The sequence below is a fragment of the Ziziphus jujuba genome, chromosome 12 (assembly GCF_031755915.1).
Source record: "Ziziphus jujuba cultivar Dongzao chromosome 12, ASM3175591v1".
Taxonomy (NCBI): Eukaryota; Viridiplantae; Streptophyta; class Magnoliopsida; order Rosales; family Rhamnaceae; genus Ziziphus; species Ziziphus jujuba.
Genome location: NC_083390.1, coordinates 25,184,542 through 25,256,630, shown reverse-complemented (window position 1 = coordinate 25,256,630; position 72,089 = coordinate 25,184,542). Strand labels below are relative to the sequence as shown.

General features: G+C 32.1%; 6 protein-coding genes and 1 long non-coding RNA gene across 9 annotated transcripts; 4 read left to right on the top strand and 3 right to left on the bottom strand.

Moving 5' to 3' along the window:
* Positions 1-2,092: 2,092 nt before the first annotated feature.
* LOC107417647 (serpin-ZXA) lies at positions 2,093-5,405 on the bottom strand. Its single transcript, XM_016026263.4, has 2 exons — positions 4,676-5,405; positions 2,093-4,550 (listed from the first exon to the last, which is right to left on the bottom strand). The coding sequence occupies exons 1-2, from the start codon at positions 5,081-5,083 to the stop codon at positions 3,753-3,755; spliced, it is 1,206 nt and encodes a 401-aa protein (XP_015881749.3). The 5' UTR covers positions 5,084-5,405; the 3' UTR covers positions 2,093-3,752.
* Positions 5,406-11,730: 6,325 nt separating this feature from the next.
* LOC107417595 (disease resistance protein RUN1) lies at positions 11,731-20,764 on the top strand. Its single transcript, XM_016026202.4, has 9 exons — positions 11,731-11,869; positions 13,372-13,936; positions 14,193-15,324; positions 15,524-15,796; positions 15,920-17,038; positions 17,128-17,805; positions 17,915-18,495; positions 18,595-19,657; positions 19,754-20,764. The coding sequence occupies exons 2-9, from the start codon at positions 13,428-13,430 to the stop codon at positions 20,438-20,440; spliced, it is 6,042 nt and encodes a 2,013-aa protein (XP_015881688.2). The 5' UTR covers positions 11,731-11,869; positions 13,372-13,427; the 3' UTR covers positions 20,441-20,764.
* Positions 20,765-30,979: 10,215 nt separating this feature from the next.
* Positions 30,980-37,182, top strand: LOC107417561 (disease resistance protein Roq1). 2 transcript variants are annotated; one of them, XM_048462898.2, is made up of 3 exons: positions 30,980-31,244; positions 31,418-31,974; positions 32,410-33,630. In XM_048462898.2, exons 2-3 carry the CDS (start codon positions 31,493-31,495, stop codon positions 33,461-33,463), a joined length of 1,536 nt encoding a protein of 511 aa, XP_048318855.1. In that variant the 5' UTR covers positions 30,980-31,244; positions 31,418-31,492; the 3' UTR covers positions 33,464-33,630. The 2 variants fall into 2 exon arrangements, with proteins under 2 accessions (XP_048318855.1, XP_015881655.1); XM_016026169.4 differs by lacking the exon at positions 32,410-33,630 and adding an exon at positions 36,227-37,182 and having other exon boundaries at positions 30,994-31,244.
* A 1,339-nt stretch (positions 37,183-38,521) lies between these two features.
* LOC107417644 (uncharacterized) lies at positions 38,522-39,381 on the bottom strand. Its single transcript, XR_009635209.1, has 2 exons — positions 39,141-39,381; positions 38,522-39,047 (listed from the first exon to the last, which is right to left on the bottom strand). It is a non-coding gene; the product is annotated as an uncharacterized LOC107417644 (long non-coding RNA).
* A 9,002-nt stretch (positions 39,382-48,383) lies between these two features.
* Positions 48,384-49,051, top strand: LOC112491669 (TMV resistance protein N-like). Its single transcript, XM_025073792.3, has one exon. It carries the CDS (start codon positions 48,398-48,400, stop codon positions 48,962-48,964), a length of 567 nt encoding a protein of 188 aa, XP_024929560.3. The 5' UTR covers positions 48,384-48,397; the 3' UTR covers positions 48,965-49,051.
* Positions 49,052-54,466: 5,415 nt separating this feature from the next.
* LOC107417594 (uncharacterized) lies at positions 54,467-60,741 on the top strand. 2 transcript variants are annotated; one of them, XM_048462282.2, is made up of 9 exons: positions 54,467-54,750; positions 54,856-55,941; positions 56,045-56,701; positions 56,792-57,432; positions 57,541-58,462; positions 58,567-59,059; positions 59,534-59,643; positions 59,744-59,893; positions 59,985-60,195. In XM_048462282.2, exons 1-9 carry the CDS (start codon positions 54,526-54,528, stop codon positions 60,045-60,047), a joined length of 4,347 nt encoding a protein of 1,448 aa, XP_048318239.1. In that variant the 5' UTR covers positions 54,467-54,525; the 3' UTR covers positions 60,048-60,195. The 2 variants fall into 2 exon arrangements, with proteins under 2 accessions (XP_048318239.1, XP_048318238.2); XM_048462281.2 differs by having other exon boundaries at positions 59,744-60,741.
* A 2,823-nt stretch (positions 60,742-63,564) lies between these two features.
* LOC132800179 (protein FAR-RED IMPAIRED RESPONSE 1-like) lies at positions 63,565-66,137 on the bottom strand. The gene is made up of 4 exons (XM_060813210.1): positions 65,403-66,137; positions 64,872-65,289; positions 63,817-63,883; positions 63,565-63,625 (listed from the first exon to the last, which is right to left on the bottom strand). The coding sequence occupies exons 1-4, from the start codon at positions 66,135-66,137 to the stop codon at positions 63,565-63,567; spliced, it is 1,281 nt and encodes a 426-aa protein (XP_060669193.1).
* Positions 66,138-72,089: the final 5,952 nt, after the last annotated feature.

Here is a 72,089-nt window from a genome sequence, read left to right as displayed (position 1 = left end):
ACATGTATATATTGGAGCTTGCTTTATATGTATACATATGTATGTTATGCTTAATTACTAGCTAAAAATGCCTATTATCACTTTGTTGAATTCAACAACCCGCAGATTCAGCAAGTTCCCAATGATTTCCATGCCCAACAAAGCATCTTCAAGTTCTTCATCTTCATCATGGAAAAACATGAAATATTCCTTAGTTTCAAAGGCGAAGAGACCCACAAAAATTTCAGACCATTTACACGATTCTCTGACTAAGAAAGGAATTTATACTTTTAAGGATGATGAAAAACTCGGAAGGAGAAAACCCATTTCATCTGAACTCTTGAAAGCAATTGAAGAATCATGGTTTGCAATCATTGTTCTTTCAGATAAGTATGCTTCTTCAGCTTGGTGTTTGGATAAACTGGCCAAGATTGTTGAATGCATGGAAAAGCTGGGTTTGACTATTCTTTCAGATAAGTATGCTTCTTCAGCTTGGTGTTTGGATGAACTGGCCAAGATTGTTGAATGCATGGAAAAGCTGGTTTTGACTATTCTTCCAGTTTTCCATCAAGTGGAACCAACCTGCCATGTAAGAAAACAAAGAGGGGATTTTGGAAAGGCTTTTGATAAGCATGAACAAGTTTTCAAACGCAATGTAGGGAAGGTGGTCAAACGGAGGGAGGCTTTGAAAGAAGTAGGCGGCATCTCCGGATGGATGGGATGTGAAAGATAGGTGCGCCCAAAACCCTAAAATAATAAATTTACAACCAATTTAACCTTTTTGTTTCCTTATGATTTAAAAAAAAAAAAAAACTTTTGCTTCCATAATAATAATAATAATAATAACAACAACAATTTTGGTTTCTTTAATAACTCAGTAACGCCTTCATCGCTATTCATCTATCCTGAGAATGACAATTTATTTCGCACAATTCAGAAATTATGGTGCACCACCCTAAAGAAGTGGTTTTTCCTTGATAGATTAAGATTGCTAGATGGATTCAGAGCAAAATTATATGCCCCAAATCGGGATGGGAGCAGGGGAATAAAAACGCTGCCCCAAATCCAACTCGGTCTATATTTTATTCATTAAATTTGTTTTTATATTTCTAATTTATCTAATTATTAAATGAATGAATATAAATATATGATTTTATTACATGTGTACCTTTATAAATTTTATATTTATGTATTTGAAGTATTGAACTATTGCATTATATTTTTAAATATATATTTTATTGTAATTATGCATTTTGACCATAATATATTTTATTGTACTTTTATTGTATTTTATATACTTTATTTACTAAGAAAATTATTCTAATATAAATTTCTCAAAAAACAAACATAAAAATTATATCATAAATAGATCCGATTAGGAAAACTCTTGCCAATTACCCAAAAAAAAAAAAAGAAAAAAAAAAACATTGGATGGTGGTGCAAGGATTGGGGTTGCCTCGCCTCGAATGGTAAATTTCTGTTCCCATCTTGCCTCCAAAAAATCAGGGAAAACCATGGGAAAGGGGCAAAGAAAACACTGTGGGAATGGACATGAAATTTAAAAAAATGATCCTGTGCCACCTCGTTTACATTCTTAACCTACCCGGACAGATAATGAAAAATTAAAAAGAAAAAAAAAATCAAAAGAAGGAAAAGAAAATAATTTAGAGGAAGACCCAAAAAAAAAAAGAAAAGAAAAAAAAAAGAAAGAAAGAAAACAAAGAAGAAAAATGTAAATCTAACACTAAAACTGATGGAAAAAAAGGGGAAAAAAGATTAAAAAAGAAAGTGAAATTAAGAAAAAAAATAAAAGAAAGAAGACACACAATAAGAAGAAGAAAAAAAATGAGAAATGAAAAAAGAAAAGAAAAGGAAAGATAAAAGCAAAAAAAAAATGGAAGATGAGAAGGGGAAATTTAAAAAAAAAAAAGAAAAAGAAAACTGATGGAAAAAGAATAAAAACAAATATTAAAAATAAAAAAAGGAAAGAAAGTAAAAGTAAATTAAAGCACCTTTTTGATCTGAATGGATAGGATTGATGTATTCTGCCAAACCAAAAAAAAAAAAAAATAATAATAATAATAATTAATTAATTAATTTTATTTTTCCAGGGCATGAGACAGAGGTTATTCAGGAAATTGTCAAAGCGGTTTCAAAAGAAATCAATCAAAGGTTCACAATTCGTAACAACAACCTTGTCGAAACGACTTGTCTCATAGAGAAAATATGTTCACTATGTAGGGATGCTACTACATCAATTTGTCCAATTCCAAATGCTACTACATTTGCCATATCTATGCAGCGATGCTACTTGGATAGGATTGGCGCTATATGCATATTTTTCAGACTTGAGCATACAACTGAGTTTGATCCTCATCAAATTCCTCACTACCTTGCTTGCTTGCAACTTGGAAACTGAGAGTTAGTCTGCATCCCCTGCATAAAAACTTCAACATGTCACATGATGTAGAATTCATGTGGCCGTCCTTTATACCACGTATCTGGTTTGGAGATCAGCTGAACAACTGCAATCTCATTGAGGCTTCATTTGCAAGCGAGAGATCATGAGGGTGGGAGGCTCATAAGTGTGGTCTCCTTCTTCTATACCAGCATGTTGAGGAAGAATTTAAGCTGGCATAATAAACCACTGCATGGCCTCGATGGATGTATGATGATCCAGATGCAAAATTTCGTATCGTAGATGATAATTAATAAAGAAACAGGAAGCAACGCCATGATGGTCCGGAAGGATGTAGCAAAGTCTGGCAGCAGTACTATCCATGATCCATAACAAACAAACAGAGATCCAGATCGGATGTGATCCATACGGAGCTTAAAACATTAGACATGTGGTCCGAATGTAATATCTAACAAATTAAGATCATGTGCAAAAGCTTACTCAAGATTTATATGACAAATCATCTACTGAACACCTACACCTAATATCTGTTGAACATTACATGCATTTACTAGAGCAAGAAAGTGAGTTGGAAAGGCCAAAGCTACATATATAGCGTTTGATATCTACATCCGTCAGACAAATTCAAGCGGTCATATGTAGGTGGATTCATTTGGCTATTAATTCCTAGTTCTTTGTTGTTTCCAGAGTTGAAAGGCCAAAGCTACTGATATCTGCAGCGAGCGCCCTGGCGTGCCAGCCAAGAATCTAGGGGTCTGTCTCTTGTACGAACAAGATGTGGAAGAATTCAAACAATCAATAAGCAAATGCCTGACAGAGTTCCTTGACAATTTGGATACCATTTCTAAATTTGTGGGCCATGAAAATGTGGGAAGCCCCTCTCGTGCTGACGAGTCGGGAAGCAGCAGTAAAAATATAGCAACTTTTGTGTTGTTTCTCAACCAGAAAATGTGACAACTGAACCCTCTTTCCCTGGAAAAACCGGCATGGTAAGAAACTATTAATTATCTCGCTCAGCAATTTTTTCCCATTGCGGGACTTTGATCAAGACATGATATACAGCTCATGCTTCCCTTCTACTGAAATCCTAGACTGGTTCATCCATCAAAATAGTGGTCCTAATTAAAGGTTTAATTACTATATATGTGGCATTGAATTAAGAGACGGAAAAAGCATGCACATAAATAACAAGATAGGACATATTAATTTGTCTCTCAATCTTAACATTATTTAAATAGAAATAATTTGAAATTAAAACAAGAAAGCTGTATCTTCCCAAGGCCATAATTTAACATTTAAAAAAAACAAAAAAAAACCCTAAAAGATAAAAACACTTCTAGAATATTTCGGGACCTTAAGCCTCCAAGAGAGGATTGAGCACCGCTCCAACAAAAAACACCACCCCATGAGTTTCTTCTCTTATCATAAACAGGAAAGGATGATCAGCTACAAAGCGTGGAGTTGGAATTCCGAGGCAGCAATTCACAAAAGTGGTGGCAGTAACAGCTGCGGCTTCAGTCCCTTCTTCATTCACTTCAATATGGGACTTATGGAATATATCTGAAACAAACAATCGATTACCGTTGGGACTGTCAACCATTTCTGTAAGCTCCCCTGCCTGGAATGGTAGTGTAAGCCCCATTTCCTTCATGCTTTTTGAAGCTTCCAATTGAAAGGAGAATTTGAATTTCGGAATCCAAAAATCAGAGAGATCATCCTCTAACCGCAGATTAAATTGTTGATTTAAGAAACCAGGATTGAGTTTAATATTCTTTTTGATTAGGTTGTGCAGGCCATCTTTTTCAACCGGAAGGAAAAAGTACATGGAAAATTTGCGGGAATGATCTTGACTCGTTTGGTAAGGAATTTGAAGTACTTTATAACCATCAAATGATCGGTAAAGATGGCGCGTATTCCTTCCAGTGGTCATGAAAGGAACTTGAACAGTAGTTTGCCCATTTAGAAGATGAAATTCTCGAAGTTGAGTGGATGAGGTGTCAAATTGTTGATCCCATGCTCCTTTAAAATAGAGTGCATTGGCAAGCACAAGTGCAGTATCACTGTCGAGGGACCCAGCTGGGAGGAGATCTTTGATTAGCCCTTTGGTTGCTGCTTCAGCCCAGGAATTCACTTCTTTTACCACTTCTTCAGCCTTCAGTAGTAATTAAATTCAATTTGATGTTCCAATATTACTTAAAATGTTAAAGAAATATGCTATATATATAAGAACAGAGGATTTGCATATATATATATATATATATATGAATATGTACATACCTTGGTTTCAAAGTCCACACTCTTGAGCTCAGCTCTGTAAGAACTTCTTGCAATCTCTTCAAAAGACGATTTCAAAGAGAACTTTTGATCCAGCCAAGCACCATTGACAAAGGACAAAAGTGGACCACCTGCTGCGAGGTTTTCAGCCGGGGATGCCAGATTGATAATCCTCAAAGACAACAGATTCAGATCACCAACACTGGTTGAACCCAAAAAGTGAAGAAGCTGTTGCAGAGTTTGGCCTTTTGATCCTGCAGCAATCAAGCTTAGCATGACATGTAAGGATAAAGGAGAGGCCACGAAATTGGAGCCCTTTGAAGCTTCCTTTTCCAAAATCTGGTTTGTAAGACGCAAACTGAAGTCTCTGTTGAAGAGGGTAGTGTCGTTTGATTGTGGTGAGTGCTCCATCGTGATGATCGAAAAGCTTGCTTTTGCCTTTTGATGATTGTCCTATAGCTATAATATTTGTTTGCGATGACCAACTGGTTAGCTTAGCTTTTGCCCTATAGCTATAATATTGTTTGTGATGACTAACTGGTCATACATATATAGGGGTTACAAGAATGAATAATTCAAGGAAATTGAAAAGGTATTTTTTTTCTGATTCGTTTTGTATTATTGGGACGTGGGACACGTTCATTTGTTGCTTAAATTGACTGAGAGTTGTGCACCATGTATATGACTGAATGTTAATTAATTAATTGGCATTTACTTAATAAACAAGATAGCATCACCTGCAGCTTTATTTTAGGTGGTTTTCCTGCTGCTGTATGTTTCTCTCCAATACACATTCAATATATAATATATATATATATATATATATATTGATTTTCACATTAAGGACAAAATTAAGTTCATAAAAATAATTTTTTAGGTCTCTGTTCCATAACACATTGGCTTTTTAATTTATTAGTTTTTTTTATACTTAATTGTGTGTAATTTTTTTTTTCTTCAACCGTTAATTATTATTAATTAGAGTTTATTAAACACCTTAATTTATTATAAATTTAAATTATAAAAAAGCCAACTCACCATATCAAACATATATATATATATATATATATATATATATATTTGGTTGCATTTCTTATCTTTTCTTTAACTTTATAGTTCTTCTTTAAGATACAGTACAACAATCATATAAAACATGCAAACATTTGAATGAAGTAAATTACAAATTATTAAATAGAAAAATAACAAGTCAAACAACAGCTTGCATTTGGTTTATTTTATTTTAAATGTCTATCTTCTTTGAAAACCAACGTTCACATTAATTGCATAGCCGCTCCTAGCAAAAATACATGTAATATGACTATTTCTTTCGTAAAAAGAACAATAACAACGACTCATGAGTTCAAACTAGGGCTTGGTATGTTTCAAAAAAAAAAAAAAAAAAAAAAAAAAAAAGGGAGGAAAAACTACGGCTTAGCTAAATCCCCCATCTTCAATTGTATGTTGGCAGAGAAAAAATAACAATGACTTCTTTCATTCTTGAATATACATATATATATATATATATATATATATATATATATATATATATATATCTATATAAAGAGGTATCAATAGCTTAGCATATTATATATGTAAGATGTGCATGGAGAAGAGCCCACAAAACAAATCGGTGCCCTTTCTGACTTCACTGTTTGTAGTCACAAATTGATCATTTTACAAAACATAATTTGCCGAAAGCTTACATATGGGTCTTTTTATGAATTTTGTGATAGAAAAACCTCTAATTCACTGTTTCAAACTGAGATCTAAGTATTAATATTATAAGTAAATAGCAGTAGCCGGACGATGTAAGTGGTATTTCTCCCCCCATTTTAAAGAATGGCATATATAGTTTCTTATTATTACTATTTTCATACTAGGGCACATCATTTTTAGGTCATTTTGGGTCGCATATTTCATAAAGAACTTATTTGCAAAATAAGCATTTCATTAACTATATATACCCCGCGAAGTTTTTGATAGGATCAATATAATTTTGACGCTAGTGCCTTCATTGATACGTAAGAGAGGAATATTTGGCAAATGGTATAATACACTTACAAAATCATCTTCACCAAATCTTGTGGAACATTGAAGGTGATATATGGAAGGATTATACAAGAATCAACGTATCAAGGAACAAAATGCGTTCGAAAAGGGTGCTGATCATTCTAGACGATGTTATAATTTGGTAAGAATTTTTCGTGAAAATTTTTATTAGTTTATGAAACTAAATTTATCCTAAGGAAAAAGAGGTATAAATAGAGGCTTTTAGTCGTGAGAACACATTTTTGGACGTGAAGATTGGTAAAGAACGTGAAAATAAGCAACTAACGAGTGGAGCATAGTCAGGAGACGAAATTCAACCACGATTCTTTCTTAATTTCTAGTTTCTTCTTTTTTTTTTTTTTTTTTTTTTTTTTTTTTTTTTTTTCCCCTTAATGTCTTACAATATATTTAGCATTTTATTTAACTTTATGATGTACTAAATTTCTTTTCTAGAATAACGATGGAGCAGGATCAGGAATACTTGAATCTTTCTATTGTTTTCTTTCTTTTTTTTTTATTATTTTTTTATTTTATAATTGATGTTTTATTCCACATCTATGTTGCGTTTTTTATTTTACACTTAATGCATATGATTGTTTGGCCATCAATTGCATTATTTATGATTCGATTTGAGATTGAAAATTGATAATCAAATTAGATCTTGATAAAATACTGTAGGATTGTTATAAGATAAAGATATTTATGAGATCGTGTGCAATTTATTAATTTCTTGTACTTAATGAGTTCTAAAATATTCATAGTATCATAGATATATGAATATCATGGATATATGAATTACTTGTTTGTCAGAATATGATATTAGTGCTTGAAAAAGATTAATAATTATATTAGAGAAATTCATTGACTACATAAGGAGTAGGGATTAGTTAATTAAACAAGGATATTGAAGTATGATTAATCTTGGTGAAATTGGAAAGTTGATTTTTCTATTATTTTTAAATTCATAGTTTACTTAGTTTAATTTAATTTAAGCAAACCTTTAATTTTGATTGTTCAAATAAAATTAGAGTTAGATTGATTTCGATGGTTTAAAAGTTAGTACAAGTACTAAAGAAATGTTTCCAAAATAAATTAAAATTATTGATAACTGATGTTATTAGTTTTGTTATCTATTTAAATTTAAACTTCTACAGTATTACTGTATAACTTTTATCTCAAAATATTTCTATTTTAAAGTGCATTTTCCGGCTATTAAACATTTCTTTTTTCTTTTTTATGTTCAAAGTATTCAATTTTTCAAAAAAAAAAAAAAGTTAAGTATTCAATGTTTTCAAATTTTTAAATTTTTTGTAAATAATTAGATTCATGAATATATATATATATATATATATATATATATATATATATATATATGTATATTAAAAGAGATTCATGAATTTTTAAAAGAATTAAATAAAAGTTGCATTAAAGACAATTTATGTGTTTATTAAAAAAACTCCCTGTTTGAAAGTTTCAGAAACTAAAGTGAGAGAAAAATAATCTTGATCATTAAATGGGTTAGTAGCTACATGTCACTAGATTTTTAAAAGCTTAAATAAAAAAAAAAAAGAAAAAAGATTATAATCCTCCTGAGTCACCCTTCACATCCTTAAAGGTATGTTTCTTCTTATTTTTATTTTTATATTATTTATTTATTTGCTTTTATCTCTTTCTTCCCTTTTTGGTGCACTTTGTTTTTGTTGTCTATGCGACAGAGGAGGCAATTTTCTGTGGTGGATCATAGTGACCTGTTGTGTGTGTGTTTTTTTGAGCTTCTCAACAAATATTTGTTAAGGTTTCTGAAAATATTATCATATGTACATAAAAATGTTAGTCTTATTGTGGTATACTACATGGTAACCATGACTTTGGTTAGAATGTGGATTAGGTCCATGATTGCCAAAACTTTTCCATTTTAACCACACCATAATAATCATATTACCCCCATTTCTGCCTTTCTTTTATACAAACGTCAGGTTGTCTGCTCTCCTCTTTCTTGATGCTCAATCCTGAATCACCGCATGGCAGGCAGATCATTGTTTTAAGGACTCTTGTTATTAAATTTTGGAGACCTATATAGGCACTGAATCTCACTCATTCACTACTCTGTTCTCAGTTGCATTTTGTGATGTGTTGAAGACTAATTTGAATAAACTCTTACACACCACCCTCTTCCAATGCACCAAGAACATATCTATAAACTCATTCCTAAATTCATTGAGGTTCATCTGTTCTGTTTCTCTCTGTTCCACTGAATATTTTTCTTATGTTTGATTTTATTTTATTCTATCTTTTTGTTTAAATAGTATCAAATTTATCATGAAGAAAGCGTGGAACTTCATTTTCCCTTTTCAAGAATTCCAGACTGGTGCAGCCATTGGAATAAAGGTTCTTCTTTAAGAATCAGACTAGCTGACAAACATTGCAGCCAAATGTGGATTGGATTTGCTCTGTTTGTTGTTGTCCTAATCAAGAAAACAGAAACCTTTGACGATGGTCGGTATGATACTTTTTGTCATTTTTACACTGATGAAGGCTGTCTAGAAAATCCCCATAAGATAGAAAGCTTCAGTGGCTTCAGGATTGGGTCTCACGGACTTTGTGTCTATGTGTCAAGGACAAGGTTTGCAAATCAATTGGACAAAGCAAGTCATATCATAGCTTCATTTTCAACAAGCAGACCGGATGTGGAGTTGCAAATCTGTGGGCTGCATATAATATTTCACAAAGATGTGCCAAAGTTTACTCAAGATTTAGCTGATACTTCTAGTGAATACCTCTCTGGTTCTCTCCTGAATCACCATATGGCTGGCAGATGATTGTTTTAAGGACTCTTGCTTCTAAATGTTTGAGAGCTATATGGCCACTGAATCTCATTGTTGAAGACAAATAAACAAAACTAGTGCTGCTTAATTTGTGAAGTGTAGTGCCGCTTGATTAGTTGACACCTATATGTTAGATGGTTATTTGTACATATCTCTTCCTTGTATCTAGGTGAACATTTAGTTATAAGTTGAATTTAAATAGTTTTGAATTTAAATATACCTTATCTGATGTACCAATGTAGTTGCAGCTGATATGTATATATATCTGATTCTAAATCAATAAAATTAAGCTTTTCCATTTACTTGATTTCTTTTACTCCTTAGTCTGTTTAATTCTTTCTCATCATCGTGCTGAGATGAAAACTATGACTATTTCATGGTGTAATTTGGCATTATGTTTATATAGCTAGGCACGCTTTCTGGTTTTGCTCCATTTCTCTTATTATTTAGCAGTATATTGCTCCATACATTACATACAGTCAAACAGTTAGTGATCCTCGTGATTAATTCTGGCTGAACTAACCTGCATTTGAGTTCTTTACTTACATGGACTGTTTTTGGTAGTTGCCCCTGTGAAAGGATATATAAATATATCAAGTTGTTAAAAGTTTGACTCATGCTTAGATATTGTCGTTGCCTTGCCCTGAGCAACAATTTAAGCTTCACTTGACAATGCACTTAATATGTAAAAACATATATAGACAACATACTCACACATGTTTACTTCGTCTTTGAAAATATAGAGTTGTGTGCTGTATGAATATTGTGCCTGGAAATAATAAGTTGACTAATATAATTCAGTGTGCAAAGCCTTGAGCTAGAAGTCAAGTCACACAGATTATCACTAGCCAATTTGATCTTTAACTATTGCATATTACTGGAATCAAACCTGCGTTTGACTTTTACATCAATTCACTTAACTTTTTTGCTTTTTGGTAATTGGTAGTGAGCACCTGTTAAAGAAGACATAAAGTTATGAAAACATAAACTGTACTTGGAAGCTCACGTAAATTAACTTTTTACTCTTTTTGAAGATATGCTGATGAGATGCCAGAATAATTCAGTCTGTAAAACTTTGAACGAAAAATTTTAGTAAAACAGATCAACATTTCTTTGATCTCTGATCATTGCATTATTACAAACGTTCAAAATAATATTTACTTCTTTTGAAGGCAAGTATACCAAACCACAACTCAGTTAAAAAAAAAATTGCTGGGCTGGAAACAGTAACAAACTGATTGAAAATCAGGAAAAAAATCCAGAACTTGCGTAGTATGGAAGTAAAACAATTACAGAGTACTCCTCGTTCAATATGGTCCCCTGCACACAGTGACAGAGTACTCCGTTTGAATGTGCCGAAAGGAAGAAGACCCAAAAAGAAAGACTGGCCTAAAGAAAATAAACAATTTCACCAAAACAAGACCAAGAAGTCGATTTACAATTCTGCAAATATATTACTCATCAATCAATGTCTTTTTCAATCTGAAAAAAGTAAAATAAAATAAAGTCTTTTCTTTAATGCATGATGCACGTCTTTCATTGTATACCCATTTTAGAGTTGATGATCTGACAAACTTTCCACGAATAAAAAATTAAACAGAATGATGGTGGATGTAATCACAAGGTTCCTAACTTTTTATATTCGCATATTAATGGCAAATTGGATCCATGGGTAGTTGTTGACTTATTAGATTAATCCCACTAACGCGTATAACAAGAGATTTAAAATTTCACCAACTCTTTCAAAGTTTCTCAGACATAGTAGAATGGCTTGCTTTTGATAATATGAACCATGTGGTTTTTTTTCCACTCTCAGATCTAAGTTCCACTTCCTGAGAGATTCCATTTCATAGCTACCGAAACACCTTCATCTGTTCCTCAGTTTCAGAGGTGAAGACGCTAGGAAAAGTTTCACAGACCATTTATACGAGGCTTTGAATGATGACAAAGGAATTTATACCTTCAGGGATGACAAGAAACTTGAAAGGGGAAAAGATGTAGCACCTGAGCTTTTGAAAGCGATTGAAGAATCAAGATTTGCAATCCTAGTTTTTTCCAAGGACTATGCTTCTTCAACATGGTGTTTGATCGAGCTTGCAAAGATTGTTGAATGCAAGAAAAATCTGGGTTTAACTGTTCTTCCAGTTTTCTATCATGTGGAACCAACTGATGTAAGAAACCAAAAAGGTGAATTTGGAAATGCCTTCGCTAAGCATGAAGAAGAAGCAGTTTCCGAAGAAGATATCAGGAAGGTGAACAAGTGGAGGGAGGCTTTGACTGAAGATGCAAGAATATCCGGATGGCATAATAAAGAAAAGGAAGGAAGGTAATTATTTGCATTTTTTCTCTTATTCTATTAATTGAAAACGTACATGAAAGTAAAATTTAACATAGTGGGCGTAATAATAGGGATCTTGGATCTTAAAATGTTATCATTATTATTTTTTTAATATTTGATTCATGGCATGTATCCAATATTTGTTTTCTTTGAAAGAATTTGATGGTTTATTTGTCTATAATTATGCAATAAGTGTAAAGGGTTTGATTTATTTGGGCAATTTAAAATCTATCATTTCTGTTTTATCCAGGCATGAGACAGAGGTTATTGCAGAAATTGTTAAAGTGGTTTTAAAAAAATTGAATACAGTCTCAGTTAGCAACAATGACTATGTTATTTTATTTACTTATATATTTTTATCTTCTTTTTTTGTTTTAAGTTTTTAAGTTTTCTAATTTTTTTTTTAAATATTCTAAGTTTTTCTAAGCATTTTTAATTTTTTTTTTCTAAGTTTTTTAACTTTTTGTTTTGCTTTGTTTTTTTGTCTTTTTCCTCCTAAGTTTACCTAACGTTATTAAGTTTTTCTAAGTTTATTTTTATTTTTAAATTTTTCTAAGTTTTTCTGTATTTTTTAAGTTTCCCTACGCAGAGCACTCTGTTTGAATGCGCCGAAAGGAAGACGACCTAAAAAAATAAAATAAAAATAATAAAGGGAAAAAAGAAAGACTGGCCGAATGAAAATAAAGACTGGCCGAATGAAAATAAACAGTTTCAATTAAATAAGACCAAGAAGTCCGTTTACAATTGTACAATATTTACTCATCAATTATATTTCTATCAGCTTTATCAATTTTTTTTTTTTTTTTTGTTTGTTAATCCGAGCTCCATTTGCAAAGTTTGAAAGTTCCAAATTCCCCCTTTTCATGCATCAAAAAAAAAAAAAAAAAATTCCCTTTTTAATACATGCATGTATATATAAAAACAGTAATTTTCTAGTGGACTTTTGCTCAACTTCAGCTTCTAATTATTTATAATTCAGGGCATATATATTTCATGAATTATACATAATTGGGTGTCAATGGCAGTCGCATGGCATGCAAAACAGTGCTTTGATATATGTATATTATTATACTGACAAGTAGTGGGGAAATAATTACTTTTGCTTTTAATTGTAAATTATATTTATTAATATTATTATCCAGGCCTAAATAATGTATTTTTCTGGATACATGATGCATTCCTTCATTGTGTTCACATTTGAGAGTCATCGATATCTGACAAAGTATCCACCAAAAAGAATAAAAGAATGCTGTGGATGTAATCACAGAGGTTTTTATATTCACAAAGTTTGACGATTTGGATATAAAAAAATAAAAATACCAGCTTCATGACTCAGTGAGTAGTCGTAGCGTGGACTGGTTCTAAACAATTTCCTCTACGCGTATAATATATTTAAAATTTTACTAACTCTTTCACATCTGTTAAATAAAGTAGTAGATTAATGACATTGGAATATAAATATATGAATTAAGGTTTTTCCACACTTTCAGATACATATCAGTTACGCATTGTTGTTGAGAGAGGAGTAAGTTCCTGAAGCAATTCCATGGCTACCAAAACATCTTCAAGCAGTTCATCTTCATCGCGGAAGCGGTATGAAGCGTTCCTCAGCTTCAGAGGTGAAGACACTCGCAGAAGTTTCACAGACCATTTGTACAAGGCTTTGAATGATGACAAAGGAATTTATAGCTTCAGGGATGATAAGAAACTTGAAAGGGGAAAAGATGTAGCACCTGAACTTTTGAAAGCAATCGAAGAATCAAGATTTGCAATCGTAATTTTTTCCAAGGACTATGCCACTTCGACTTGGTGTTTGATCGAGCTTGCAAAGATTGTTGAATGCAAGAAGAACCTGGGTTTGATTGTCCTTCCAGTTTTCTATCATGTGGATCCAACTGATGTGAGAAAACAGAAAGGTGAATTTGGAAAGGCCTTTGCAAAGCATGAAGCAGAAGCAGTTTCCGAAGAAGAAATCAAGAAGGTGAAAAAGTGGAGGGAGGCTTTGACTGAAGGTGCTGGTGTATCCGGATGGCATATCAAAGAAAAGGAAGGAAGGTAATCAATTTCATTTTCCTTCTCCTACAAATTGAAAATCTACATGCAAGTAAAATTTAACATAATGGGTATTAGTGATAGGGATATCTGGATCTTGAAAGGTTAATTTTTTTGTTATTTGATTCATGGCATGTGTTCGATATATATTTTCTTTGAAAGAATTTGATGGAGTTTATTTTTCTATAATTATGTAATAAGTGCAAAAGGTTTAATTTATTTGCCCAATTTAAAATCATTAATTTCTCTTTTTATCCAGGCATGAAACAGAGGTTATTGCAGAAATTGTTAGAGTGGTTTTAAAAAAATTGAATACAGTCTCAGTTAGTAATAATGACCTTGTTGGAATGGCTTATCGCTTAGAGAAAATGTATTTGCTATTGAAAATTAAGCGATTGGAGGAAATTAGCCAATTGAAAGATGTTTGCACGGTAGGGATATGGGGTATGGGAGGGATTGGGAAAACCACTTTAGCTGAAGAAGTTAAAAAGAAAATTTCTGACGAATTTGAAGCTTGTGGTTTCATACGTAACGTAAGAGAGGAATTTAAAAAACATGGTATAGTCCATTTGCAAAATTGTCTGTACAAGTTCATGTTGGACGATGAAGGTAAAATACAGAATGTTGGAATGGGAAAAAATGTGTTGAGGAACAGACTATGCTCTAGAAGGGTGCTTATCATTTTAGATGATGTTGATGAATTGGAACAAATAGAAGATTTAGTAGGAAATGCAGAAGAACAACATGAATGGTTAGGTCCGGGAAGTAGAGTCATTGTGACAACTAGAAATAAAGACTTGTTGAAGACCTATGGAGAGAATAACATATATGAGGTTGATGAACTAAACGAAGATGAAGCTCTTCATCTCTTTTCTCGGAAAGCCTTCAAGAAATGCGACCCTTTAGATGGTTTTGTAGATTTGTCCAAAACTTTTGTCAAATATGCTGATGGTAATCCATTTGCCATTAAAGTTTTGGGTTCATTCTTATATGGGAGGAAGATGGATGAATGGTCAGAGACATTGAAAAAACTAATAAAGGGAAATCCTGAAGAAACAATTCTTAAAGTTTTTCGTGTACTGCAAGTAAGTTATGATGGATTGGATGGTGATAAGAAGAAAATATTTCTGGATGTGGCATGTTTCTTCAAAGGATGGAATGCATATCGTGTAAAAAAGATACTAGAAGGTTGTGGACTTCATCCTACGATTGACATAAAAGTGCTTATTGAGAAATCTCTAATATACATGGCAGGGGATAGATTATGGATGCATGATTTATTACAGCAACTGGGTCAGGATATTGTCCGTCAAGAATCCCCCGAGGAGCCAGGTAAACGCAGCAGGATATGGTCTCATGAAGATGCGGGCAATGTACTTGTGACTAATACGGTGAGCAATATTTTTGACATTGTCTTTACATAAGTTTTTATACCAACATTTATTACATCATCCATATCTTATAATACATATAGAACACAGTATGTGAATGTTTCTTATTTTTATCATTGTTTAAAGAAAAAAATACATATAGAACACAGTATGTGAATGTTTGTTATTTAGAAAAAAAAAACGTCGTTTGTTTTTATAGGGAACAGAAGTTGTCCGTGGCATATTTCTTAGTTTGCCTGGAACTGAAGTGCTACGCTTGGAATTTGACTCAATCTTCAATATGAAAAAACTAAAATTGCTGAAGTTTCGAAATGTGCAATATACTAAACGTGTTGAATATCTTTCCAATGAGTTGCGACTTTTGGAATGGCATAGATATCCTCTAGCATCTATGCCACCAAATTTTCATCCAAATAACCTCGTTGAACTCAACATGTCTAGCAGCCGAATCGAACGACTATGGAAAACTACAGTAAGTTTGTATACTGTTCATGTTTCTTTAACTAAGTTAGTACAATTAAGGTTAATATTAGTGTCTCTTTTAATCTCAACACACAATTTATTTATCTTTTTTTTTTTTTTTCCTTCTACACAGCATGATTTGAAATGGTTAATATCGATCAATCTAAGTAATTGTGAGCACTTGAAACAAGCCCTTGACTTCAGTAAGATCCCAAATCTTGAAATGCTGATTCTTGAAGGTTGCAAGGGATTATCAGTAGTTGACTCATCAATCGGACAGCTGAAGCGACTGGTTTTATTAAATTTGAAAGGCTGTGAATCTCTCAAGAATCTTTCTCAATACATCAACTTGAAATCTCTCAAAACTTTTATACTTTCAGGATGCAAAAACCTTGGGAAGTTTCCTGAGGTCGTGGAAGAGATGAATCATTTGCTTGAACTTTATTTGGATGGGACTGCTATAAAGGAGTTGCCAGAATCGATCAAGCATTTAACTGGCCTTATGTTGTTGGATCTAACAGACTGCACGAAGCTCTTGAAACTTCCAGATGTTATCTGTAATTTGACATCTCTGAAAGCTTTAGAAATATCAGGCTGCTCACAACTTGACCAACTTCCAGAAAGTATAGGGAGCATGGAACAATTGGAAGAACTAGATGCAAGCAGAACAGCAATAAGAAAGGCACCTTCCTCTATTATACTTCTAAAGAACCTTAGAAGCTTATCTTTTGCTGAATGTAGTGGTTTGGCATATAGATCATGGAAATCTTTGTTTGGGTGCTTTTTATTGCCAACGGAAGAATCCAGCAGTTTCCAGTTACCAAATTCATTATCTTCTGGTTTAATCTCTTTGACATCACTATGCCTAAGAAAATGCAATCTGACAAGAGAAGCAATCCCTGAAGATATGAGTTTACCCTCGCTCAGGAAATTAGATTTGAGTGAAAACAATTTTTTGAGCTTACCTGAAAGCATCTCTCAACTTTCTAATCTTAGAGAGCTTCATTTGGATAAGTGTAGGAAGCTTAAATCATTGCCAAAACTTCCGTTAGGTATAAAACACGTATACACACTAGGATGTCCTATGTTGAATAATTCTAATGATAAACTGATAATATGGACTTCTAATAGGGGATTCACTTTCATACATTGTGATGATAGAGAAGAGGCTGCAGATGTCGGTTGTCCAGCAAACCAGGTTTCTAGCATGTTTGGAGAACATTTGGACATTCTCTACTCCAAAAATCTCAGGGTCGGTCTCTGAGAACATCTTTTTTCTGTTCTTCTCTGTGAGCATCATTATTGATTGAAATTATTTTTGTTTTTCTTTTTATTGATCAGGACAATATTTTTAATGGAGAAAAGCCACTAACATTGGGGTTTACTTGTACAAGAATTCCTAAGTGGTGCAGTCATCAAACTGATGGGTCTTCCATAGGAATCCAACTTCCACTAGAAGATCGTGACAAGACTTGGGTAGGATTTGCCCTATTTGTTGTTTTTGTAATCCAGGAAGATGGCAACTTTCATAAAAATCAGAGTTTGGAGAAGGCACTATGTCATTTTGGCAGTGATAAAGGTTGCCTTTGGAATGAGTTTGTTCGCATGGATCATCTCAGAAATTCAGGTATTCGGTCATATGGAGTTTGCATCTACATACCACGAATGAGTTTCGAAGAACAATTGAATGAAGCAACTCAGGTTGCGGCTTCAATTTCGACAAACAAGCCATATATAAAGGCAAATATGTGTGGGATGCATATAGTATTCAACGAAGATGTGCTAGAGTTTAGTAGAAACTTAACTCAGATAATGATGGAAAATTTTTACTTCAAATCGAAAGGCAAAGGAAAACCGATCAAGGAAATCAAAGTGGAACCATGTTCTTCTGCTGGTGCCATGGAAATTCAGCCTAATCCACATAAACAAATCAAAAGAGAAGACTGCAGAAGTACTGAATCTGATTCAACTAGGAAAGCAAGAAAAGATCTCCATTGGTTGGTTCTAATGCTTGTTGAGGTAATCATTCTTTGTCTATTATATTTCTATATCTGCCTTAATTGCCTAATCTCTCTGTGTCTTTCTCTCATGATCACTAAATATTTAAACTGTTCTATGAACTCTTCAGCGATGCAATGCATGTAACCATGGTTTCGTGTTCCAATTTCCCCTGAAAACAATTCCAACCTGGTTCTTCCATCAAAGTGTGGCTCCTTTTGTAGTTTGTTACCTTCCTAGGAACCTACTTAATGAGAAGCCATGTCTAGGCTTTTTTCTATATGCTAACCTTACTTGGCGTCCATCTGTTTCTCATAGTAATTATTTGGATCCTGCTTTCCTTTATATTCGTTTGCAAGCCTATGGAGATGGTGAGCCAATAATATATTCTCTCCCCATTGAACATGAACTTGTAATGTTTAATGCACCACTAGCGCATTTCATACCCCAGTTGAATCAATGTCGGCTAGTAAGTGCTTTGTTTAGGACAAGCATACCAGATTGGGAGGTCGAAATGTGTGGGATTGGACTACTATATGAGAAAGATTTGGGAAATATCCTTGAAATGATAACCGACCACACGTTAAGTAGTTACCATTTTTGTTACCAAGAATGTGGTGGATCTGTGGAAGATTCCTCTGGTGCTGTTGAATGCAGTAAGCACTTGAGAATGAAAGTAGAACTACCTTTTGATTTACATGCTGCTAAAAGGTAAATTTCCTACAATTACTTCTATTATGTTGCATTCATAAATTCATTAATTGATTCCCTCATAGTTTTGACATGATGTGTTTATGTGGACTGAAACAGGGAGAAAAAATCCTTGCAAGAGCTTCTGTCAAATACTCAACTCGTGCAAAAGATTTCTGTTTCCCTAAAGCAAAATGTAGGACGGTGTTGTTCTGAGTCTTCATATGAGGTGATTCCGGAAAGCACTTTGAAAGATTCAAGACCACGTTTCATTAATTTACAGATAATGGCAGAGAATGCATTTTATGTACATGATTTAACAAAGTGGAAAAGAGGACTTGAAGATCTACTTAAACAACTATTTGGGTTTGACATCTTCATTGCTCTCATTCTCGATGGACATATCATATCTCTTGTGAAGCCTTTTAATCCTTTCTCAAGCTACAACTTAATTTTCCCAAGGAAGGAAATTCTTGACTGGTTTGGATCTGATTGTCACATTAGTAAGCGAAGCGTGAAAATTGAATTACCTCCAAATCTGAATGGTGATGAGAATTGGAAGGGACTTGCTGTATGTACTGCTGTTTCAGTACATGAGCATCCCACTGCCATTATTGATCGCATGACTTCTGAAATCTCTTTTGGACTTCAATGCCATTTGGACACAGAAGAACATTGTTATCATCCCCCTCAGTTTGGCATCACTAAAGACAAGCTCACCTGGCTATATCTTCGTGGATTCATTTGGTTAACCTACATACCTAGTTCTGTGTTAACAGATTTGAAAATTGAGCAAAACTATTTGGAGATTAGAACCACTAGTGAGTTCCCGGGCGTGGTTACAAACGATATAGGTGCACGTCTTCTATACCAGCAAGATGTGGAAGAGTTTGCAGAAGCAATAGCCAAATGCACTACCTCATTCTTTGACAATTTGGATCCCGTCCTTAAAGCTATGGCTTCTGATGAAGGTGAAAGCTGTAATTGCTTGTTTCACTTTCACGTAGGTTGTTCTTTACACCATTTGGAGGAAATAGCTACACATTGTGGCTTTGGGGCCAATGAAGCTGAAATCCTATCTGACGCAGTTAAGGCAGAAACGTTTGAAGAAGATGGCAATTCTTATTTGGTCACTCAACAAGAAAATCTGACAGAACCCATTTACCAAAGAAAAAGTGGACTGGTATGAAATTAATTATTTAATTATTAGTTTAGTTGGTCTCTCTTTCATTCTCTATCTCTCTGTCACTTATCAGAATCTATAATTTGCATTTGACAGGACTTTGATCGAGGCATTCCATATAGCTCATGTTTCCCTCCTACTGATATCCTAGACTGGTTCAACCACCACAGTAATGGCCCTTCGTTGACAATCCAACTATCTTCAAACCTGTGTAGTGATGATAATTGGATAGGATTGGCTCTGTGCTCATATTTTGCAGATCCTGAGCATCCAACTACCTTTTTTGGCAATTTTGATCTAGAAATTCTTGGTCACTACCTTGTTTGTTACTTGGAAACTGAAAGAGCTGGTTTGGATCCTCTGCATCAACATGAAATAACCAATGAAGAATTCAAGAAGTTGGATAGTGGAGAATTCATATGGCTGTCCTATATACCACGTCTCTGGTTTTCAGATCAGTTGAAGGACTGCAATCTCATTGAGGCTTCATTCGCAAGTGAAAGAGGAGGCTGGCGGTCTCAGAGGTGTGGTCTCCGTCTTCTATACCGGCATGATGAGGAAGAGTTCAAGCAGACACTAAACCACTGCATGGCGTCATTGATTGACAATCAAGATCCAATATCTCATACTAAATTTGATAATGAAAGAAACAAGAAGCAACGCCATGATGGTCAAGCAGGAACTAGCAAATCAGTCATCTATATTTCTGACCCTGAACAAGAAAATTTAGAAGGACCTAACAATCTAAACCAGAAGGATAGAGGTAAAAGAATTCTGCAATAAACTCTCTGCCTCTCAACCAATGAATCAACATATGGCAGGTAGATCAGTTGGAGAGCTACATATATGGCCACTGAATCTGGAGCTCCACACTCACTCGCTCTCTACTCTGTTGTGTGTTGTATTTTCTGGTGTGCTGTAGACAAATAAACAAAACTGGTGCTGCTTGATTTGTCCAGTGTCGGTTGATTGGTTGATACATTTAGCTCCTAACTCTGTTGATTTTTTTTTTTTTTTTTTCCCATCAATATTATTACATGAAAACTTTGACTCTTTGACGGTGTAATTTCAACCTTATTTATGCAGGCATTTGATGATATAATTAGATTCTCCCTTTTTGCTCAATTTTCTCGTTCCTATTTCCACTAAGCAGGATTTTGGTTCAATATATTATACTTCATCTTTGAAGATGTATGTTTAATTATTTTTTTTTAATTCATTTTAATTAAGTTATTCTATTTACTTATTTATTTGATCTTTTTTTTTTTTAAGTTTATCAAAGCATTTTTGATTTTCCATTATTTCTAAGTTTTTTAACCACCCCCCTTCTCTCTCTCTCTCTCTCTCTCTCTCTCTCTCTCTCATATATATATATATATATATATATTTACCTAAGCTTATTATGTTTTTCTAAGTTTTTATTCATTTCTATTTTTTTTTGAATTTTTCTAAGTTTTTTTTCTGTATTTTTAAGTTTCTCTAAAATTTCTAAGCTTTTTAGTAGTTTTTAATGTATATTGTGGAAGCTATGTCCTGCCTCGAACATTAGTTCATATGTTTATCTGTATACCGAGTCATATTCTTCATTTTTGTTTTTTGATGGTCGTACCGAGTCATATTCAAAAAGGTGTTTTGCTTATACACAATGATTCCTTGTTTCTGTAATTAATTATATTATTTTGGCAATATTTAATTATTAAGTCAAGTCGGAAAAATAAAATAATTTAGGCCCCTGCACAGAGTACTCTATTTTTTTCTTCTTCCTTACGGCATATTCAAACAGAATACTCTGCGTTGTCCCTTAAAAAAAAAAAAAAAAAAAAAAAAAAAAAAAAAAAAAAAAAACACTGGCCGAATGAAATGAAACAATTTCAATTAAAGACCAAGAAATCCATTTACAATTGTACAATATACACTCATCAATTATATTTCTATCAGCTTTATCATTTTTTTTTTTTTTGGTTATTCCGAGCTCAATTTGCAATGTTTGTGTATTCCAAATTTCCCTTTTTCCACGCATAAAAAAATTAAAAATTAAAAATTTAAAAAAAAAAACCTTTTTTCAATACATGCATTTATACATAAAAACAGTAATTTTCCATTGGGTTTTTGCTTAATGTCAACTCTCAATTATATTTAATTTAAGATAATATATTTTACGAATTACATACAATCGAGTGTCAATGCTTATTGTAGCATGCATGACTGTGATTTGATATACGTATATTATTTTATTGAGTGGGGAAAACAATTACTTTTGTTTTTTCTTTTAAATTATATTTATTAATATTATTGTAACGTTAGCAACATTTTTTTTTGAATGATTTTCCATAATGGTTTTTGATGGACCTTTATGACAATTATTGTGGCCTTTTAACTTTTCTAATGTGCGTTTTGAGATTCGGATGGATTTTTTAGAAAAAACAAGTTTTGAAAACACAATTCCCTACCGTGAGCATCAATTGGAAAAAGGAAAAAAAATATATATATAGTTTTTTTTTTATCTGTATATTTTGTATTGTGAGTGTGGTAAAGTTCAGGTGCATCAAAAGTTCGGAGGGAAGCTTCGGAGATACTATGTCCGAAAGTTTTCAAATCCGTTGTATCTTGGGAGATCGTTGAAAAACCATCTGCACCTGTGGGACGAAAATTGTATTAAAGACACTGTGGTATCACACAGTGGTCGGACCATTTTTCAACTAGCAAATCAAAGCTAAGGATATACAGGTTCTTAATTTTATTTTATTATTTTTGTAAATTGTTATTTACTTTTGTAGATCCACATGTATATACACATATATATTATTCCCATAATATTTTTCTACAATCTTAAGACAATTCACGTTTATATATGTTTATATATGTGTGGATTTATTGGATCTGTGATTAGGGGAGAAAAAAAAAATTATATATATGTATATTATATTTGTTTTGGCTTGAAACCCATGTGAAAGAATGTGTGGTGGGCATGTGTATTATTTTGTTTATTTTATATTGTTTTTAACCAATCAGATTCATGCCCATGAATTTATATATATATATATATATATATATATATTTTATTCCCTTAGTTTGTATGTTTCAATTTAAAAAAAAATTTGTTTCCAGTGAGTATGAAAATTTTTGGGCAATTCTTTATTATTGTTTAAAATCAAAATTTTTTCTAAAATTGAATTACCCATGAATTTTTAAACATTTTGCTGATTTTTCGGTATTTTTTTTTTGTCGTTCGAATAGTGAAAACTGATGAAAAATGATGAACCGGATCAGAAAAATCCATTTACCAATGAAACAGGTCGAGAAAACCCAGCTGGAGGTTGAACACGGATCGAAAAACAGGTTAACGAGTCGGAAAAACGGGTTTGGATAGGTTTCTGGATCAGTGGGTCTGAATTTTAAATTCCGATAGACCTGATCCAGTTCCAAAACCCAGCCCGTTGCTAGAATAGGTTACTGTTCAGCCCAAGACCAAGCCCAGTCCAGAAAAAAGGCCCAAAGAAATTCGGCCTGATTGGATATGCCACGTGTCGTTGCAAGATACCGACACATGTCGAGACAACAGCTGACAAGTGGCGGATCGTGGCGAGGCCACGTGTCCAACAAGAGTTCAACCACGTGTCGGGCATTGAGTATAGACATATGTCGACCTGTAACAGGTGACACGTGTCAAGCCATACAAGTGCTACTTGTAGGCTTCTGATCATGCCACGTTTTGGATCCACAGCATGCCAAGTGTCAGCCAATGATGGACACGTGTCGACGTAATTCATATGACATGTGTTGGCCTTTTAATGCAACACATGGCGGTATTCTATTATGCCACGTGGCAGCAAACAGTCGACTGAACATTGACGTGAACAGTACTTTTGGGTGTATACAGTAATTTTTGTAGTGTATACAGAAACCCTAAAAATCACATTTATACGTATTTTCTTTTTGGAAATTAGTTTTAATTAGTTTGTTGAGATAGAAATAACAACTAATTGATTTCTGTTTTTTGTGATTTTACAAAAATGGCTCCTGCTGCACAAGTGCCTTCTCAGAGTCCTGTTTTTCAAGTGCCTCCACCTGCAGGTCATGCAGAAAGATCAGAGAAGTTCGATGGGGCTAATTTCAAGAGGTGGCAGCAGAAAATGCTGTTCTACTTGACTACTCTGGGACTTGCAAGGTTCCTAAATGAGGACGCACTACCAAATGATGAAAAGAGTGACAAAGAAACTCTGATGGCGGTGGATGCGTGGAAGAATTCCGATTATTTATGTCGGAATTATGTCCTGAATGCCCTATCCGATGCCCTATATGGAGTGTACTGTGGCACGAAGTCGACAAAAGAGCTGCGGGAAACTTTGGACCGAAAGTACAAGACTGAGAATGCTGGGTCCGGAAAGTTTGTTGTAGGCCATTTCTTGGACTACATGATGGTAGATACCAAGCCATTGATGAGTCAAGTATATGAGCTGCAAGTGCTCATTCAAGAACTTCTTGCTGAAGGGATGGTCATTAATGAATCCTTTCAAGTTGCTGCAATGATTGAGAAGCTGCTTCCTAGTTGGGGAGACTTCACAAATTATCTCAAGCACAAGAGAAAGGAAATGGACATGGAGGCTCTTATTAGAAAGCTTCGAATTGAAAATGATAATAGGAGGTCTGATAGAAGATCCATGAAGGCCGGAGTGAAGGCTAATGTTGTGGAGCATGGTAGTAGCTCCAAAAAAAGAAGAAACTTAGAAAGAATTCTAAGGTGGGGCCAAAAGGAGACATCTCCAAAAAGGCCAAGTTCCAAGAGAAATGTTTTAATTGTGACAAGATAGGTCACAGAGCGGCGGATTGTAGACTGCCGAAGAGAAAGAGGAACATAAAGACAACAATGATGGAGCACATCACAAGAGAGGTTGATAAGATTGACCTAAGTGTCGTTGTCTCTGAGGTAAACCTAATGGGTTCTAACCCAAGATAGTAGTGGATAGATATAGGTGCAACCCACCACGTGTGTGCAGATAGAAGCATGTTCACCTCCTTCGAACCAAAGGAAAATGGGGAGAAGTTGTTCATGGGAAATTCTGCATATTTAGAAATCCAAGTGGAGGGAAAGATTGTCCTGAAGATGATCTCTGGGAAGGATCTGACTCTGAATAATATATTGTATGTTCCAGATATTCGTAAGAATTTGGTGTCTGGATCGTTGCTAAGCAAATATGGTTTTCGCTTAGTGTTTGAGTCAGACAACGTTATCTTGTCCCAAGTATGGGATGTTTGTGGGAAAGGGCTATGTAGTCAATGGTATGTTCAAATTAAATGTAATGACTGTAATGCTAAAGATTATTAAAAATAAAGCTAATACTTTTTTCGTTTACTTGCTTGAATCTTCCATTTTGTGGCATGGTAAACTAGGTCATGTTAATTATAATTCTCTGTGGAGGTTAATTAACTTGAATCATATTCCCACGTTTGATATTGATACCAAACATAAGTGTGAAACTTGTGTAAAGGCAAAATTAACGAGGTTATCATATCAAACAATTGAAAGAAATAATGAACCTTTGGATTTTATGCATAGTGATGTATATGATTTAAATTTTGCACCGACTAGAGGTGGTAATAAGTATTTTATCACCTTTATTGATGATAGTACGAAATATTGCTATGTGTATTTGCTTAAAAGAAAGGATGAGGCTATAGAGAAATTTATTCTCTATAAAATGGAAGTTGAAAATCAACTCACTCGGAAAATTAAAGTGATCAGAAGTGATCGTGGTGGAGAATATGTGACTCCATTTGGAGAGTATTGTACTCAACATGGCATAATACACAAAGTAACTCTACCATATTTATCACAATCAAATGGTGTGGCCGAACGGAAAAATAGAACTTTGAAAGAAATGATGAATGCAATGTTGATAAGTTCTAGAATGCCTCAGAACTTGTGGGGGAAAGTCATTTTGTAGGTAAACAACCTTTTAAATAAGGTACCCTGAAATGACCAAGTAAAGACACCCTATGAATTATGGTAACGAAGACAACCCTTCTATAATTACTTACGAGTATGGGGGTGTCTAGCTAAAGTTGTCGTACCCACTTCGAAGAGAATGAAGATAGGTCCCTAAACAGTTGATTGCATTTTCATAAGATATGCACAAAATAGTAGTGCATATCGGTTTCTCGTGTATAGATCAGAGATTCCTGATGTACACAAGAATATGATAATGGAATCAAGAAATGCATCATTTTTTGAACATATTTTTCCGTATAAAGTGGAAAAAGGACTGAGTTCATCGAAACGAACTTATGATACTATCGATGAAGATAATCATGATAGTGATCAAGAACAAGAAACTGATGCTGAGAATGAGGTTGAGCTTAGACGTAACAAGAGAATAAGAACGGAAAAATTATACGGTCCAGATTTTCTTGCGTATATGCTAGAAAGTGAACCTCAAAATTTCCTAGAAGCTATAAATCTCCTGAAGGGAATTTATGGAAAAAAGCTGTGAAAAGTGAGATAGATTCTATCCTGCAGAATCACATTTGGGAGTTAGTAGATCTTCCTCAAGGTTGTAAACCTGTAGGTTACAAATGGGTTTTTAAAAGGAAGATGAAAGCAGATGGAACTATCGATAAATATAAGACAAGGCTTGTAATTAAAGGATACAAACAACAAGAAGGCCTTGATTATTTTGACACTTATTCTCCAGTGACGAGAATAAATTCCATAAGGATGGTACTAGCGATTGCGGTTTTGCGGAATCTAGAAATATATCAAATGGATGTAAAAACAGCATTTCTTAACGGAGATCTAGATGAAGAGATCTATATGGAGCAACCAGAGGGTTTCTCCACTCCAGGACAAGAAAACAAAGTCTGTAGATTGGTAAAGTTCTTGTATGGACTTAAACAAGCTCCGAAGCAATGGCATCAAAAATTTGATAATGCCATGCTAAGTGATGGATTTAAGATAAATGAGTGTGTATCTATGTCAATGATACAGATAATGGATATGTCATTCTTTGTCTGTATGTAGATGAATACTCATAGTAGGTAGTGATGATAAGATGGTTCGAACTATGAAAGCAATGTTGAAATCCCAATTTTATATGAAAGGTATAGGGCTTGCTGATGTGATTTTAGGAGTAAAAATCACAAAGACTTTGAATGGAATCATTCTTAGTCAAATGCATTATGTGGATAAAATATTGGCTAAGTTTAATAAAGATGATACTAATTAGCCAGAACACCCATAGATGTGAGTTTACACTTATCCAAAAATAAAAGAGAGAGTGTATCTCAAGTGGAATACGTGAGGGTGATTGGAAGTCTGATGTACTTAATGAATTGTACATGACCAGACTTAGCCTATGCTAAAAGTAGACTAAGGAGATACCCGAGTAGTCCGAATGATAATCATTGGAAAGGAATCGTTAGAGTATTAAGATACTTACGATATACTCCTGAATATGGACTGCACTATACGAGATATCCAGTTGTATTAGAAGGATACAGTGATGCTAACTGAATATTAGATATTAAGGATTCAAAATCCACTAGTGGCTATATATTTACATTAGCAAATGTAGCTGTGATATGAAAGTCCTCAAAACAAATAGTAATAGCTCGATCCACGATGGAATCTGAGTTCATCGCATTAGATAAATGTGGTGAAGAGGCTGAATGGCTACGCCAATTTTTGTAGGAGATTCCGAGGTGGCCTAAACTTGTGCCAGCAATAAGTATACATTGCGATAGTCAATCTGCAATTGGCAGGGCACAGAACGTAATGTATAATGGAAAGTCTAGACATATTCATCGTAGACACAATTCTATTAGACAACTAATCTCAACTAGAGTTATCTCGATAGACTATGTAAAGTCGAAAGATCACGTTACAGATCCACTAACCAAAGTGTTAAATAGAGAATTAGTTGGGAAATCATAGAGGAGAATGGGATTAAAGCCCATGAGTAAAGTCGATACGATGGAAACCCAACCTAGTTGACTGGAGATCCCAAGATCTAGGTTCAATGGGACAACGCAATTGTAAAGATTGGTATGGATCACTGTGGAGGTTAATCCTCTGTCTATTCCTATGATAAAACAGTGATAGAAAGAGATTAAGCATAAAGATGCTTTTAATGATTCCTATAAGTGTGTGTTTAGCAATCTTTGCATAGTGATGCTAATTACATTGGAAAAAGGAATCACCTATGTGAGAGAGAAGAATAGTCGCTTCAAAGGAGAATTGTTGAGGGCGCAATTCTCTAGAAACTCTCGTAGAACCAGGCAGATGTTCAAGGCCAAAATGAAAACAGTAGTGAGAACTGAAGTGTACCAGGAAGGAATCTATGTGAACTATGTTGTCATTTACACAAAAGACGAAATGGTTCAAAGATATAGCATCTACCATTAGTCAGTAAAGAAGATATAGTTTCACAAGGGAAGGTTCAAAGAGTAATATCTACCTATCCTATGCAGGTTCCAACTGCAGAGTTTTACCACCAGAGTTTTGCATAGTCCCTAGTAGTCAAATCATTCATGTGGAGGATTGTAAAGTTTGCAACGTTTTTTTTTTTTTTTTTGAATAATTTTCCATAATGGTCTTTAATGGGCCTTTATGAGAATTATTATGGCCTTTTAACTTTCCTAACATGCATTTTGAGATTCTGATTGATTTTTTAGAAAAAACAAGTTTTGAAAACACAATTCCCTACCGTAAGCATCAATTGGAAAAAGGAAAAAGAAAAAATATAGTTTTTTTTTATCTGCATATTTTGCATTGTGAGTGTGGTAAAGTTTAGGTGCACCGAAAGTTCGAAGGGAAGCTTCGGAGGGGCTGTGTCCGAGAGTTTTCGAATCCGTTGTATCCTGGGAGACAACCGTTGAGAAACCATCTGTACCAGTGGAACGGAAATTGTTTTAAGGACACTATGGTATCACACATGCCTCGGACCATTTTTCAACTGGCAGATCAAAGCTAAGGACATACAGATTCTCAATTTTATTTTATTATTTTTGTAAATTGTTATTTATTTTTGTAGATCCACATGTATATACACATATATATTATTCCCATAATATTTTTCTACAATTATTATCCTGGCCTAATTAATGTATTTTTCTGGATACATAATGCACGTCTTTCATTGACAATTTGGATCCCATCCAGAAAGCCGTGGCTTGTAATGAAGACGAAATCCTTTTTCCACTTTCACAGAGGTTGTTCTATACATCATTTGAAAGAAATAGCTACACATTGTGGCTATGAGGCCAAAGAAGATGAAGCTAAGACAGAAGCATATGAAGATGGCTGGCAATTCTTGTGTGATCACTCATCAAGAAAATCTGTCAGAACCCATTTACCAAATTAAAAGTGGACCGGTAAGAAATTAGTTATTTAACTATTAGCTTAGTTGGTCTCTCTTTCATTCTCAATCTCTTTGTCACTCATTAGAATTTATAATTTGGATTTGACAAGACTTTGATCGAGACATGATATGTAGTCCGTGTCCCTCCTACTGAAATTGTAGACTGATTCAACCACCACATAGATGGCCCTTCATTGACAATCCAACTACATTCAAATCTGTGTAGTGATGATAATAGGATAGGATTGGCTCTATGTGCATATTTTTCAGTTCCTGAGCATAAAACTACTTCTCTTGGCAATTTTGATCCAGAAATTCTTGGTCACTACCTTGTTTGTCACTTGGAAACTGAAAGAGCTAGTTTGGATCCTCTGCATCAGGCATGAAATAACCAAGGAAGAATTCAAGAAGTTAGATGGTGGAGAATTCGTATGGATGTCCTATCTACCACGTCTCTGGTTCTCAAATCAGTTGGACTGCAATCTCATTAAGGCTTCATTCGCAAGCGAGAGAGGAGGCTGTGGCAGGCACAGAAATGTGGTCTCCATCTTTTATTCCGCCATGATGAGGAAGAGTTTAAGCAGACGACATACCACTGCGTGGCCTTGTTGATTGAAAATCAAGATCCAATATCTCATACTAAAGTTAATAATGAAAGAAACAAGAAGCAACACCTAGATGATCATCAGAAACTGGCAATATAGCAGCTTTGCTCCTGAACCCCAACAACAAAGACTGGAAGGACCCGAGAATCTAAACCAGAAGGATAAAGGTAAATGAATTATGCAATAACCTCTCTGCCCCCAGGTAGATTGTTATTTGAGGACTCTTACTAATCAATGTTGGAGAGTCAATTTACAGCCACTTACTCTCGAGCTCTCTAGTCTATAATCTGTTCTCTGTTGCATTTTGTGGTGTGTTTTGGATAAATATACAAAAGTGCTGCTGCTTAATTGTGAGAAGTGTACTTCCGGTTGATAGGGTTGACAGCTAGAGCTCTCGTTGATTCCTTTATCATCATCATCATCATCATTAGCTGAAAATGTTTTGACTCTTTCATGATGCAATTTCAACCTTATCTATCAAAGTCATTATCTTGTAAAACCAGACTCTGTTTTCTCTTTCTGCTAGCCAGGATTTTTGTTAACGAGTAATTATAAAAGGATTAAATTGCAACAAATTTAAAGTAGTTCTAATTAATCCAAAAAATTGGGTTGAAGAAGAAGAAGAAACTTATCAGACCCTCTAATCTAGAACATTTATTAGTAGTATGATTAATTACTTCTATTTAACAATATATATTATCTTAAAAGGTCCTTTTTTATTTTTATTTTTTTCTGGTGAAACTTCCTTTATTTTTTATTTTATTTTTTTTTTTCGTTAAACTTCTGAGAAGTCATCTATTAGCCAATTAGTATTTTACATTTTATTTGGATACACATCTTTATGTTTCCATTTGAGAGTCGAGGGCTTCACGAGGTATGACAAATAAAATAAAAATTAAGGTTGAAAATATAATGAAAAGTCATAAAAATTAAGGAAAAGTCATAAAAATTAAGGTTGAAAATAAAATAAAAAAAAGAGTGGTATTTATTAGGTTGTCCCCCGGCGTCCACGTCTCACGCACATGTGAACAAACAAACAAAATAAATTCAACTCTATTAAGTTCTTCTTTTTGGCCAGTACAATAAACGCTTTCCAACACCCCCCCACACCCCCACCCCTTTCTTTCTATAAAGGTTAGGAAAATAGTGTTATATATATATATATATATATATATATATATATATATATCAAAATTTAATAATTTTTAAATATATTTTTAAATTTTAATATTCAATAACGCTATTTAAAAATTAAAAAAAATTATAATATAAAATTTAATTTAGACTTGGTTATATTTATATATATATTATAATATTTCATATAACACAAAGCAGTTCTAGCATTGTTTTGGTAGAAGGCTTTTTGATAAAACCAAAATAGAGTCTCGGATAAACCTGCCAACTGTATTTTTCCCAAAAAAAAAAAAAAATCTTTCAGAGATCATTTTAATTGGACCCGACGCATGTTATTTTACTGTTGACTTACATGAGGAATTCACCAAAAAAATAAAGACTCTCACAGAAAAATTACAATTTGCACTTCTGCTTCCTTTCTCTTCCTCGCTCTCGCTGCTCTGCTTTGACTGCTGGTACTGGTCGGCGAGCCACTGGCCGTGGTACTTCCAGGTAATTCCATCTCTCTATTTCTCTCTCTTAAATTGCTCATTTTCTAGGAAGCTCTTTGATTTGTTGGAGAGCAGTTGCAGTTAAAAGCCCTCTTTACGATGCTTTTTTTTTTTTTTTTTTTTTTTTTGGGAAAATTCATGGTTTTGAAAGAAACTAGTGGTTTTGGAAAACAGGGTTGTTGGGAGAAGAAAGAGATATACAACTTTAGTTTCAAGGCATTATTGATCATAATTAACCAAATTCCGAACATGATCTCTGAAACATGTTCAAATTCATCATTTTCATCACCATGGGAATATGATGTGTTCCTGAGTTTCAAGGAGGAGGATACAGGCAAAAGCTTTACGGACCATTTGTACAATGCTTTGAGACAGAAAGGAATCTTTACATTCAGGGATGATGATCAAAAGCTTGGTTCTTTAGTACCCTCCAAAGCAATTGAAGAATCGAGATTCGCAATCGTTGTTTTCTCGGAAAATTATGCATCTTCGACTCGGTGCTTGGACGTACTTGTCAAGATTGTCGAATGCAAGAAGGATCTGCGACTGGAGGCTGTTTTTCTAGTTTTGTATCATATGGATCCAACCCAGCTGATTGATGAGTCTGGAAAGGCTAGCTTTGCTGAACGTCTACAAATTTTCAAAGACAATGTGGAGAAAGCGAAGAAATGGGAGGCGGCTTTAACGGAAGTGATCAATCTCTCTCGCTTTCGTTGGGATTTGAAAGACAGGTACGTATAATATATCATTCTCTCTTCTTTGTTTCACATAAATATTGTTCTAAGAAATTTGCTAAATAATCCAACCATTTTCTTTTTAAGAAAACTTTTTTTTTTTTTTTTTGAAAAAGCAAATAAATAAATGAATGAAGAATGATATTTGGATTGAGGATTCTTAAGTTTTATTTTCCTGCTATGTATATATATATATATATATATATATATATATTTTATTTATTTATTTATTTATTTTTATGCATGGATTATAATTATACTCATATATTGGTTTTGACAATTAAAACGAAATATACAAATGATATTTTTAATTGAATTTCTTCACAATGAAAACTGAAACGCAAACTGTGACACAAAAATTTTTCCTTGTCTGTTTTCTATACATGACTTGTGGTTCACATCAAAATATATGTAATCTCTTCAAATTTCCAGGCGTGAGTCAGATTTCGTTCAGGAAATTGTTAAAGATGTTTACGAAAAATTGTGTCCAGCAATCCCAAGTGGTAACACCGACTTTTTAGTTGGAATGGCTTGTCGTATGGAGAAAATGGATTCGTTGTTAGATATAGGGTTGGATGATGTTCGCACGGTCGGGATATGGGGTATGGGAGGTATTGGTAAGACGACTATAGCCCATGAAGTCTTTGATAGGATCAAAGATAAATTTCAAGCTAGCGCTTTCATCGACATAAAAGAGGAATTTTTAGGAAATAGTACAGTGCAATTACAAAAGCATGTTCACCAAATTTTATGGAACAACATTGAAGATGATACGTGGGAGGATATTGATTATGCAAGAATGAACCTATTAAGGAACAAAATGCGTTCCAGAAGGGTGCTTATCGTTTTAGATGATGTTGATAAGTTGGATCATATCGAATCTTTAGTGGGAAGTTGGAAAGAGCAGCATGATTGGTTAGGTCCAGGGAGTAGAGTTATTGTAACAACTAGAAATAAGCACTTGTTGCGGAGCTATGGAGAGAAATACATATACCAAGTTGATAAACTAACCGATGATGAAGCTCTTCAACTCTTAGGGCACGAAGCATACCAGAAAAACCGTAATTTAAATGAGTTTAAAGTGTTATACAACAAAGTGGTAGAATATGCTGATGGGCAGCCTCTTGCTCTTAAACGTTTGGGATCATTCTTAGTTAGAGAAAATGTTGATGAATGGTCAGAAGCATTAGTTAAATTAAAGGAAAATCCTATTGATGATCTTTTTGATACATTTAAAGTAAGTTTTGATGGATTAGATAATGAGGATAAGAAAATATTTTTGGACATGGCTTGTTTCTTCAATGGAAAGGATAGACATTATGTGGAAGAAATATTACAAAGTCAGGGATTTCACCCTAAGATAGGTATACAGGTGCTCATTGAGAGATCTCTAATCACTGTGGTAGAAAATAAGCTATGGATGCCTAATTTACTACAGGAATTTGGTCGGGATATTGTTGCTCAAAGAGCCAAGCACACTAAGTAGGCTGTGGTCAGCATAGGAAATTTTAGCTTGAAGCGGTTTAAATTTTAGTTGTACTTAGTCATTTGAGCTTTAAGTTATTATTGTTGGTATTGTATGCTCTTGAGTCTTGAAGTCATTCATAAATAACACTTTATGGAATAAAGTTTTATTTCATGAATTTTATTACATATTGATTTTGTGAACAAATTGTATCTCATTTAGTACATGATTAAATACTCAATTAAACATATTAATGTGTTGAAGAGTTTCAATTGTAAAAGATTATGGTGTGCATGATACGGAGTTTATGATATCGATTCCTTATAGCTTTGAAAACAATCTCTTGATTATCTTTGCACTTTAAATTGCACTTTCTGCTTGAATCCATAGCTATTTATTTTGGCTTAATAATTCTGAATTCAATATCAGAGAGTTTGTAATTTTGAAGGCAGAGTGCAAATTGCATTATAGTTTAGAGAGTAAAATTAATGATGCTAATCATCTAAATGATTAAAAAAATTATGCATTCCTGTAAAAATTTGAAAGATATGGATGGAGTGTATTGACATAAATATTTATGCAAAGTATATAGGATAATTCTGCTTGCTTGACATACACAACTTGCTGCTTTCACTGAACTCTTTGGAAAAATTCTGAGCAAACAGAATCCTGACTCTGTTCTTATTGCAATATGCAAATCATATATGCTAATACTTTAAATCAGCTTGAAAAGAAGCACCAATATATCTTAAGTAACTAGATCAAAACCCAACGAATCTTTACATCACGAAGTTCATCCACCCTTCAGATGAAACATTCTATTTATTCAAAACACATTTTTTTTAATGATGCCATCACCTAAACAGATCCATCAAAATTGATTTAAAGTGTTTAGGATTTGCCTTTAGTTTAGCTATTGTGTCTAACCATTCATCTACTGTTCTCCCAAACTAGAAAGATGCCAAACTTTGAAGAGTCAAAGGGTGACCTTCAGCAATCTACAACATTGTTGCACAGCTCTATATAGTCATCCAAAATATAGTTGTCCTTGAAGGCCTTTCGACATAAGAGTTGAAGAGCTTTATTGCCCATGAGTTTATCATCAACCTCATATATGTTGCCCTCTCCATATCTCGACAACAAGTGATTCTTTGCAGTCGTTACAATGACTCTACTCCTTGGACCTGAAGAATCATGTTGCCTTCTCCAATTTCCTACTTAAGTTTCTAGTTGCTCCAACTGATCAACATTGTCTAGAATGATGAGCACCTTTCTAGATTTCAGTGTAGTCCTTGATCGATTGCAATACCATCATTCCATTTGTATTCTCCAATGTCCAAAAGATTTGGTAAAGATGCTTTTGTAAGTGAATTATACCATATTTTTCACATTCCTTGCTTACATTGTTAATGAAGGCACCAACGTCAAATTTGCCATAGATCTTATTAAAAACTTCAACAGCCAAAGTTGTCTTACCAATTCCCCTCACCGCATATTCCAACCATGCGAACATCTTTGTCTGACGTGCCTATATTCAATAGTGAAACCATTTTATCCATACGACAATGCATTCCAACTAAGAGGTATTTGTTACCACAGGGGAAAGTTCTCTTCAATAGTTTGAAAATATCTCTTAACAATTTCCTCAATAAAACCTGATTCTTGCCTGGAAAAAAAAAAATTACAAATTATTTTTGTTGTCAAACCTCAAGGCAAATAGCTAGTTTTCTTTTATAACAGTAAATGTATTGCAAGTTTCAAAATTGTTAAAAATTAGACTAAAAATAGTTTGAAGGACCAAAGTACAGGACTAATAAGACAGTAACATGATGTTAAATGAATAAGTTGGATTTTAGAGAATAAATGTTGCATGTGTAAACTGATGAAAAGTAAAGAAAGCAGGAAATAAAATTGCAAATATACCTGTCTCTCAATGCCATCCCAAGAGATTGGCCACTTCAGTCAAAGCCCTTGTCCACTGGTTCACTTTGTCTGTATTTTGTTGGAAATCTTGTTCATGTTGAGCAAAGGTCTTTCCACACTCTTCGGTTGTTTTCTTAAATGTGATGGATCCACATGATAGAAAACCAGAAAAATGGTCAGTCGGAGCTGGTTCTTGAGTTCAACAATCTTGACAAGTTGATCCAACAACCATGTTGAAGAAGCATAGTTCTCTTAAAGAATGATGATTACAAATCTTGATTCTTCAATCGCATTGAAGGGTGATGTCGAATGTGAAACAAGCTTTTCATTGACATCGTCCTGAAGGGATTGATTCCTTTCCCATTCAAAGCATGGTACAAATGATCTGTAAAGCTTTTTCCGGTGTCCTCATCTCTGAAACTGAGGAACACATTGTATTTCCATGATGAGATTAATGAACAATTTGGAGATGTTCCGGTGGTCATCTTAGGAACTTTGGTATATGCTGCTAAAAATAGCTTGGTTAACTATTATTAATATTTAATGGTTGCTGTATTTTAGATGTACTGAATCATGGCTGGATCTTTGTTGAGACTTGGTGATACATCCAATATATTAGTAACTTTATTAATTCATTTGATTTTGTTTATTTATTCATTACATGAATGCGCTGAACATTTAATATGCTAGGTAGCTAGTTTCTTCATTTTTTATTTATTTATTTATTTATTTTTGATAATATACTTGGTAGCCAGTTGTTTATTTAGTTGAAGCCATTAACTAGCAAATGAAAACATTTGATTTGTTTTCTTTATGACCTGTAGTTCATTTGCAATTTATTTATTTATTTTTGTTTTTCAGGCATGAGACGGATTTTATTAACGAAATTGTTAAAGATATATGGGAAAAGTTGAACCAAACATGCCCACGTGGTGATACCGAGTTATTAGTTGGAATGGGATCTCGCATGAAGAAAATGGATTCACTGTTGGATATAGAATTGGATGATGTTCGCATAATTGGGATATTTGGTTCACAAGGAATTGGTAAGACAACTCTTGCTCATCAAGTTTTTGAAAGGGTCAAACACAAATTTGATGCTGGATATACTGCTTTCATTGCCAACGTATCAGAGGAATGCCAAAAAAATGGTACAGTTCACTTACAAAAGCGTCTTTATAAAGAGCACTTCAAGATTCAAGGTTATGTACGGAATGATGGTCCGGGAAAGAATCTATTAAGGAGAAGACTGCATTCTAAAAGGGTGCTTATTGTTCTCGATGACGTCGATTCCTCCAAACAAATACAAGATTTAGTTGGAAATTGGAAAGTTGAAAATTGGTTAGGTCCAGGTAGCAGAGTAATTGTAACAAGTGAAAATGAAGGCTTATTAAACCAATTTGGAAAGAAGTACATTTATAAAGTTGATAAATTAACCGATGATGAAGCTCTTCAAGTGTTAGGTATGAGAGCATTTGCAGATAACTATATTTTGGATGGGTACAAAGAGGTGTGCAACAATGTCGTAGAAATTGCTGATGGTAATCCTTTAACTCTTGTAAATCTTGGTAACTTCCTACGTGGGAGATCACTAGAAGAATGGTTCGACAAAATAGCTATGCTGAAGGAAGTTGAACACGAGGACGAAGACGAAGAATGCAATTAATACATTATATATCTGAATTTTTATTTTTATTTTTCCTTTTTAAAATTTTGGTAATTCGGAACAACGTTGTGCTATTATTAAGAATAGATTTGATCTAACTTCTATTATTTTATAGAGGTTTTCTAAAAATAAAGAGTAAATTTTTAAAAAACTCCTCAACAGCATTTTTAATTTGTTCTTTATCGTTATTTTCTCTATAATATTCATTACTTTATTTACAACTTCTTTTTCTTTTTATATAAATTATATATTAAATATTATAATACTTGCATAGAAATAAATATTGTATTAAATTATATCAATAAAATTTTGAAATAAAAAATGAATTTAACTTCAACTTTTTATTTTAAAAGGTTGAAATAGAAACTCTTTTGAAGTTATTTTTTAAAAGTTGATTTTTTGAAACAAAATAATGTAATATATTTAAAGAGTTTTAAGAGTATTTGTTAATTCTATAGCTGCAAATTATTACACGTATTTGTGAGGAATTTATGGATGAATATGAAACTGTGAATATATATATATATAAATTAGGGTATTCTTTTTGGTAAAAATATAAATTAAGGTCTCAGACATGGAGTAGTTTTAGAAAATAACACTACGTATCCTAATTGATTGATAAGAAAGTCCTGGACAAATAAGCAGGGGAAGAAATAATTAAATAAAAACATCTGTTTTGGTTGGTTTTTGTCGGTGAAGTGGGGGCTGAATTTTAATCCATCGTCAACCTGAATTTTAATCGATCGTCAACTTCTTGTTATTAAGCATTACTTTCGAAGCAATTTAAAAATGACTAAAATGGCTTTTAAATAAGCAAGCTGTATTTGGTAAAAAAATTTGTTGAAAGTTGAATACAACCTTACCTCTCTCATTTCTCTTTTTTTTTTTTTTTTTTTTTTTTTTTGTGTGTGGGGATAATAGACTGGGGGAAAATTTTTGAGCTAATTATGCTTTTTTTGGGCTCTTTTTTATTATTATATTTTTTAAAACTATTGGGTGATTTAATCTCAAAACTTGACATGTAGGAGATTGTGAACAATATTACTAAACTGTCTTCATAGGGCCTGAGCTCTCTAGTTACTCCAAGTTTCGTAATGAATCTTATATTTTGGTCCAAGGTTTATTACAGGCCCCCCAAAGTGTTGCATTTTTATTTATTGTTTTTTTGGTGGGGGGAAAAGACTTGTTAAATTAACCAAGTTATCAATAATTTTATTGTCCATTTGTCCTGCATTAAAATCAAAATTTAAATTGAAACCTTCAATTAAGAAAAAATGTCAAAAATATAGATCTATAAGATATAATAGGAGAGTTCGCATCTTCAAATCTTTTTCTTCCTCTTAGTGTTCTTTTAATCTTTTGCTGAGAAAGCTTTAAAAACTGATAAAGGCATGTTAGTAAAGATCTATCAAAAACATATTTTTTATATATATATAGTGAGGGGCTACAATAAAGTCGGTTCTGACAGTTTTATATACGATCCAAAAATATACTTTTAATCCTGGCCTTCCGATTAATATCAAAGGTGTAGATTACATTCATAATTTCCCTTCCAAAAAAGAACCATCCACCATTTGGGCTTCCAAATACCCTGCTTCAACAAGCTTCAAGATCACGATTCCCACCGTTCCAGCAAGCCCCAAGCCTTGGTGGGTTTTTGCGTGAGAAAATGAAGGGAAAAAAAAAAATTCTGAGACCAGAAACTTATTTTCTCATACTATACATGGATTTTCCCCCAATTCCATTCCTAAAGCCATAACCTTTCTTCTTCCCCATCTCAATTTCTCTGTATTATTTGGCATTTATTTTTTGGGTTTCTTGGTAGCTTTATTCTAACGCTATATTCTAGTTTCTAGCAATTGGGTTTATATTCATGGGCGATCTTCAAGTTTGTCTTGCGTCGAACCCAAATGAAGTCATTTTTCGGGAAGATCGCCTGTGCCCATTCTCGTCGTCGCCATCATCACCTTCATTGCCGGCGTCCATTATGGATTTTGGGTTGATAAATGCAGAGTCCTGGATGGGAAAGAAAACATACTCAATGATTTTAAATTATACATAATAATAATAAAAAAAAAATAAAAAAAATCAACTCTAACTAGGACAGACAAGAACTTTGGTAGAAGAGTAGAAGAGGAAGGTAGATTGGGAGGAGAAGAGGAAATTTTGGTAGGGTTGGATTTGGGGGAATTTTGGCAGCGGCCGACCGAGGCAGGAAGGGAGATTTGGGCCAAATTTTCACACGTGAGTTGCATTTCAATCTCATCTGTCCGTGCCAAGTGTGACAATACAATGGCTATGGATTTTAGCATGTTTTTGTCCGCAAATATATTATACGGTCGGACCTGATAGTAACCACTTCCTATATATATACGGTCGGACCTGATAGTAACCACTTCCTCTATATATATATATATATATATATATATATAAACAGCCCGTTTATGGTGCGGACGGTCCTCATACGATCATAGTATTGGTGACGATTTTTCATAGTATTGGTAACGATTTTCTAAAAAACCATCGTTAATACTATGAAAAATCGTCACTAATACTGCGGTCCTCATACGGACCGTCCTCACCATAGAATTTCCGTATATATAAAAATATACATTACGGTCTAAATAAAGTATTAAAGATTAATACCAGGTTTTTAATTTTTAATATTATATTAATTTAAAAATTAAAATTAAAATTATATTTATTAATTAAATTACATAAAATTTATTTTTCTAAATAAAATTTTAATATTATTAAATTTATTTTAATAATTTTTTAAAATTTTAAATTTTTAATATGATTTTAGAATCATTAAAGATAAATTTTAATTTAATTTAATAAAATAAATTTTATTTTGATTATGTGTATATATATATAAATATATATAATCCTATGATTCAATGATACGTGCAAATTGCTTTTTCTATTCAGTAATTAATAGTATATATATGTATATATACATTTTTAAATTTTTAATATAATTTTATAATCATTAAAGATAAATTTTAATTTAATAAAATAAAATAACTTTTAGTTTGATTATGTGTGTGTATATATATATATATATATATATATGTGCAAATTGCTTTTTCTATTCAGTAATTTATATTATATATATATATATATTTTGATATTCGAGCATGGGATTCGAAACTAAGAAATACCAAAAAAAAATTATATAATTTACAATGTTATATTATGCTGTATATCTTTGAAATTTTTTTTTATTACAAACTTTATATTTATATGTATCTAATTGTAATTAAAATAACCTTTCATGTGCAATGAAATATACCATTTTACAATATTGTCTTTCTGTTTCTATTTAGTAGAGAATTAGATGTCTTCTCAAAATATACGGCAATGAAATAATAATAAAATAACTTTTTTTTTATTGTTAATTGGTGGACAAAAAATTCTTTTATTTTTTTGTTCTCGGTCGGCACCTACTCTGCCTGCCTTCTCTTATGTTTCCCTTAACCGAGAAAAAAAACCTTTTTTTTTTTTTTTTTTTTTTTTTTGATGAATAGAGCACTGTTTTGGGGCTTCAGTGAAGGGGCAAATTTTTATGCTCCCGGGATTCGTGTTCCCTCTTCGCACAAAAAGGCAGTGCCCGCATATTAGACGTGGATCAAATTTTCAATACCCTCGTCAATTTGTGCTACCCTCTTTAAAAATAAAAAAACAATTGGTGGGGCCCACCGACAATTTATCCACCGACTGAGTCCTAAACAAAAGGTATATCTCTACGTGTATATATATATATAGGCCAAAAAACAAGAAGAAAAAGCCTGTAGTACCATTATAACAAACATACTCTACGCGCGCGCGTGTGTGTGTGTATATATATATATATATGTGTGTGTGTAGAAAAGATGAGAAAAAGTATTTTCTTAGTGCGTCTAGATGTAATGCTTTCAAATAACACTTTGTGTAATAGTAAAATAAAAAAATAAAAAAAAATGATTAAAGCTGTGTTGACCGTGTAATGAGCACCTAACTGTTAAAAGGTATCAGCTTTTTTGTTTAAATATTTTTTAAAAAATATTAAAAAATAATTTATAAAAAATTAAAAATAAAAAATATTGTTAAAAATGAAAACTTTTTAAAATTATTTAAAAAAAAAAAAAGAAAACATGATGTATAATGATTAAGGAGTTAAAAAGAAAATTTAATCTAAAAAAATGATATTAAACAAAAATTAAATTATAATAATAGTTAAAATATGTATTAATTTAAAAATTATTAAATATTTATAAATTTATAATATATATATTTTGAAATTAATATGTTGTTGAAAACTTAAAAAATATAAATTTTTATAAATATATTATAATCAATTATATACTAATTTATATTTATTGTACATATAAAAATAATATAAATTTTTATAAATATATATATACTGATATTTAAAATATAAATTATTTTATTTATTTAATAATTTTATAATAATTAAAATAATAATATAATTATAAAACAATTTTAAAATTTAAGATTTAACTTTGCCGTTTTACAATCTTTTATGTCTTTTAGAATTGGAATATTATAAAAAAAAATTATAAAGAATAATTATATATATATATATATTTTTTAAAATATAAAAATATATAAATTTAATAGTTATAAATATTATTTTTTTGTAATTTGCTATATCGTTTATATATATATATATATATATTTGTTTGATTCGTTAAGAGACATGCGTATTGCTTTGTCTAATCAAGAATTAATATATATATATTTTTTGATATTGGAGTTTGGGATTTGAAAATGGGAAAAACAATAAAAAACTATATATTTTACAATTCTTCTCCTTATCTTTGTTTCCATTTGATAGCCAATTGGATGTTTCTTTTCAAGCATACGACAATGAAATAATAATTAAAAAATAGCTCTTTTTTTTTTTTGATAATTCGTGGAAAAAATTGTAATTTGTTACATCGTTATATATATATATATATATATATATTTGTTTGATTCGTTAAGACATGCAGATTGCTTTGTCTAATCAAGATTAATATATATATATACATATATATATTTTATATTGGAGTTTGGGATTTGAAAATGGGAAAAACAATAAAAAAACTATATACTTTTACAATTCTTGTCTATATCTTTTTGTTTCCATTTGGTGGCCAATTGGATGTTTCTTTTCAAGTATACGACATTGAAATAATGATTAAAATTATATTTATATATATATACACAAAGAAATTCTACCATCATATATCCTTATGGTAACCAAACTATACATAATATATATATATATATATTTGCATATAAGAGGAATAACTTGATACACACAATCTTTTTTACAGTTTAAATTTTTGGAATGAGATTACATTATATTGGTATTCAAATTCTTAAATACTAAGGTTCAAATCATACTAACATCATATTAAAAGAATTAACACTTATCATAATGGTCTAATTAAAAACACTTAATATTTTAATGGATATGGAGGAATAACTTGAAATATATAATATAACTACTTTTAATGGATATGAAGGAATAACTTGAAATATATAATATAACTACTTTTTAATAATTCATTCTTTGGCATTAGTGGTGGCAAGGAATAACTTGAAATATATAATATAACTACTTTTTAATAATTCATTCTTTGGCATTAGTGGTGGCATTGTATCAAAATTCAAGTTCTTAGACACTTAGGTATATATCATACAAACACCCAATTAAGAATTAACGTTTAGTATGATGGCCCAGAAATGAGGTAGAGTGTTGATATAATTTGATATATATAATAAATATAATTTCTAATAATTCAAATTTTTGAAATTAATGGTAATCTAATAAAACATACATTTTTTATTTATTTTTTCTCTATAATTAGGGTGGGAGGAAAATTTTCGATTAATTATACCTTTTTTTTTTTTTTTTTTTTTGAGGTTTCTAGTTTTATCCAAGTTTCAAAACAGCGTCAGTTATTGTCCAATTGTCCTGCAATAAAATCAAATTTTAAATTGAGAACGTCAATTGAAAAAATGTCAAAAATACATATTTATAAAATATAATAAGAGTTTCCATTCCTTTTATCTGTTTCGTCAAATTTTCTTTTTCTTTTTCTTTTAATAACTTCTTTTTTTGGACAAAGAAAGAAAAAAAATTATTAACTTTGAATCAAATTACATATATTTGAATCAATTAATTTGAGAAGTTGATCAGGAGCTTTTCGAACCATGATTCAAAATAACCTAAAAAGAGTATAATGAACAAAAGAATGAGCAACTTTATAAGTAGACTGCCCAACCTCCCTAACAGAGATTTAATTTTCTTGGCCAAAAATTAATTTTCACGCAAATAAAATTATCTCACAATCAAGAACCAACTTAATACTTAATGGCTAGTTGTGAATCACTAGGTAAAAGGTCCACATGAATTTCAAGACAAAAAAATAAACCTTCAACAATAGCCATTAATTCTACAATTTTAACAGATTACACCGAAGATTAATGATTTTGAGAAGGCAACCATAAAAATTTCTCAACCTTAAAACTAACTATAAATTTTTGGCTTTTAGTATCATTTAGTTTCATTTTTTTGATAAAAATTTGACCTAAATTCAATTTAACCCTTTTTCCTTTCAAAAATTCTATACACCTCTCCAAAGGCTATATGAAAAGAAAAAATTTCTACCTCCATTAAGTTTGTTAATACACATTCACATCCTTTATTAATCTTTATCATTCATACCTTTTTTTAAAAAAATATAATTGATACTTTCAAATTCACAAAGGGTCTTGAAATAAATGCAGACCTCAGCGGCTGCAGGAGAAAATGTATCTGGTTTTGAATAAGATTGAGACGGATCTGACGTCAACAGAAGGGTTCATAATCTTGTATGGGAATATTTTCTCTACACCATTTAAGGTTTAGTTCAAATACAAAAACTTCCCTCAAATTTTGTAAATTGCATCTATACCCCGTGCCATTTGAAGCATTTGGTGAGGCTTGTCTGCTAAAAAGTCAAAAAGTATTTACACATTATAAAAGAATATGAACTTTATTAATTTTAGATTTGGGAAACGTGCAAATTTATTATTATTATTTGTTTTGTCTTTCCTTTTTCCTGACTTTTGCCAAAACTTTTATTTATTTAGTTTTTAATCTTTGACACGTGGTATCTTATACCCAAAAAAACCAGTATTAGAGGAACAAAACATTAATAAGTATTTTCCTTTTCAATAAAAGTTATTTCAAATTGAATAAAACATTAATAGGTATTTTCTATTTAAATAAAAGTTATTCTAATTTGAATTTCTAATATTTGGTTAGGTAAAAGCCTTGGAATTACAGTTTTCTACCAATTTCAATTAGCACCTTGTTGGCTATTTTTTAGTTTTATTTTTGCTTCCGATCTTTTTTCATGTCTTTCGTTTCTGATTGGCCATTTTCAAACCCCAACAGCTGTCTGCTCCTTTTCTAGAGATATACTTCAAGAAGGCCACCAAAAATGGATTTCATAGGTGCAACTTGTATTTATGCTCATTGGACTTTGTCGTGTTTGCCTTATTATTATTATTATTTTTGCTGGTAGTTGCCTTTCTGTTTATTTGTTTGTTTTTCGCAGCTAGAAATTAGTTGATGTTTGGGTGCTGATAAAGTGTAGGAAAATTATTGTGTGTAGACCGAAAATTTTGGGTATCTAACTCTTGAAAGCAAGTAAAATTCATGATTTGAACTGGTTGCCGGAAGCAGATATATTGGATGATTGACCCACCAAAAAAGTTCAGTTTTTTTGTTTGAGGTGAAGTTTGCTTGCTCATAAATTATTGTGAAATGAAAAATAATCTAATTTTGGTCTTCCAATTTAGTGTAATAACAGTTGAGATGGGATTTTGAATTTCTGGACCAATCAAGTAATATACGCAGCTCAAAGGGAAACTAAAATTTCTCAATTTCGTTCCGTTTTTATTCTACGAGTCTCCCTTTGAATCTGTTTCTAGGCATATGTATATATATATATATATATATATATATATATTTCATTTTTATGTATATTATTACTTTCTTTAAAAACAAGTATTACTATTTTAATTTATTTAGTTATATTTATCTAAAAAATTATTTCAAAATCATTTGAGTTTTTTCAATTGTTTAAAATCATTTATTAAATATATATAACTAAAAATAATTAAAAAAATATTTATTTTATTTTATTAAAAATATAAAAATAATTTAATCTAGAAAACAACAAGTTTCAAACTAAGTATAGATGATTGAGGTGTAGATAAAGTTCATGAAACCTCGAAGAGTTTTTGTATTTAATTTAAATTTTAGAGTTGTATACACGAATAGATACGGAATGTGTGTTCCCCAAAGATAGAAATATATGGGTTCCGTACGTAAGACTCATCTGATATGATTTTTTTTTTTAATGTCTAGACCAGGAGGTTCCGAAATCATACAATTTTTGTTCCACTATGGCCAAGTCTGAGTTCCAGCCACATTGATTGCTGAGGGAACCAAAAAAAAAAAATCGTTGATATATATATATATATATATATATTATTTTCCCAACTTCTCATCAATAACCTTTTATTTTCGTTCTCCAATCTGTTTATGTGTGTCTCTATCTACATTCGCCGGGTTATTTACATATTGGGGATTATTTTGAGCCGGCCTCAGATTACTGATTCAAAAATGAAAGCTCTTTCTTTCCTCCCGTACCGAGACCAATCCACTGGCTAGAGTATCGATATTTCCCTTCATACCCACTGGATTATTTTTGCATATTTAGCAATTTTCATTTGTTTCGTTTTATAATAGCTTAAAATATTTGATCGTCGCTAACAGCGATTAAAAAGGAGCTTAAAAAAGTAGACACTGAAGAGATCCGTTGGATCTGTTGGTTAATGATCTGCAGAGGGAAGAGGGAGGCGAAAAGGATAAGAAAGGGCAAAAGACGAGACAAGACATGCGTTGGAAGAAGAAAAAAATAAATAAATATTAAATCTGTCAATTTTACACATGTTGGTCAATTATTCTGAGGTCGCACCAGCTGGGTACGTACAATGGTTAGATTTTTTTTTTTATTATTTTTTTTTTTGGGGTGCACTTTGATTTTATTGTGTCTGTGACGGAGGAGGCAACCTCGTAGGGTGGATCAAAATGACATGTAATTTATTCGAGCTGCCAACAAATACCATTTGAGGTTTCTCAAAATATTATTAAATGTACATAAAGTGTTAGCATTATGGTGTGGTAACCATGACTTTGGTGTTAGGCACATGATAGACAAAATCTTACCACTTAAACTGTACCATAAAAAATATGAAAAAAAAAAAAAAAACTATACCATAACAATCATACATAGGTTGTCTGCACCATTATTATTTTTTTAATCTTTTATTTTCTCCTCTTTCAATGCTGTTGGACCCAATACTAATTGACATATGGGCGGGCGCTCAGTAGATTTGGGTTCAATGAACTTGGGATGCAAGCTATAAAATATATATATATATATATATATATATCGTTGGAGTATGCATCTAATAATATATGTATTTGGATATTACGTAAATTGGCTTTTTGCACCAACATCAAAATTTTTTTTTTAAAAAGTACAACTAAATTTATTATTTGTAATTTGATTTCAAATGTTGTTTAATTTGACGATCAGTTTGATTCCTTTGGTAATATAAAATCATACTAAAATGTAAAGAATATGCTTTAAGAGAAATTGTATTATTTTGAACTTTACATACCACCAATAATTAAGATTTAAATAAAGTATCTTAAATAATAGAAGGTTAACTATATTTCGAATCCTGTAGTTTGCCTTTGATTTCAATTGGGTATCTTACGTTTCAAAATTTTCAATTAAGTGTTTCTACTTTTTATTTTGGTTTCAATTTAAACTCCATGTACTATTATATATATATATATATATATATATATATATATTTTTTTCAAATAAGGTTCACAATTTTAATTTTCCTTTCGATATGAATAAAAAAATTAATAAAAATTTCGATAAAAAATAAGTATCTTATTATATTTAAAAAATATTATTGATGTAAAATATTAAAATCTAAATAAATAATTAAGATTTAAATAAACTAACTAAATAAGTTAAATGTACAATTCCAAAATGAAATAAAAATAAAGTCGAGGATCTCAAATTAAAAAAAAAAAAAAAAGAACATGAAGACCAAGGTTGAAATCAAAATGAAAATTAAGTCACTCAATTGAAAAAAATTAAAAGTTGAAGCATTCAATAAACATCGGGTGAAAACTAGACGGAACATAAGTATAGTTAATCTAACAGTCCGACTTTCATTAGAACATCTTATTAGGGCATCCTGATGAAATTGGTATGAACTCCAACATCACGCAACATGTTGCAAGAAGTTTTTTCTTTTTTTTCTTTTTTTTTTCTTTTTTTCACAACATGTTGCATGACCTTAGAGCCCATGACAAATTCCGTTCAAGTGTCTTTATGAAAACTAGTTAGTTAATCAATAATTATTAAAAAAAAAAGTTAGTAAATCAATAATAAAAATTTGATAAAATTTTTATTTAAAATAAAAATCTATATAAAATGGTATTAGAGTTTAAATTCAATTAAAAATGTATCGGTAAGAAGTTAGATCCTAATAGAAATGGATTGTAAGACTTTTTGAGCCTAGTATGATACAAGACCAAAATGGAACAAAATACGAGAGCAATTCCATATTACTTGAGAAGAAAATAGTGAAGTGCCATATATATATATATATATATATACATATGGGAGCATTTTTTTCACTGATATAAGGCTTTTTAGACAAATTAATGAGGCTTGGGCATGGGCAAAAAAAAAAAGAAAAAAAAAAGTGGCAGAGCAACATTTCTTTTCTCTAATCTTGAATGTACAGTTGAGGGGCAAAATATGTATATTTGTCATATAACATTTTTTATTAAACATAATTTTACTTAACAAAACAGATCTAAGTCTCCTCCAAGGCTCCAACATTAATCATATTTTCTATAAACTTTTTTAATAAGTGGGTTTAAGGTTTGGATATTTTATTGATTAGACATTCTCCATCAAATATATTATATTTAAAAAAATTTAATGAAATTTATGAATATATTCTACTTGATAGATTAAATATTTTTGTTTTCTATAAAAAAAATAATTGAATTTTTAATATTAAAAATACGTTTTGTTCAACTGGAATAAATGGTAATTCACAGTCGTGAAGGATTAGAAAAATAAAACGCACTTCATTGGAGTCTATTCATATTATATATATACATATATATATATATATAATCAGCAACCATCCATCCATTCATTCATTCATATGATTAACAATGTTTTTCCAAGGCAGCTAGCTCTAGCTCTCTCAGTATGACCAGCACAGGAAAATGTTTAGAATCATCATCTTCATCATCACCATGGAAACATGATGTGTTCCTGAGTTTCAGAGGTGAGGACACCCGTACAGGATTCACAGACCATCTGTACCATGCTTTGGATGGGAAAGCAATTGACACCTTCAGGGATACTGAAGGCCTTGTGAGGGGAGAAGCCATTTCACCAGCACTCTTGAAAGGAATTGAAGAGTCAAGATTTGCAATCATCGTCCTTTCAGAGAAATATGCTACTTCATCATGGTGCTTGGACGAAGTTGCAGAGATTGTTAAATGCCATCGAGTTCGGGGACAGACTATTATTCCGGTTTTCTACCATGTTGAACCAAACCATGTGAGAAATCAGACTGGGACATTTGGGGAGCCCTTTACCCATAAGCATAAAGACCAAGATGTGAATAGGGTTAACCGATGGAGGGAGGCTCTGTCTCTGGTGGCCAATATTCATCCATGCTGGGAATTGAAAGCAGACGGCAGGTATGTAATTCTCCATTTTAATACTAACTTCTTAATTAATTTTTTTGAAATGAGAATTTATTCTTAAATAGTTGGTTTTTTGTTAATAGTGTTCATTAATATATATATATATATATATATATATATGTTATGTATTCTAAGAACAAAATCCAAGAATCTAAAACTACAAATCAACACAGAAAATTTATAAGTTCAGTCGAAATTGACCTACGTTCTCGTGTTTTGGTGTGAAGCTTCTGCTCTATACAAAAGTATGTGTTTACAAGCTCAATTCAGATTAACAATACTGGTCTCACACAAGAAACCCATAAACCAATCCCAAAGCCCAATTATACCCTCACTTATGTGTTTCACCAAAAAAAAAGACTCAATCTCACATAGAGATACAAGGTATAGAAAACTCTTACGAAGAATTTTGGAATTTCTCTCTCTAAAGTTGATTTAGAACTTTCTCTCTCTAGAAACCACAAAGAAGACAACCAGCTCCTTTGTTCTTTTATGCTTGAAGAAGACCATTCCTATTCAATCTGGTGGTGTCCTCTCTCTTTCCCTTTAAATCGCACCGTTTTCTTTAAATGAAACAAAGCCTTTTTGATATTCCATCTTTGCTAAACGACACCACTTCAACCAGATTCATCAAAATGATATGAGATGCAAAACAGCATAGCATTTCTTAAACAAGCCTAGTCCTTCTGCTGATGTGGCAATCTAACAGAAATTCATAAACATAAACGATGCCGTTCTACCAAAAAACCAACAACCATCAAACTGCAGCTTCTACTCGGCTCCTACTCTTCTTTGTTCTGTCACAATTTCAAACCAACAAACACACTTTACAGAAGTTTTGAGAATTAAATTCTCAGTATATATATATATATATATATATATAAGAACAGCTCATGATTTAAAAGGTGCATTTTAACTGCGATGAGATGAGACGTAAACCTTAGGGTGTTAGGGTCTATATGCTTTTTAAGAATTAAATTATAATATTAAAAAAAATTAAATATATATTTAAATTGATATAAAAATAAAAAAATAAAAATAATTTTTAAACTACAAAATAAACCAATTAAAGTTTACATAAATAGAAATTAATAAATTATAAATAAATATACCATACAACATACACTTTTAAGTTTTAAATAATAAAATATATCTAAATAATGGTTAGGAGATAAGACGTAAATCTTATAGCGTTAGGGTGCATATGCTTTTTAGGAATTAAATTATAATATTAAAAAATTCTAATTTGACTTCACAAGTGCAATGTTCCAAATTTTAAGCCTTAAAGGCATTTTTGGTGTGGCTCACCTTGAGGACTCTTTAGGCTTGAGTGAAGTCCCCGGCGTAGCTTCAGATGTCCTTTTAAAACATTGTTTATGGAAACTATCTTTAACTTATAACAGGAGACATGTTGATGTAAATATTAAAAATAGGACTCTTATAAACCTTTATAAATTTAAATGTTTATCGATAAATGTTCAATTTTTTATATTAGATTTTTAGTATTAAAAAATAAATATTTTTTTGAAGGACTAACATTTAAAACTAAATGGATCAATCAATGAGGGACCCATTTTATTTGTCAATGTCTCCATATCTTTCAAAATAAGCTGGAGATCGTTTTGAATAGATCAGTTTTATATATATATATATATATACACATACATAAGAATTTTCACATTTAAATCAATTAGGATTCATTTTATCTTCTTAGAATTTAGTATATCTCTAGATTCATATAGTCCAAAATTATATTTTTAAATCTTAATTCATAAATCAGTTTAAAGATTAATAATAAAGATTCTAATTGTAAATATAGAACATTTTAATAGGAGCATAATTATTTATATGTACATATAAATTTTACCATTATGGATGAGGTTGCTCAATTTTTGATGGGACGGGCAAAGTCGTCTTGAGTTTAATTAGTTATATACAAGTATGACAATCAAATGGTTATGATTGACTGTTAACCACGTCCATTGTGGAAATACTACCAAATATATATATATATATATATATATCGATATATATGATTTTGTTAATATAGTCGATGCCACCACCTTTTGGTAACGGATGACTATTCAATTATGTGCGATTACATGTAATTGTGATTTAATTGCATGTAACTATATAGATAAGATGAAGATAAATGCTTGTCGCCCACCTTTTGGTAGAGAACATAATTTCTACATGTATATATATATATATATATATATACACAAATTTATATATATAATTTTACTATAGTATCCGTACACTTATGATAAGCTTTTACCTAAATGATATTTATGATAATATGGTTGTGTAAGTCCACTGTATCATAGTTGTATTTATATATATATATATATATTTCATTTTAACTTTTTTTTTTTCTAATATTGTTATCCAAACCATTTTACTAGTTTGTGTTTATCGTTCAGTTCGATCAATGAATAAAAATGGCTGGTTGATCAGATATAATTATCGAAATGTATTTTTGGGATTATGAAAACCAATTGAATTCGACAAAGTAATGGTCAATACGCAACCAAACCAAAAAAAAAAAAAAAAAAAAATCAATTTATTTGGGTTTTGTTTTATTTTTAATTTGTTTGATTTTTTTTAAAATTTTTTTGGTTGCTTTTTGGGGCTTTTGAATATTATTTATAAAATAAGATTAAATATATATAAAAATGTTATGAAAAACAATTAAGCTTATATAAGAAATATATAAAAAATTTATTAATAAAATTATTTGGTCGGTTTCGATAAACTGTCTATTTACCAAAACGAATTCCCGTAGTGACCACCTCCTCTTTTTCTGGTTCGGTTAACCAATTAATCGCGATTAGTTTTCAATTCAGTGGGTCGATTTTAACATTCCGATTAAAATGCACACCTTTACGTCTTATATTTGACTGGTTTATTTTTAAATTCACTGACAAGGGTATTAATGTAACTTTACATGTTAAACACTCATGTCTGTCTCTTCGAAGATATTAAATAATCATGTGGTTCTATTCAGACTAAACAAATTATCGGAGATATTAAATAATCATGTGGTTCTATTCATACTAAACAAATTGATACATGCACATTCTATACAGCCATATTAAATTTTGTTTTTGCTACACTAATAATATATATCTATTTTACCCTTAGAAAAATAAAATAAATATAAATTCACTACAACCCCAATTTTTGAAAACTTCCAGATTTCCCAAAGATATATGAACGTTTCCCTAATTATACACATTCAAACTTTCAAAGAAATAAACACATTTTATTTTCTTTATTTATTTTTGATATGCATCTAAAGAAATTGAAGGTTAGATCAAAACAAGTATTGGGTTTTCTTCTACGTCTGGAATCCCATGTGTTCCGCAAAATCGAAAAGTTTTTTTTTTTTTTTTTTTTTTTTTTTTTTCCTCTAATTGAATTTCAAGTCCTTATTTGTCCAATTTTCATGAACTAAACTGCAAAGGGGCTAAAAAACTTTTTCTTCATGGTGGAGGTAAATTTTTGTTGTGGATCGAAGGACTTATGTATTAATATAGACCTTTTTAATTCGTTCCTTCTTTGCTTATTTGTTCCAAATCATATATAATGTGCATTAGCTGCATATTTAATACCGTAGTCAAATAATTTTCATCTCTATTGGTTTTCAGATTTCCTACTTCCCATGAGTTCCCCTCGGTAACATTAATTTAATTTTTACTTTTAGATCTTCATGATATTGGATGAATTTAATTTTCTATCTTTTCCATTCATAATGAAAACTCCATTACTGGGGTTCACAGTTTTTCCAAAAACGTAAAACACAATGTAATATTTGATTTTTATTTTGTTTAAATGCTTAAAGGTGATTGTAACCTTTTATTAATAGGTATTTTTGGAATATAAAAAAACCAATAAAATTATAGTGTATTAGTATTTGTAGTGTGACCATAATCACCTAAATAATCCCACCATTTATTGAAGAAAAATAAATATAGAATAAAAGCAAAAAGAAAGAATGAAGGCAACCCTTCATTGGTTTTGGGAAAATGTGAATGGATATGGTTTATGTTGCATTTATAGTTTTCTTCTTTGTTTTACAGATACGACGTTGCTGACCATAAACTTTTTATATACATTTTGGTTTTGTATCCAGGCGTGATTCGGTTGTTATAGAGGAAATTGTTAATGAAATTTTCAAAAAACTATATCAAATAGCCTCAAAGGACTTTGTTGGCCTGAATTCACGTATAAAGAAAATTCAGTCGCTATTGGACAAATGTCCGTCGGATGATGTTTGTACCATAGGTGTATGGGGCATGGCAGGTATTGGTAAAACAACTATAGCCCGTGGATTTTATCAAAGCATGTACGACAAATTTGAAGCTAGTGCTTTCATTGGCAATGTGAGAGAGGAATATGCAAAGTATGGCATGGTTCACTTACAAAAGCACCTTCAAAAAATCTTATTCAATGATGATGAAGGCATACATGATGATCACATGGTAACCAATATATTAAGCCAAAGATTGCGTTCCAAAAAAGTGCTTATCATTCTAGATGATGTTGACAAACCGAAGCAAATAGAAGATTTGGTTGGAAGTTGGAAAAGTCACTATGACTGGCTTGGTCGAGGGAGTAGAGTCATTGTGACAACTAGAGATAACCATTTGGTGATGAATAATTATGGACATGACTACATATGTGAGGCTGATAAGCTAAATGATGATGAAGCTCTTCAAGTCTTGCATCAGAGAGCCTTTGACAAAAACGATACTGTTTTAGACGAGTATAGAGAGTTGTCCATCCAGGTCATAGAATATGCAAATGGTCATCCTTTAACTCTTGAAGTTTTGAGTCCCCACTTAAAAGGGAAAACTGTAGGTGAGTGGTCAAAGATACTGGCTGAACTGAAGGAACATCCTGATGATGAACCAATTCATCGTGCCCTACAAGTAAGTTATAATGGATTAGATAAATGGCAGAAAAAAATATTTTTGGACATAGCATGTTTCTTCAAAGGAGAGGATATATATCGTGTGAAAAAGATATTAGATAGTTGTAAGTTTTATCCGGCGATTGGTGTAAGAGTGCTTCTAGAAAAATGCTTTATAACTATTGCAAGTGACAAGCTTTGGATGCATGATTTGGTACAAGAATTTGGTCATGAGATTGTTCGTCAAGAATCCATAGACATGTTGGGCAAACGCAGCAGGCTCTGGAATCATAAGGATGCACGCGATGTACTTGAAAACTATAAGGTAAACTGTCTAACTGAAATATATAAACCAGCTAGAATGTCGTCTCTGTATAAATATTCATATCATAGTTCACTTCATTTTATCAATTTAAATATTTTTGGATCTTACAAAAATATGAATGTAACACACATAGACACGTAGATTGAAACTCTAGAGGCATGGTGACGTGGCATGCCCTATGGGTGACACCTTAACCTTTAGCTCTTGCTACATCACCGTTATCACTATATCAATAAATGTGAATAAAATATATAGGCTTTTGTTTTATATGTTTATATTTATACTATCTATTTTGGGTCAGCCTCTTCCATTCATGTTATTATAGGGAACACAAGTTGTTGAAGGCATATTCCTTAGTTTGCCTAAAAATGAAGAACTATGCATGAATGAGGAGAAAAAGATGTTAGAAATGAGAAAGCTACGACTATTGAAGATTTATAATGTGCTTGACTTTTCTGAATGTGGATACCTTTCAAATGAGTTACGTGTTTTGGAATGGCATCAATATCCTCTCATCTATATGCCATCAAGTTTTCAACCAAAAAATCTTGTTGAACTCAACATGTCCAACAGCCGTATTGAACGGCTGTGGGATCAGGAAACTACGGTAAGATTATCTACTTTTTATGTTTCTTACATAGGTTTGATTAGATTAAATGCCTTTTTCAACTTCCATTTTTATTTATTTGTTTATTTTGCTTTTTATATATAGCTTTCTTTGGAGAAGTTGATATTACTCGATCTAAGCAATTGCGAGTACTTGGTTGAAGCCCCTGACTTCAGCAGAGTCCCCAGTCTTGAGAGGTTGATTCTTGAAGGTTGTAAAAGGATATCTAAAATTCATCCAACATTCAAAGAGCTCAGTGGACTCAAGTTGTTGAACTTGAAAGGTTGTGAATCTCTTGAAAGTTTTCCCCAAGGCATCTGCTTCAAATTCCTTGAGATTTTTATTCTTTCAGGATGTAAAAAACTTGATAGATTTCCAGAAATTGTAGGAGATATGAATTGTTTGATACAACTTTTTTTGGATGGGACTGCTATAAAGGAGCTGCCAACATCAGTAGAGCGCTTAAGCAACCTTAAGTTGTTGGATCTTAGAGAATGCAAGAACCTTTTGAGTCTTCCAGATTTGGTTTGCAGTTTGACATCTTTGGAAGGACTTAGCATTGGAGGTTGCTCAATGATCAACCAACTGCCAGTAAACATTGGGAGCTTGGAAAAATTGGAGCAACTTCATGCATGTAGAACTGCCATAAGGAAAGCACCTTCCTCCATTGTACTTCTGAAGAACCTTCAAAGACTATGTTTCTCCCAATGTGGGGGTGTGGCAGACGGATCCTCATCTCAATGTTCATCAGAATCCAATATCAGTTTCAAGTTGCCTAAGTCATTCTCTGGTTTAAGCTCTTTGACATATTTAGATCTAACTGAATGCAATCTTGAACAAGGAGAAATCCCTAAGGACATTGGTTGTTTGTCATTACTCGAGAGTTTAAAATTGGGTGGAAACAATTTCACGAACTTACCAGATAGCATCTCTCAGCTTTCTAAGCTTAGATATCTCAATGTGAATAACTGTAGCAAGCTTCAATCATTGACAAACCTTCCATTAAACGTAAAAGAAGTGAGGGCAAGTGATTGTCCAATGCTGAATGATCAAATGATAATATGGCCTTCTGACAAGGGATTCAGTTTCATAGATTGTCGTAAATCAGTCCAGGCCGAAAGAAGTATTGCACACCACCCTCTTCCAATGCCCGAAGAACATATCCCCACACTCTTTCCTAAATTCATTCAGGTACATCTGTTCTGTTTCTCTCTATGATCTCCCTTATCAGTACTGAATATTTTCCTTATGATTGTTTTTGTACCCTTTTTTTTTTTTTTTTTGGTTTAAATAGGATCGAATTTATCACGGAGGACGCTTCCAAATTCGTTTTCGTTATGCAAGAATTCCAGACTGGTGCAGCCGCTGGAATAAAGGGTCTTCTTTAAGAATCAGACTACCTGACAAAAATAGTAGTCAAACATGGATTGGATTTGCCCTGTTTGTTGTTTTCCTAATCAAGAAACAAGAAAACTTTCATATTGGTCGGTACAATACTTTTTGTGAGTTTTACACTGATGAAGGTTGTCTTGAAAATCCGTGTGAGCTAGAAAGCTTTGATGGCTTCCTGGTTGGGTCTTATGGACTTTGTGTCTATGTACCAAAGGCAAGGTTTGCAAATCAGTTGGACAAAGCAAGTCATATCAAAGCTTCAATTTCAACAAACAGACCCGATTTGGAGGTGCTGAAGTTTGGGCTGCATGTAATATATGACAAAGATGTGCCAAAGTTTACTCAAGATTTAGTTGATACATCTAATGAACACCTAAATATGAACTCTATTAAGCATTATATGCATATACTAGAAAAAGCAACTGAATTGGAAAGATCCGGTGATGTCCTTGATCTTCGATCCGATCCAAGTCCAAGAAATCAAGTTTTCGGAACCTTGCATCCTACTAGCCAATTGAGAATAGTTCTACAAAACTTACTTTCAAGAATATTCTTTGAGGTGATCGATTACTCTTTCTTACTTTGCCTCTGTTCTATATCTTTATCTTTCTCTTATCGTTAACAGGTCACTAATTTATGCACTTTACAGGGATCCTTGTATACACGTAACGTGCCTATCCCATTCAGTTTTCCTTCAACAGGATTTGCCTCTGGTTGGTTTTTCCATCAAAGTGTGGGGCGCAACGTAGTTTGCTATCTTCCTGCAAACATAGTTGATGACAAGTCATGGATAGGATTCAGTCTATATGCTACACTCAAAATGAGTCCTTCTGATTTTCTCAAGAATTATTCAGATTCAAAAACTGCTCGGCCTTTGCTTCACATCGACTTGCATTCTCATGGAAGCAGTATTTCACATATAACAACGCTTGATGGTCTCCCCATTATGCCTTATTCACATCAACTTCTTCTATTTCATGTACCGCGAGTGTTTTTCAAACAAGAGTTGAATCAAAGTTGGGGAGTAAGCGCCTTGTTTAGGACCAGCATCCCAAATGTCGAAGTCGAAAGGTGTGGGATTCGAGCAGTATATGAGAAAGATTTGGGAAATGTAATTGAACTGATAACCGAGTGTCGGTTAAACTCTCTAGTTGATGAACAAGTTGATGAACAATCATGTTACCAAGCATATGAAATGCTGGTGGAAAATATCATTGATACGTTTCAGTTTGTAGAGCTTGAAACAAGGAGACAAGAAATGCCTGTCCATTCTAGTTATTCGTCTCAAAGGTTTAATTAATTCCTATAACTGGAGATTTGTTTTTGCTATCAATATATTCATGCATTCATAAAATTCATCAGCTAATTAATCTTCTGTTGTGTGGACTTTTGTTGCAGGAAGGACGAATCCTTGCAGACGAACATGTTTGTGTTAATTACTCAAGATGTAGACAAAGAGATTTCAACTGCATATAATAAACTTACTATTCCACTTGATCCAATTGTTTTCCACTCCAAACAAGACTTTATGGAATCTTCTTACAAACTGTTTGAAGAAAGTAGTTCAAGAGATTCAAAGCTTGGTTTAATTCATTTACAGATAATGGTGGAGACTCCACTCTTTGAAAATGATTTGACAAGATGGAAAAGTAATCTTGATTATTTCCTTAAACGCCACTTCTGCCTTCACATCTTCATTACTCTCAGCCTCAAAGGACGTATCATTTCTCTTTTGAAGCCTTTCGATCCTTTCTCGCCATACAATTTATGCTTTCCTCGAAAGGAAATTCTGGAGTGGTTTGGAGATTATCAAGTTAATGAGCGAAGAATGGGAATCGGATTACCTCCAAATCTGAAAACTGATAAAGATTGGAGAGGGATTGCTGTATGTGTTGCTTTTTCAGTTCAGGAGCATCCAAATGCCATCCTTGACAACGACAATTCACAAGTCTCATTCAGACTTCTCTGTCATATGAATACCGATGAAGGATGTTGTTTGAATCCTGTCCCCATGTTTCGAATAACTAAAGACAAATTCAAGTGGTCATGTGTACGTGGATTCATTTGGCTAACCTATATACCAAGTTCTTTGCTGCTTGCAGAGTTGCATGGGCAAAGCTACATAGTCATAGATATCTATAATGAGTGCCCTGGCTTGTTTACACAGAATCTTGGCGTCCGACTCTTGTTCGAACAGGATGTGGAAGAATTCAGACAATCAATAACCAAATGCATTACAGGGTTCTTTGACAATTTGGATCCCGTCTGTCAATTTATGGCCAGTGAAAGTGATCCAAAAAACTTTGGAAAAACTGCCATGGTATATTGCTGCAACATTTTTTTTTTTTTTTTCCTTCACATTCTCAATCTATCCCAATATTTGATAAATTAATTCATGTGTGTTAATTCATTTCTGTTTTGCAGGGGTTTGATCAAGACATGATATACAACTCATGCTTCCCTCCTATTGAGATTCCAGAGTGGTTCAGCAATCATTATAGTAGTAGCCATTCAGTGATAACCGAGATACCGACAGATCTATATAGTGATGATAATTGCCTAGGAGTGGCTCTCTGTGCATATTTTTCATCAGGTGGCAAGCAACCAAGTACCCACGTTGATGACTTTGATCCAGAAATGCCTCATAACCTTATTTGTAACTTTGATCTCAATTTTACGCATCATTTTCAAATAACCGTTGAAGAATTGGAAAAGATACATATTGGAAATCAGTTTGTATGGCTGTCCTATATACCTCGTCACTGGTTTTCAGATCAGCTGAAGCACTGCAGTTTCATCGAGGCTTCGTTTGCAAGCGATAGACAAGGATTTTTGGCTCACAAGTGTGGTGTTCGTGTTCTATACAAACATGATGAGAAAGAGCTTAAGGAGACAATAAATCACTGCATGGCTATAGGTAAACAAATTCTTAATTCTTAGTACTAATCTCTTTGGTTATACCATTAGGCGGAGATCATTGTTCTGGGGGACTCTTTTTATGCTATTCTCTTCTTAATTTGTTACTTCTTGCTGTAGTTTGTACATATAGAAGAATAATGAGTGAAGAAAGTTAATGAGACAACAAGGAGCTACTTTGTGAAGGATGAACCAGAAAGAGATTAATTACCATGTCAAGTTGATTAGCCAACGCCTAAACCTCCTAATTAGTCTTCTGATTATATTTTAGTTTTATTTGTTTGTTTTTTCATTGCCCAGTAGAATATTTTCCTATACATATAATTCATAGTTGAAGGAAAGGTATTTAACCCTGTTGCATTTTGTGGTATGTTTGCGGTAAATATTGGACAAAAGTACTGGTGCTACTAAATTTTGAAAGTGTTGAGGTGCTGGTTGATTAAAAGCAATAATTGACTATTTCACTTTCACGAAGGTTATTCTATACGCCAAATGGAGCAACTAGCTGGCTTTCAGGCCGATAAAGCTGAAATTCCAACTCATGCAGTTAAGAAAGAACCCATTTGCCAAATTAAAAGTGGACGGGTAAGAAATTAATTAATTAATTAACTATTAGCTTAGTTGGTTTCTCTTTCGTTCTCAATGTCTCCGTCACTCATCAGAATTATGATAATGTATTTTACAGGACTTTGATAGGGGCTTGATATATAGCTCATGTTTCCCTCTTACTGAAATTGTGGACTGGTTCAATCATCACATTAGTGGCCCTTCACTGGAAATCCAACCACTTTCGAATCTATTTGGTGATGATAATTGGACAGGATTGGCACTCTGTGTACATTTTTCGGACCCCGAGCATCCAACTACCTTTCCTGATAAATTTGATCCAGATTTTTCTCACTACCTTGTTTGTCTCTTGGAAACAGAGCGAGTTACTTTGGGTCCTCTGCATCAGCATGAAATATCCAATCAAGAATTCAAGAAGTTAGGAAATGGAGAATTCATATGGCTGTCCTACATACCACGTCTCTGGTTCTCAGAGCAGTTGGAGGGCTCCTTTGATCTCATTAAGGCTTCATTTGCAAGCGATAGAGGAGGCTGGCGTGCTGAGAAGTGTGGTCTTCGTCTTCTATTCCGGCATGATGAGGAAGAGTTTAAGCAGACAATAAACCACTGCATGGCCTTGTTGATTGAAAATCAAGATCCAATATCTCAAAATAAATTTGATAATGAAGAAAACAAGAAGCAATGCCATGATGGTCAGGCAGGAACTAGCAAATCTAGCCGCTTTGTTCCTGATCCTCAACAAGAAATACTGGAAGAACCAGGGGATCTAAACCAGAAGAATAGAGGTAAAAGAATTGTTTAATAACCTCTCTGCCCAAGAAGATTGTTGTTTTGTGGACTATTTCTACTCGATGTTGGAGAGCTAATATATAGCTACTTATTCTCGAGCTCCACTCTAACTCTGTTCTCTGTTGCATTTTGTGGTGTGTTTTGAATAAGTAGGCAAAAGTGTCGCTGCTTAATTGTGAGTAAGTGTATTTCCGGTTGATTGGGTTGACAACTAGAACTCTCCTTTGTATGTTGATTCCTTTGTCATCATCATGATTAGATGAAATGTTTCAACTCTTTCATGGTTAAATTTCAACCTTACATATCAAAGGCATTATCTTATAAATCCAGACTGTTTCTGCTCTGTTTTCTCCTTTTGCTAACCACGATATTTGTAGATGAGTAATAAATCTAAGGGGTCTAAAATTGCAAAAAATTGAGGTGAAGATGAAGAAGAAAGTTAGCAAGTCCTCTAACGTAGAACAATTATTAGTACTGTATGATTAATATGATCAATTACTTCGATTTGACAATATATATATATATATATATATATATATTCTTTTAAAAGTTATTTATTTATTTATTTTTAATTTTTTATCTGGTGAAACTTTTGAAAGATCGTCTATTAACCAATTAATACATACATTTTATTGGGATAACCATCTTTATGCTTCCATTTCAGAGTTAATTGCTTCGCAAGGTATGACAAATAAATAAAACAACCAAACAAACAAAAAATTAACTGTGAGCAAAAAATAAGAATAGTAGTTAGTTGTTCTTATAAAAAATCGTTTGTGGTGGTTATAATGAAATGTCTTAAAATTTCAGGTTGACCAAGTGGTATTTATTAGATAGTCCCCTGGCGTCCTCGTCTCACGCATATGTGAATAAACAAACAAAATAAATTCAATTCAATTCAATTTAACACCTCTGCCTCCATTCTTTTCCTCTCTCTCTGCTCTGCTTTGACTGCAGGTACTGGTCGGGGAACCACCAGCCGAGGAACTTCCAGGTCATTCCATCGATGTCTCTTTACTTGCTCATTTTCTAGGAAACTCTTTGATTTGTTGGAGAGCAGTTGGAATTAAAAGCCCTCTTTACAATGCTCAATTTATTATTATTATTATTATTATTATTATTATTATTATTATTATTGAAAAGCTAGTGGTTTTGAAAAACATGGTTGTTGAGAGAAGAAAGCGATAAACTAGTTCGTTTCAAGGCACTATTGATCATAATTAACCAAATTCCAAACATGATCTCAGAAACATGTTCAAATTCATCATTCTTTTATTTTTTGTTTTTAAATGAGTCAATGAAGAATGATGCTTGGATTGAGGAATTCTTTTTTTTTTTTTTTTTTTTTTTTTGTATTTTTTCCTGACATTAGCTCAACAAAATGTTTGCTTCAAGCAGGATTAATTTTATATAACAGATTAAATAAGATATGTTAAAATCCTAAAATTTTATTTTATATATGTATATATAGTTATCTATTCTTATTCTTATGTATGAAGCATAGTTGAACTCATATGTTGGTTTTGACAGTTAAAAATGAAATATACAAAATAAATTTTAATATTATTAAATTTATTTTTAAAATTTTTAAATCTTAAATTTTTATTATGATTCTATAATCATTAAAATTAAATTTTAATTTAATAAAATAACTTTTATTTTGAATCTCTTTGTGTGTATATATATAATCCTTGATACATGTAAAATTGCTTTTTCTATTAGCAATTAATATTATATATATATATATATATATATATTTTTTTTTTATATTTGGATACGGAATTCGAAATATAAAAATAAATAAATAAATAAATAAAACTATGTATTTTACTGTTCTTATTTTTTTGTTTCCATTTAATAGTCAATTGGATGTTTTTTCAAAATATACGACAATAAAATAATAAAAAATAGTTTTTTATTGCTAATTGGTAGACAAAAATTTCTTTTATTTTTTGTATTCGGTCTGCACCAATTCTAAGAACCCTTCTCCTATGTTTCCCTTAACTGAGGGAAAAAAAACCTCCTTTCTGCACTTCAAAATTCACTCTCTTGTACACACATGCTGTTTAATTTTTCCAAAAATCAATATGCTCATTACACAAATAAATATCCATTATTTTACCTTTATTTACTAAATTGCCATTTCTGTTGATTTTTGTACTAGTACAAAGAAATTTCCACGCACGTGTTTTCGTCTCCATACACCAAATTGCCATTTTTTTAACCTTTTTTTTTCTTTTTTTTTTTTTTCAGTTCTTAATCTTTGTAATATTTACCATCAGTTATTTTTTTTTCCTATTGAGTTTTTTTTTTATTTGCTAAACGAACATTTGCATAATATACCATATACAACTTAATATATTTATTAATATTTGTTTATTTAACTCTAATTAACAATATATTGAAAAAAATAAACTTTTAATGAATTTATTAAACAGGAGTACAATTAAATGAGGACAAAATATCTATATTACATTTAAAGTTGCTGGAATTAAAAATATATACAATAGCACAAACTGATATTGGTCAAGGATAGTAGGCATTTTTTTTTTTTTTCCCCTCGTAAAAAGTCAAGCTCTAAACTTACGTTTTTTTTTTTTGGGCAAGCAATTTCTTCATTACATCAAAAAGTAAGGAGGAAATCATCACTGCTCCATTTAATTAAAACAAAACTCAACAGGTATGTAATTACTAAATCCCATTTGTTCTAGAACTTCCGTTTCAGCCATGTGAATATAATATATTGAATATTTTTATTATTTTAATAAGACTAGTGTTTTGAGTAGAAATTTCTAAGGAAAACTCACTAATCAAGTTAAAAAGAAAAGTAACATCTAATATTATACTAGACCAGTAGTGAAACTATAATGAAGAAAGTGAAATTGAGCGGTAACTCAAAATAGGCAAATTGCTGTATGAATATCCATTTAAGTGTCTTTGTTCAATACACAAATAAGATCCTAAACCTATGAAAGTGGAATAGACCTATTAACTTCTAATAACATGATGAAAACTAAACCTTAACATATATAGTGTGCACAATGAAAATAGAAATGTCACAAAAAATATAAGGTAAATAGGGTGTAATCAAATTAGCCAATAAAAGAGGGTATAACCAACAAGTCAAATTTAAAAAAATATGCTAATGTTTCACAAAGGATGAAGTTCATTCACATGTTGCAGCCCATATGCTTTCCTCCACACATTGTTCCTGAAAAAGATCATTCATATAAGCAAATTTTTAAAAGTAGAGGCAAAACATTACATTGTTAAAAATAAAATTGATCAATGCTTTTTCATAAGAATTAGAGAGCAAGTATGTCATATTGAATGTATATCAAAACAACTATAAACTTGCAGGTAGAAAGAAGTTAAGTACCCCAATTAAACAGTAAAGCCTACTTTTGCAAAGTCATAATTGTGTTTGTTTTGAACCAGGGATTGAATCCTCCATATTCAGCAAATGGTTCTGCAGAACCGAGATCCATAGTAGCAATAAATTAAAAGATGACAAAATATTGTAAATTAGTAATCAAAAGATTTAAAATTGAAATAACATATGTTAAATAAATTAAATTTAGTCTAACCTTTTTTTATTTGTTACCATGTCCTCTTTTTTTTCTTTTTTTCAATTCTAGGCTTCATCCTTTTAGGAGCTCTTTTTGTTTTTGATACTTATGGATCTAGTAATGCAATATCATAAAACATATAACCATTATGGTTCTCTTTGTCAACATCATCAATATCATTAAATCCAAATTCAAGTTCCTTGGTTTCCTTGAGAGAATAATTTCCAACGTGCACCTTTCTAAAGCCTCCTTCAATGCATGATATGCAATGCTAAAACTCTTTTCAGATAATGATCCTTCCTCAATCAATTTAATTGCTTGACAATACAATTCATCGAAATGTTCTTTTTTAGATTCTATTCCTTCCAAAAAATTCTTAGTTGAATACAAACTCTTCGCATCCTTAGTCCAATGTTTCAATATGTAGTGAAGTGGAATGTTAAAAATTCCAAAAGATTGAAGAACACATATTGTATGCCTGCAAAGAAATCCATAATATTCAAACATCCGACATAGGCACGTGATATCTTGATTTTCAGCATCCCAAATGACAACAAAATCTTCATTTTTTTCAAAATCTTGAACTCTAAGAGTTTTATTACCATTGTCTTTCTTTTCATGTATAGAAAAACATGCTGATGCTCCTAATACCTAAACTTGAAATTTCTTGAAAACTTCATGTGAATAAATTGTTGAAATTTGTTTTTCAAAAGGTGATGGAGACTTCAATGTTGGTTTCTTATGCCATGTACAAAAATCAGCATAAACTTCTTTTTATGCCTATCTTGGAAAGCCACTTTATATTGCTTAACAAATTCTTTCAATGAAGTCTTCTTGCTAACATATTTAAGGAATTTATACTTTATGATCTTTGGGTTATGGATATACCTGCAAAAAATGTATCTCTCATGTAAACAGGCACCCAATGCTTTTGGTCTTCAAACAAAGATTCAAGCCATTCATTTCCTTTAAGTTTACAATTCTTAATCATATTCCACCATTTGTTCTTGAAATCTTCATTAGTCCATGAATTATAGATACAATTGTTGAATGATCTCATAAAGCTCTCATTTGCCTTTATTACATGCGCAAGCTTTTCAGGAACTTTCCTCAATATGTGCCATAAACAAAAGCGATGCCTTGTATTTGGAAAGACAATTGCAATGGCTGCTTTCATAGCTTTATCTTGGTCAGTTAAAATAGCAGATGGAGGTTTTCCACCCATTGCTCTAATCCATGTCTTCATTAGCCAAATAAATGTTGATGTAGTTTCATCTTTAAGCAATGCATATCCAAATAAAATAGACTGAAAATGATTATTTACTTCAATAAATGGAGCAAGTGGCATTTTATAGTTGTTTGTAATATATGTTGTGTCAAAAGAAACAACATCTCCAAAAATTTTGTAATCTTCTCTACTTTTTGCATCAACCCAAAAAACATTTTTGAGACTTTGTTCTTCATCCAAGTCAATTGCATGAAAGAAGTTAGGATTTTCTTCTTCAAATGCACAAAATGCTCAAGCATTGCTTTAGCATGCCCCATTTCAAGTGCTAAGTGCCTTTCTTTGTCCAAATTATTTCTAATGTCTTTCTCCAAAAAGCCAACAATTTCATATCCTCCATGTTGTTTTGCTATTGCAGCAAAAATTTTACTTGTGCTAACACCAACTGCATGCAAATTGTTAATACTATTCTTATTGGAAGAGGTAATCCTTCTATGACACGGAAAGTAATGACCATGGGCAGGATAAAGCTCATGGTTATGTGTTTTGATGAAACTATGAACATACCATTTTCCTCCTAACTTTTTCTTTACATGTAACATTGATTTACAATCTATCTTTAAGTAAGGGTGTTGATTGGCAGCATTTGATTCTTGTTTAAGCTCATATCTTGTACAAACGAATTTTACATCAGTGAACTCTCCATAAGTTTTTGATCGACGACTAGATCTTGTGGTAATACCAAATCCAGTCAATTTGGTGTATTTTAAATAACATGAATATGCCTTTTGATATGAATCAAATTCCATTCCATCATAAAGTTCTAAAATTTTTCCATCTTCCCCATCTTTAATATTGTCAATCTCCCTCTCATCACCTTCTTTATTGCATTCATCCAAATTTAGATTTAAATCAATTTCTAAGTCCATAATCACTACCTATAAAACAAGAATGCAATATAAATAAATACAATACAATGTTATTGATAGTACCTTATGTTTTTGTATTCGTTTTTGTCTTATATTTTATAATCTAAAAGGCTAAATTTCTAACTATAACATAGAAAGTTTTTCAACTTTTTGAAACAATTGTATCATAATTCTCAAAAATCATTTTGTTATTTATTTAAAATTATGATTGTCACTCTTGTCATTTATTTTACTCTAATGCCATATAGACTAATATATATATATATATATATATATATAAAGGCCCCAATTTTACCATTGCGTATACATATATCCTTATATGTATGTATATTTTGGTTTATAAACTCTTTTACAAATATGTTTTTAATAATGATTTCTTATATGATTTGATTCAAGAATAATCCACATATAACATATGTAACAAAATAACATTATATGGATCAACCAACTAAGAAAGTAATTTAAAAAATAAAAATAAAAATAAGAAAATAGAAAAAGTAAAGGAAAAAACTCATAAAATATGGAAACTTACAGGTATAGCCTTTTGAAAAGTTTAACCATTATACTTCCACCATAATTCGAAACCCCATTGTTGTCCTACTATTGTCTGAGCTTTTTTAAACAGAGAAAGTTGAAGATCTACGTTTTTTCTCTTTTACAGAGGAAAGTGAAAAAGTGGAGCCCAATTTCTTAAAATGAAAATTATAAAACCCTAAAAATGTTTCCTGCCAAACAAAAAAATATTAAAAAAGTGGAGAGTGGCACTTTAGTAATTATTGATGAAAAAAAGGGCAACAATAATACTTTGATTTTACCAAAAAGTAACGGACATGTGTCACTTATTTGATGAAGAAAGTGCACTAGAGAGTTCATTTTCAAGTGCAGCAAGCACTCCTCAAATTTTTTTTTTCTTTCCATTTTTCTTGAACATAGCACTTTTTGTTTTCTGGCTTCAGCCAAGGAGCAAATTTTTATGCTCCCGGGATTCGTGCTCCCTTTTCTCACAAACAGGTAGTGCCCACATATAAGACGTGGATCAAATTTTTTTCGTATTCTTTTCGTGTGTATATATATATATATATAGGGATTGTCTACAATCGGAACCGATCGGATGGTTAATATCCAAACCATGGTGCATTTTGTTCGTATACAGATCCACACCAAAGCTAACATTTTTAAAAAAATATCGGTTTTGCTTTGTGTACGTAACAACAAAGACGATGCTTTTTCTTAAAAAGCATTGGCTTTGATGCGGTCTGCATCGTAAACTCACCCTATATATATAAAGATTGTTTACAATAAGGACCGATCAGATGGTTAATATGGAGACCAAAAACATGCCAAAATGCTATAGCCGTTGGATTGTCTACCATGGGCATTGACGGCTGAGATTGAATTGCAAAAAAAATTTCCCAAAATACCTTTTCGTCCTGCTTACACAGACCCATTTCAAAATTCTTAAATCCTCTTCTCCTCCCAACTTACCTTCCTTGCTCTTCTCCTCTTTGCGAATGTTGATTGCTCGTATAATTTTGAGCCTGAGGAGCTCTGCACCAAGATCTCACTTTGCGATGTGAACGGAGCTGTCCACAAAAGTATGCCCCACAAGTTCTACCATGGCTGCATTGGTCGTGTCTGAAACATCACCAAGCGCGCCATCGGCATCGAGGTCAACAAGTAGGTATATTTCCCATCTGGGTTTTTCGTGGGTTTTTCTCTTTTTTCAGTAAAAATTATCTTATAGATTCACTGACTGTTGGTTAACTTTTCCTGAGAGGCCTGATAAGTGAGATTTTTACTCATTTATTTTGTCCATAATGCTTGATTAATGGCTTAAAAACTCAAGCTTTATTTTATTTCTAATATTTTTTGTTGAAAATCTTGAAGGAAAGCTCTAGATTGGAGATAATGGCATACTATTGAGGAAAATGGCAAGTTTGGAGTAATTTTGGCAAAAAATGGAAAGGCTCTATGCCAGAATAGCTTGTACCCCTGCTCCATGCCATGGTCCACACCAAGACCACCCTCCATGCCAAACTAGCCTCCATGCCCTGGTTCACGCTTAAGTCCACGCTAACCAACAACCTTTCTTCACAGAGACAGTGGCGTGGAGCCACGCCAAAATGGCATGTACCCTTAAGCTCTAGGCCACATTTTTTTACACTTTCAGCATTTTTTCGAGGATAAAAATTGGATGATGAGGTATCAAATGGTGAGGGTTTTTGATAAAAAAAGAAGGGTGGATCTTCAATCTTGGCTAGGGTTTAATGAAAGAAGCAGCCATCATTTTGAAAGGGGTGGAAAAAGGGAGGCACATTTACCAAGGAAAATTTTAGAGAGAGAAGAAGAAGAAGAGCTAGAGAGAGAAAGCTTAGAGTGACGAGGATTGAAGCCTTTCAAGACATTGAAGCATCAAGATTCTTCAACCAAATTAGGTTTTTTTTTTCTTCCATCTTTTATTCTCTACTTTTTATTGGGTGGATTGTTGATTATTGAATATTATGTCTTCCTTTAAGGATTTTTCTTTGATTTTTGTTATGATATTTGCTATGAACATAAGTTTCTATCTAGGATTTTGATGGAACCTCTACTTGGATTATATTTAATTAATGCGTTAATTTTTATTTTGCTTTTTATCCAATTTTCTTGTGTTAATCTTGTATTTATTATTCAATATACTCTTGTATTTGGGAATTTGCTTGGGTATTGGGTAGATTCACTATTTTATACTTGGGAAGGTTTAATTTGGTGAATTGGTCACTAGATTGACAAAACCTAGGCCCTAGTTAATATTGAAAAATTTAATTGGGGATTGGCTAGCCACAAAAAAGGGGGTTAAAGGCATGAGGACTTAGGAATTTGAGGAAGAAATTTCTAATTTTCATTAAGGACTCGTAGATTCTAATTTCACTTTGGAAAAAGAGATTAGATTAAATTGGAATTTCTCTAGGCTAGAAATTGAGTAAAATTTGGTATTTTGTCAACCTAATGAGTTAAATAAAGGAAGGGTAGAGGGTACATCAAAATTCTAGGTTTTTAGTTCATTGTAATTCCATTTTAAGTTGTTGAATTTTGTGTTTGTGACTTAATTTCTTTCCTTTTGTCATTTACTTGACTTTAATTTAAAATTTCATTATTAAATTTCTTGCTTAATTTCTTTTCCTTTGTCATTTACTTGACTTTAATTTACAATTTCATTATTAAATTTCTTGTTTTGCTTTTAATTTCAATTCTCTCATTTTAATTGAGTGCCTAGATTATTAGTCAAAATTTTGGTTATTAGTTAATATTAAAACCAATCCTCATGGGAACGATACTCACTCATCACTCTATTACTTGATACGATCCGTATACTTGTTTGAATCGTACACACATCAAGGCCGTATATTTCTACTAGTGTTTGATATGTTTATGCAGTGAAATTTCTTATTTGGAAACTATAATGGATTAAGCAAATAAATTTTGTACCTTTCTTTTTTATGAAATGAAATGAAATTGTCTTGTGAATTTGTCCATTGTATAAGCTTTTGGGTTTACCATTTTTCCTAAATAATTTTATAATCTTTTTAATCAATTTCGAGATTTTATACACCACCAAAGTTTTCATAGGCTTGGTACAAGTTTTGTTATTGATTGGTTTTTTGTATTTTATTGTTTTACAAGTTTTGATGGATTAGAAGGATTAGTTGGATATAAAGCTCATAAGTATGGATAGTATTTTGTTTCTAAATATCTACTGGGTTATATTTCTATTTATTTTCAGCTTTAAAGTCTTAATACCATTATTTGCTGTTGTTTAGGAACTTGAATAGTAGTTATAAAGTTAAGTTATTATTTATCTTGTTTGTAAAATCTATATTAAAGGTTTGCATGTGACGTCTTAAAGTTTAGGGAGTATGCAATGCAATGTGATTCGGTGACTATGATTGTTGCATTGTTTAAATTGTAAAAGCTTGGTTTATTACTAACTAAAAACTAAGTATTATATTTTTGTCAAAAAACAGTTTTCTTTTGCTGAGTATCTTTACCAATCAATGCTCTCTATTTCGAAGCAACCTTTATATGATGTGGCATACTTTAGTTGTATATGGATACTCTTCAATGCATGTGAAGATTATGAACTTTGATCCATTAAAATTCTTGTTCTTAAATTGTTCTTTGGTTGTTGCTGTTGCTAAGTATTTTTCTTTAGCACAATATATTTTCGAATCTGTGACTGCCCTTTGGACCATGTCTTAGGTCATAAATCCATCTATAATCAGTTTAGGTTTTCTGATGAATGAAGTTTTGTGATGAATGAATTCAGGCCTTTATTTTAAGTCTTTATTTGGAAATAGGTTGGGAATAGGATAATCAAGAAGAGGATCCATGTTCGTGTTGAGCATGTTCAGCCATCTAGGTACATCGAGGAATTTCGGTTGAGGAAGGTGAAGAACGATCAGCCAAAGGCAGAGGCCAAGGCAAGAGGAGAGGTCAGTCGGATCCACATGATAGAAAACCGAAAAAATGGTCAGTCAGAGCTGGTTCTTGAGTTCGACAATCTTGACAAGTTGATCCAACAACCGTGTTGAAGAAGCATAGTTCTCTGAAAGAATGATGATTGCAAATCTAGATTCTTCAATCGCATTGAAGGGTGATGTCGAATGTGAAAGAAGCTTTTCATTGACGTCGTCCCCAAAGGGATTGATTCCTTACTGATTCAAAGCATGGTACAAATGATTTGTAAAGCTTTTTCCAGTGTCCTCTTCTCTGAAACTGAGGTACACATCGTATTTCCATGATGAGATTAATGAAGAATTTGGAGATGTTCTGGTGGTCATGCTGGGAACTTTGGTATATGCTGCTAATAATGGCTTGGTTAACTATAATTAATATTTAATGGTTGCTGTATTTTAGAAGTACTGAGTCCTGGTTGGCTCTTTGTTGAGACTTGGTGATACATCCAATATATTAGTAACTTTACTAATTCATTTTATTTTGTTTATTTATTTATTACATGCATGTGCCTGAACATTTAATACGCTACCAGTTTCTTCTTTTATTTATTTATTTACTTATTTTTGATAATATACTAGGTAGCTAGTTGGTCATTTAGTTGTCAAACCTTGTGAAGCCATTAACTATCAAATGAAAACATAAAAAAAACAAAAAACAAAAAACAAAAAAAAAGAGACAAATTAGCATGTCTTTTTGATTTGTTTTCTTTATGACCTGTAGTTCACATAAAAAGTTTTGCAATTTATTTATTTATTTTTTTCAGGCACGAGACAGATTTTATTAAGGAAATTGTTAAAGATATATGGGAAAAGTTGAATCAAACATGCCCACGTGGTGATACCGAGTTATTAATAGGAATGGGTGTTGGTATCATATACATAGCAAAAGCCTGATCGAGACTGAATCAAGCATGTGATAAATAACATCACTATCCATTATTTTACTAACCTTTATGCATAGGACCTTCCAAACTATTTTCTAGTGATAGATCTACATGTGGGCACACCTGATCACAAAAGAAATAAGAATGTTAATCTGAAAAACACTCTGAAACTCATAGTTTCTATTTTTATTTCCAGGTGTTTTTAATTCTCTACTGAGATTCTCAATCTCTAGAAAATCATACGTAAAACCTATATCTAAAGACTAATAAGCAGTGTATTTATACACTGCTAACCCTAATCCTCCTAGGGTTTCATAACACATTGGGCCCAATTAATGGACTCCTTTTTATATCTTAGTGATCAGTTAAATGGGTTCTGTCATTTAATGAGCTAGTTTGGGGATCCCACGGTCCATTATTAATCAAAGCTCCTGATCATGGATTAACTTGCTCTAAGAGCATAAATCCAACAATCTCCCACTTTCTCTAAGCAAGCCTGGGACTTTGATCTCATATGGTGCTACTTCATTAAAAACCCAAATGTGAACTCCAAGAGTAATAACATTTATATT

Coding starts and splice junctions, on each gene's coding strand:
- LOC107417561 (XM_048462898.2), top strand. CDS start 31,493: ATGATCTCTGAAACATGTTCAAATTCATCATTTTCATCACCATGGGAA. Junction 31,975..32,409: donor CGTTGGGATTTGAAAGACAG/GTACGTATAATA, acceptor TCAAATTTCCAG/GCGTGAGTCAGATTTCGTTC.
- LOC107417594 (XM_048462281.2), top strand. CDS start 54,526: ATGAATGAGGAGAAAAAGATGTTAGAAATGAGAAAGCTACGACTATTG. Junction 54,751..54,855: donor TGTGGGATCAGGAAACTACG/GTAAGATTATCT, acceptor TTTTATATATAG/CTTTCTTTGGAGAAGTTGAT. Junction 57,433..57,540: donor TCTAGTTATTCGTCTCAAAG/GTTTAATTAATT, acceptor CTTTTGTTGCAG/GAAGGACGAATCCTTGCAGA.
- LOC107417595 (XM_016026202.4), top strand. CDS start 13,428: ATGGCTACCAAAACATCTTCAAGCAGTTCATCTTCATCGCGGAAGCGG. Junction 15,325..15,523: donor ATGTACTTGTGACTAATACG/GTGAGCAATATT, acceptor TTGTTTTTATAG/GGAACAGAAGTTGTCCGTGG. Junction 18,496..18,594: donor GATTTACATGCTGCTAAAAG/GTAAATTTCCTA, acceptor GGACTGAAACAG/GGAGAAAAAATCCTTGCAAG.
- LOC112491669 (XM_025073792.3), top strand. CDS start 48,398: ATGACCAGCACAGGAAAATGTTTAGAATCATCATCTTCATCATCACCA.
- LOC107417647 (XM_016026263.4), bottom strand. CDS start 5,083: ATGGAGCACTCACCACAATCAAACGACACTACCCTCTTCAACAGAGAC. Junction 4,551..4,675: donor GTGTGGACTTTGAAACCAAG/GTATGTACATAT, acceptor TTACTACTGAAG/GCTGAAGAAGTGGTAAAAGA.
- LOC132800179 (XM_060813210.1), bottom strand. CDS start 66,137: ATGGACTTAGAAATTGATTTAAATCTAAATTTGGATGAATGCAATAAA. Junction 65,290..65,402: donor TTTTTGGGTTGATGCAAAAA/GTAGAGAAGATT, acceptor AATCATTTTCAG/TCTATTTTATTTGGATATGC. Junction 63,626..63,816: donor ACAATTATGACTTTGCAAAA/GTAGGCTTTACT, acceptor GATCTTTTTCAG/GAACAATGTGTGGAGGAAAG.